Below are 72,089 nucleotides of genomic sequence, written 5' to 3'. Positions count from 1 at the left end.
AAATCTTGGCTTATTAACGATCCCTGGTGAAACTAGCCCGTAATGAACAGTGTATCACTTTACACCCATTAACGGCCCGTGGTGAAACTGGCCCATAAAGAACAGTGTATCACTTTATACCCATTAACGGCTCGTTATTCCGTTGGGCCGTTTCCAGCCCATGTTATCTTTCGGCCTTCTCGGAACCCATTTATTCTTGGGCTATTTTCCAGCATTCTTTTACTTACAGCCCATTACTATCATTTTCTGCTTGTGGGCCAAATTCAGCCCGTGGTTACAGTCGGCCCGTTTGTGGTCCGTTAATACGTTGGGCCGTTCTCATAGCATCATCAAATACGGCCTATTAACGATGGCCCGTTATGGTCGGCCCATGAACGGACGATTCCAACTCTAGCCCGTTTACGGCCAGAATGCGGTCAGTTTGGCCCATGTTTGGCCAATCGATCATACGACCCGTATAAGGCCCATTGATGATACAGCCCGTAGAAGGCCCATTGTTTATACGGACCATAGAAGGCCCACTGTTTCTACGGCCCGTAGGAGGCCCAGTGTCACTACAGTAAATATTAGCCCATGGTTATTGTGGCCTAGTTTTTAAAAATAGGTTATTGCAGCCACTAGCAAACTGTTGAGAAAGAACTACACTAACTACAAGCAAACAAATAAACAAGACAACAAGGAAATAAATAAGCAAGCAACGTACACTAGGCTATCACGGCTATTACACATATTACATCCACTGGGCATCAAAGTTCGCCACCGGTGCAAATATATGGAACACAGCAGCATATAAACGACGCAGCAAAACAAGTCCAGAACTGAAACCACTTCAGAAGAGCTTAAGAAACAATATCCTGGGTACCCATAATGCTGGCAAGATGCTTAGCAAGCTTATTAACTTTCTCTTGTTTGGCGCTTAAGTCCTCCAGCGCTTGTTGTTGCACTAGAAAGTGTGCATCTGAATTCTGCAGGGACTTCCTCAGTCCTTCTGCTTCCTGTCTCATAACATCTGATCGATGTCTTTCAACTTGAAGTTGAGACTCAAGAAGCCCAACTGATTCAGGCAACGAGTTCGAAGAGCTGGTGCCAGCAGTGGTAGCCAGTAACTCGAACACTACATCAAGACATGACTTTGGGGTTGTCTAAGGGTCTTCAATATAGTTTTTATCAGCTTTCTTGGAGACCAACAGGGATGTCTCACTATCTTGATCCTTATCTGCATTTCTTCCTTTACCATTGCATAACAAGGTACTCTTCTCCAATATCTTATCCGTGTTCTAAAAGAGAAACAAACAAACACATCTCAGGTTTACAATGTAGTATATGAAACTCATTTTGGTAAACCAGTTCAGTAGTAAGGTGGACAGGATAACAGCATGAAACAAACATATATCTATGTAGTATGGTCATTGTATGGTCTATATCATTCTAGTTTATGTTGCCAAATCAAGATAGATACAGTTCAAATCATATCTATTTAAGACAAAGCAGCATAGACAGAATAGCAATAACAACACTTGTAATGTGCATGGCATGAGAACATAACTGTTTATTCAATTGAAACTGAAATCAACATAGAGCAAGTTACAACAACAAACAGCCAAACACGTTGAAGACACAGGTTTAAAACATACCTGTTGCACTGAGGGAGTCCTGGATTAGGGGGTGTCTGGATAGCCGGACTATACCTTCGGCCGGACTCCTGGACTATGAAGATACAAGATTGAAGACTTCGTCCCGTGTCCGGAAGGGACTTTCCTTGGCATGGAAGGCAAGCTTGGCGATACGGATATGTAGATCTCCTACCATTGTAACCGACTCTGTGTAACCCTAGCCCTCTCTGGTGTCTATATAAACCGGAGGGTTTTAGTCCGTAGGATGAACAACAATCATACCATAGGCTAGCTTCTAGGGTTTAGCCTCCTTGATCTCGTGGTAGATCTACTCTTGTACTACCCATATCATCAATATTAATCAAGCAGGACGTAGGGTTTTACCTCCATCAAGAGGGCCCGAACCTGGGTAAAACATTGTGTCCCATGCCTCCTCTTACCATCCACCTAGATGCACAGTTCGGGACCCCCTACCCGAGATCCGCCGGTTTTGACACCGACAATGGTGCTTTCATTGAGAGTTCCTCCGTGTCATCACTTTTAGGCCCGATGGCTCCTCCGATCATCAACGACGATGCGATCCAGGGTGATACTTTTCTCCCCAGACAGATCTTCGTATTTGGCGGCTTTGCAGTGCGGGCTAATTCGCTTGGCCATCTGGAGCAGATCGAAAGCTACGCCCCTGGCAGTCAGGTCAAATTTGGAAGTTTAAACTACACAGCTGACCTCCGCGGAGACTTGATCTTCGACGGATTCGAGCCGCATCCGAGCGCGCCGCACTGTCACGATGGGCATGATCTAGCTCTGCCGCCGAACAGTGCCCTGGAGGTCGCACCCGCATTAGCTCCGACCCTTAATTCAGAGCCAACTGCGCCAATCGAGGATGGGTGGTTGGGCACCGCCTCGGGGGCTGCAATCTCTATGGCGATCGAGCCGAACACCAGCCCTGTTCTCTGTGAAGCCTGTGACTCCAAGAATCCGGACTCCTCTCCAGACTCCAAGCCCTCCGCGCCCCTACCGATCGAACCCGATTGGGCGCCGATCATGGAGTTCACCGCCACGGACATCTTTCAGCACTCACCCTTCGGCGATATTCTGAATTCACTAAAGTCTCTCTCTTTATCAGGAGAGCCCTGGCCGGACTATGGTCAGCAAGGTTGGGATACGGATGATGAAGAAATTCAAAGCCCACCCACCACCCACTTCGTAGCCACTATCGATGATTTAACCGACATGCTCGACTTTGACTCCGAAGACATCGACGGTATGGACGCCAATGCAGGAGACGATCAAGAACCAGCGCCTCTAGGGCACTGGAAAGCCACCTCGTCGGACGATATATACATGGTGGACACCCCAAAAGAAGGCAATGGCGATGGAACAGCGGAGGATGACCCCTCCAAGAAGCATCCTAAGCGCCGGTGTTAGCGGTGCCGCTCTAAATCCCACCAAAGCAAAAACGGTGATTTCGGCACGTGAGATAATAACACACCGGACAGTGCCGAAGACAACCACCTCCAGCAAGATTCAGCATAGGAGGATGGAGAAGCCAGCCCTCATGAGAGAGCGGCAGACAGAGAGGTCGAGGACGATAATTATATGCCTCCCTCTGAAGACGAGGCAAGCCTCGACGACGACGAATTTGTCGTGTCGGAGGATCCCGTCGAACAAGAGCGTTTCAAATGCAGGCTTATGGCCACGGCGAGCAGCCTCAAGAAAAAACAGCAACAGCTTAGAGCTGATCAAGATTTGCTAGCCGACAGATGGACTGAGGTCCTTGCGGCCGAAGAGTATGAACTCGAACTCCCCTCCAAGAGCTACCAAAAGCGCAGGATACTACCCCGATTAGAGGAGGAAGCACCTAAACCCACATCACCAGTGCATGATGCGACCGACCGGCCACCCCGTGGCCGCGACAGAGAGGCCTCTTGGCCCTCCACTCAAGCCGCACCCCGGCGCCGCTCAAAAAATACCAAGGCATGGGAAAATGCGCCAGACCTGCGAGATATATTGGAGGACAAGGCAAGGCAAACAAGATCGTTCTACGGATCGCGTGGGTGCCCCACGGCACGAGACGGTAATCGTCACTCCGGATACAGTCAATTCGGCCGGGCCAAACACAGTAGACAAATCTCGTTTGAGCTGCATCGTGATATAGCCCAATACAGAGGCGCCGCACACCCACTATGCTTCACAGATGAAGTAATGGATCATCAAATCCCTGAGGGTTTCAAACCCGTGAACATCGAATAATATGATGGCACAACAGATCTTGCGGTACGGATCGAGGACTATCTCCTTCATATCCACATGGCCCGCGGTGATGACCTACACGCCATCAAATACCTCCCACTCAAGCTTAAAGGACCAGCTCGGCATTGGCTTAACAGCTTGCCAGCAGAATCAATTGGTTGTTGGGAGGACCTGGAAGCCGCATTCCTCGACAATTTCCAGGGCACTTATGTGCGACCACCAGACGTCAATGACCTTAGCCACATAATTCAGCAGCCAGAAGAATCGGCCAGACAATTCTGGACACGGTTCCTAACCAAGAAAAATCAAATCGTCGATTGTCCGGACGCAGAGGCCCTAGAAGCCTTCAAGCATAACATCCACGACAAGTGGCTTGCACGTCACCTTGCACGTCACGACACTTATGACCCTCTTTTGCGCGGGAGAAGACAACTGGCTAGCTCATAGCAATAACATGAGCAAGAGCCCTGGTAATTCGAATACCAAGGACAGCAGTGGCAGGTCGCGTCGCAACAAGCAAAAGCGCCGCATTAATGGCGACAATGCTGAGGATACGGAAGTTACTGCCGGATTCAGAGGCTCTACACCCGGTCAACGGAAAAAGCCATTCAAAAGAAATACCCCGGGCCCGTCCAGTTTGGACCGAATACTCGACCGCTCATGCCAGATACATGGCACCCCCGAAAAACCAGCCAATCACACCAACAGGGATTGTTGGGTGTTCAAGCAGGCAGGCAAGTTAAATGCCTAAAGCAGTGACAAGGGGCTGCATAGCGATGACGAGGAGGAGCCCCGGCCGCCGAACAACAGTGGACAGAAAGGTTTTCCCCCACAACTGCGGACGGTGAACATGATATACGCAACCCACGTCCCCAAGAGGGAGCGGAAGCGTGCGCTAAGGTACGTATACGTGATGGAGCCAGTTGCCCCAAAGTTCGACCCATGGTCTTCCTGCCCGATCACTTTTGATCGAAGGGACCACCCCACTAGCACCCATCATGGCGGATTCGCCGCATTGGTTCTAGACCCAATTATTGACGGATTTCTCCTCACTAGAGTCCTTATGGATGGCGGCAGCAGCGTGAACCTGCTTTACCAGGATACAGTGCGGAAAATGGGCATCGATCCCTCGAGGATTAAACCCACTAAAACGACCTTTAAAGGCGTCATACCAGGTGTAGAGGCCAACTGTATAGGCTCAGTTACACTTGAAGTGGTCTTCGGATCTCTGGATAATTTCTGAAGCGAATAGTTAATCTTCGACATAGTCCCGTTCCGCAGTGGCTATCACGCACTGCTCGGGTGAACCGCATTTGCCAAGTTCAATGCGGTGCCGCACTACGCATACCTCAAGCTCAAGATGTCAGGCCCTCGAGGAGTCATCACGGTCAATGGAAACACCGAATGCTCTCTCCGAACGGAGGAGCATACGGCACCTATCGCAGTGGAAGTACAAAGCAGCATCTCAAGGCAATTCTCCAGTCCGGCCATTAAACGTCTGGACATCGTCAAGCGCGCCCGGAGTAACCTACAACAAGACCGTCGGGCACGTTTCGAGCAAGCGTAGCAATGCGGCCCCAACCCCAGCCCTCGCGAACTTGCGAAACCAGTGTTGCGCATACATAACTACGCTCTGGAAATACCATGGGCAAAAGGGGAGGGGCACAATCACGACATGCCCGAAACACGTCTTAAACCGCACAGGGGCTGCCGACTTTTTCATTTTCTCTTACTTTCAGGACTCCACTCTTCGGAAGGCCTGTCCAGTAGTACAATTGCCGCACAAATGATACAACAACCAGGGGAGTAGAAAGCTACGCCGCACTACGGAACTCTAAGGTGGTCTCTATAATGAGCAGTATACCTGTTTCGCATAACATTCCGCAACTCGCCCCTGGAAAGGACATATTTGATAGTCCCATCTTTTGCTTATCGCACTATTTGTATCGTCCTGCTTTGATCGCAGCCTTTTTAAATAAACAATGCATAGCTTCCGTCTATTATTGCATTACTCTTTTTCACGAATATATGTTCATTAATGACATGTTGCACCCGTACACTTTGGTACGGCTAATACGCCAGGGGCTTAAGTACCCCCACAATACGGTGTGAGAAGTCCGAACACTTTCACAAGTGCGGCACCCCGAACTTATAGCATTATATGCATCGGCTCCGAATCATGTCTTGGGTCAATAGTTGGGTTTGCCCCGCTCCTATGTTTTGGTACCTTATGTTCTGTTATATCGGCTAAGGTAGCACTAGGAGAACTACTGCGATTGTGCCCCAGTTGAGCTGGGCTAAGCACCTCGGTAGAGAAAGCTAAAACTGACCATCATGATGAGGCGAGAGTGGTCGCTGTTCGAGAGGTTTTCGAGTCCCTAAAGACTTATGTCGCTAAGAGCGAGGAGTCGTCTTTGTCCGGCCTAGGCGTGCATAGCGCCCCGAACTCGGTCTTCCGAACACTAGGGGCTTCGCTGAAATTTAAAATTATAGAATTCTATGGCTAAGTGAGAGTGTTCAAGCATTATAGTCTGATTGCCTTGTTCGTTGTGTTGAGCACCTCCCTCGAAGGACCCAAGAATGGGAAAAAGAGCGCTCATGTTTATCCTGAACACCCCAGCACTCGTGTCATGGGGGCAGAAGCCGACGACTCGCCATCTCTCAAATTTGATAAACGGCCGCACAGAAGGTAATATTTTAAATTCAAAAGCATTGCTTAGTGCACATGAACAAGTTTTGAACGCATAGGACAAAATGAGCGAGTTTACTGAAAAATTACATCCATGGAACATTCATCCGCCACAAGGTGGCCACCCTTCAGAACGCCCTCATAATGCATCTCGGGCTTGCGATGCTCCTTGCCCGGCGGTGGCCCGTCCTTCACAAGCTTCTCGGCATCCATCTTGCCCCAGTGCACCTTCGCACGGGCAAGCGCCCTACGAGCACCCTCGATGCATACAGAGCGCTTGATGACTTCGAGCCTTGGATAGGCCTCCACCAGCCGCCTCACCAGCCTGAAGTAGCTCCCAGGCATGGCCTCTCCAGGCCACAGCCAGACTATGAGGCCCTTCATGGCCTGTTTGGCCACCTTATGGAGCTCGACCAGCTGTTTCAGCTGGTCGCTTAAGGGCACCGGGTGTTCGGCCTCAGCATACTGAGACCAGAACACCTTCTCCGTCGAGCTTCCCTCCTCTGCTCGGTAGAAGGCGGCGGCATCCGACACGCTATGGGGCAAGTCTGTGAATGCTCCTGGAGAGCTCCGGATTCGGCTAAGTAACAAGTAATTCACTTTTACGTGCTTGCTTTGCATAAAGAATGCATTACCCGCCGCTATCATTTTTATTGCCTCAACCTCCTGGAGGGCCTTCTGGGCTTCGGCCTTGGCAGACTTGGCATCTTCAATGGCCGCCGCGAGCTCAGACTCTCGCGTCTTCAAGTCAAGCTCCAAACTCTCATGTTTTTTCATGAGAGCCTGGAGCTCTTGCCGCACCTCGCCAACCTACGTCTCATGCTTCTCTCGCTCGGTGCGCTCCGTGGCCGCCCTCTTCTCGGCCTCGGACAGCGCTTGCTTAAGGGTCGCCACCTCAGTTGTGGCCCCTACAATAGCCGCGTTAATCCTGTCACTTTTTGCAATTGGACCTTTCACATATTTCAATAAGGTATTTCTTACCTTCCTTCTCCTCGAGCCGCTGCTTGGCTAGGCCGAGCTCTTGCTCGGACCGCTTGAGGTTCCGCTTCAGCGTGCCCACCTCCGCAGCCAGTGCGGCGGATGCTAGCAGCGAAGCCTGCATACGCATATTGACTTACTTTTGTTAGACTCCTGCGAACGTTATTAGATCCTCTATTCGGCTTTTCTTTCCGAACGCCAAACAGAGCATCAGGGGCTACTGTCTATGCGGTAATACTTTTACATATCTTTTACTTACCTCAAAGCCTGTTAGAAGGCTGGCACAGGCTTCAATCAGTCCACTCTTGGCGGACTGAACCTTCTGGATCACCGCACTCATAACAGTGCGGTGCTCCTTGTTGATGGAGGCGCCATTAAGCACCTCCAGCAAATTGTCCGGTGCCTTCGGTTGGACGGAGGTCACCGGCTCGGTTGGCTTGCTCCTCCTGGAAGGAGGCTGCCTACCAGAGTCCGGAACCGTTGAAGGTTCCGGCGCGGTGTCCGGCTCAAAACCGGACTTAGAGCCCTTGGGGGTTCTATCCCCTTCACGCCTGGAGTCCAGGAGGTCGCCTTGCAGCGCCTCCAGGACCACCTCCTCCCGGCTTGGAACCTGTTGGGACGCCACCTCGGCGTCGTCCGTAGGGTGGGGGAAGGTAGCCGCCGGAAGCGAATTCACATCTGACGAATCCAGGGAGCCGCTCGATGATTCGTCGAGCCCGGCCTTGGGCGGACTGCATAGACATGTTCGACGTAAGGAAAAGCTGTGCATTGGGGGAATACTATGAATCACTCTGGTATCTGGATACTTACGATCTCGCCAGGGGCTTGGCCCTGTGCGGCCACTCCTCTTCGCCGTCGTCGGTGTTGGTGGAGTAGTCCGGAGGAGGGGTCTTCCCCTTCTTGGACCCTTCGGCCTCCCCAGTTGGGTTGGCCTTCCTTTTCTTCCCTCCCCCCGTTGGAGGGGGAGAGGTCTCTTCTTCCTCCTCCTCGTCTTCATTGGAGGAGTGCGGCTTGGAGTCGTCAGATGATGAATTCGACACCTCCTAGCGTCGGGCACTCTTTCGAGTCCCCGTGGCCTTCTTCTTGGCCTTCTTCTCCGGCACCACATAGGGTGCCGGAACCAGCAGCTTCGCCAAGCGAGCGTCCGCTGGGCCTTCGGGCAAAGGAGCCAGACAGTTGATCTGTCCGGACGTCTCCTGCCAATCCTGTCAAAGGTAAGGGAGCTTAGATCCCGCATGGAGTCAAACTATGAAAAACTAATACCCTGTAAAAGGTAAAAACAGCTTACTGCACGAGCGTGACGCTGCGTGCTGAATCCGCGATCCTCGGTAGCGGATGCGGGGGCCTTGGCGCCCTTGAAAAGCACCTTCCAGGCATTTTCGTACATCGTGTCGAAGAGCCTGCTCAGTGTTCGGTGCCGCGCCGGGTCGAACTCCCACAGGTTGAAAGCCCATTGTTGACACAGGAGGATCCGGCGGATGAGCATAACCTGGACTACGTTGACAAGTTTGAGCTTCTTGTTCACCAGGGTTTGGACGCATGTTTGGAGTCCGGTCAGCTCTCCTTTTTACCCCACTACAGGCCCGTCTCTTTCTAGGAGGCGAGCCGCGTAGGGGGTCCGGATTGGAACTCGGGGGCTGCGACCCATTCAGGGTCGCGCGGCTTGGTGATGTAAAATCACCCCGACTGCCACCCCTTTAGGGACTCCACGAAGGAGCCCTCGAGCCATAGGACGTTGGGCATCTTGCCCACCATGGCGCCTCCGCACTCCGCTTGGGTGCCGTGCACCACCTTCGGCTTGACATTGAAAGTCTTGAGCCATAGGCCAAAATGGGGGCGGATGCGGAAGAAAGCCTCGCACACGACGATAAACACCGAGATGTTGAGGACAAAGTTTGGGGCCAGATCGTGGAAATCCAGGCCATAGTAGAACATGAGCCCCCGGACAAATGGGTGGAGAGGGAAGCCAAGTCCGCGGAGGAAATGGGGGAGGAACACCACCCTCTCATGGGGCCTAAGGGTGGGGATGAGCTGCCCCTCTTCGAGAAGCTGGTGCGCAATGTCGTTAGACAAGTATCCGGCCTTCCTCAGTTTTTTGATGTGTCCCTCCATAACGGAGGAGACCATCCACTTGCCTCCCGCTCCGGAGATGGCTAGAGAAGGTTGAGGTGGGGTGTGCGGACTTGGGCGCTGGAGCTCGAGTGCGCGGAAATGGATAGGCAAAGGAGGAAGAACGCGTGGATGAAAAGGTGGATCCCTATCCCCTTATATGGGCGGACGTGACTATGCGTCCCCACCAGCCTGGTAAAACTCGCTTATCTCCCAAGCGCCATAATCAATGGCGCGGTTGGGTTACCCACACTCGTATTGATGAGAATTCCGGAATAAGGGGACACGATCTCTGCTTTGACAAGACGTGCCAAGGAAACCGCCTCGCTAAACGCACTGAGGTAGAACAGTAAAACGACTCGAATAAAGACTTGGCCATGGTGTGATGTCATGCTACGGAGTACGTCAGCAGATTAGATTTGTGTAAATATTATTCTCTCTATGGCAATATGTGGAAACACATTTTGCAGAGCCGGACACTACCTTTGTGTTCAAAATCTCCTATGAAGTACTTGGAGGAGGAACCCGCCTTGCAATGCCGAAGACAATCTGCGCGCCGGACTCGTCATCATTGAAGCCTGGTTCAGGGGCTACTGAGGGAGTCCTGGATTAGGGGGTGTCCGGATAGCCGGACTATACCTTCGGCCAGACTCCTGGACTATGAAGATACAAGATTGAAGACTTCATCCCGTGTCCGGAAGGGACTTTCCTTGGCATGGAAGGCAAGCTTGGCGATACAGATATGTAGATCTCCTACCATTGTAACCGACTCTGTGTAACCCTAGCCCTCTCCGGTGTCTATATAAACCGGAGGGTTTTAGTCCGTAGGATGAACAACAATCATACCATAGGCTAGCTTCTAGGGTTTAGCCTCCTTGATCTCGTGGTAGATCTACTCTTGTACTACCCATATCATCAATATTAATCAAGCAGGACGTAGGGTTTTACCTCCATCAAGAGGGCCCGAACCTGGGTAAAACATTGTGTCCCCTGCCTCATGTTACCATCCGCCTAGACGCACAGTTCGGGACCCCCTACCCGAGATCCACCGGTTTTGACACCGACATGCGCCATTGGAGTTTCAGTTGCATCCTTCAAATTTGAAATTAGTTGGTATCAGTAAATACAGTGATGCAAGAGCAAAGTAGTATGAACCATAGCTATGGAACCTGACCTGAGAACAATTCTTCTTCTGCTTTAAGCATTGACTTCGAGTTCGGAGTGGTGGTCCTCGTGATTTGGGCACTGTAGTTTCCTTACTAACTACTCGTGTTTGGGTGCTCTGTGGTGGAGACGGTGCTGTGTCAATGGGAACTAGGTGTCTATCTGCCGGGGTTGGGGTTAGAAGGGGTGTAGCTGGTTCTCTGTCCAACTGGGTAGGGGTACAATCTGCATGAGTGTGGGTTATGTGTGGTGGAGCTGGTTCTTGGGCAAGTACAACCGTGGTTCTATCTGGATCGACAGGTAGCACGATCTTTTTCTGAAGACCGTGTTTTTACTCCCACAGATACTGCCATCACTCCCTCTAATTGAAATGGCTGATAAACAAGAAAAGTAATTGAATGCACATACATTGTAAGATAGACAGGTGCAATGGATAGTAGGGAAGAAAACATGGCATGAAATAATTCACATTTATGTTGTCTCTAAGCAAACAGAATAGCAGGACATAATTTCACATATATGATAGCTAATTAAATAGAATAGCATGACACAATTTCACATGTATGATGGCTAACTAAACAGGATAGAATGACATACTTCAAAATATGATGACTATGTAAACAGGATGACATGATATAACTATACGATGTGTCTATTAAAGTGGTTGGCATGCCATAAATCACAAACATGCCGTCGATGGAAACATGATGACATGATATAATTCACGGATAGAATGACATAATTTAAAATATGATGACTATGTAAACAGGATGAGATGATATAACTATATTATGTCTTTAGAAAATGGGTTGGCATGCCATAATTCAAATACATGCTGTCTATGTAAACATCATGGCATGACATAATTCAAATATATGATTTATATACTAAGGAAGTGAGGAGAGGGCAATCGCATATATGATGTGTCAACTAAGGAGATGGCATTCAATATTGTGTTTATGATGTAAAAACTAAGCATTGCAATACAATATATGCATTATCTGAGTAATATAACCCTGCCAAGTTTGAGCATACACCTCAGGGGGATAATAGGACTGGTCATCTGCCTCTAAATCCTCCTCTGAAGAGCTATCTGTAACCAGCAAGATATCTGCTTCAGCAGGTAGCATTGTCTGCTCTGAAGACCTTGTTTTCACTCCATATTTCTCCATCACCAATTCAAATGGCTGATGCACAGGAAGAGCAGTTGAATATACAAACATTGTCGACAAAAGCAATGAGAAATACAAAAAAAAGGACGGCATGATATAATTCACATATATGACGCTTGCCTAAACAGCATGGCATTGCATAATTCACATACATAATGCCTTGCAACAAGATAACATTGCATAATTCACATATATAATGTCTTGCAACAAGATGGCATTGCATAATTCACATATATGGTAATTAGACACTAAACAGGTGGCATTCACACAAAGCATGTCTAAACTAAGCAAATGACATAGCAATGCAAGATACCATACGCACGATATGAGCAACATAACCCTGCCAAGTTAGGGCATGCACCTCGGGGGGGATATGACTGGTCATCTGTCTCTGAATCCTCCTCTGAGGAGCTATCGGTAACCAGCAAGACATGCGCTTCATCAGATAGCATTGTCTGCTCTGAAGACCTTGTTTCCACTCCAAATTTTTCCATGACCGTGCCGAATGGCTAATGCACAGGAAGAGTAATTGAATGTACTAAAATTGTTGACAAATTTAACACGTAATAAAAAATGATGGCATGATATAATTCACATAAAAGATGACTGGCTAACCAGGGTGGCATTGCAAAATTCACATATATGATGCCTGGCTAGACAAGATGGCATTGCATGATTCACATATACTATAAAGAAACAAAACAGATAGCATTGACACAAAGCATGTATAAACTAAGCAGATGACATCTTTATATACAGTAAGCAATGCAAGGCACCATATGCATGATATTACCAACATCAGCATGCCAAGTTAGAGCGAAGACCTCATGGGGTAAATAGGAGTGGTCTTCTCCTTCTGAATCCCCCTCAGAACAGTTGTCTTCCTCTTGATTACATCCGAAATGGGTGGAGGAGGGGCTGCCTTTGCGCCCACCATGGAATGACGTCTGCATGAAATTTTATTGCCACGCAAGGCTCATCTCTTTTGCTCTACATGATCAGTTCCATTGTGTACAATTACTGGCATGCATAGGAATAAAACATAGTGAGATTATGTGAGGAGTGCATGCACAAATCTAGAGTGATGGTAGCAAACTGTGGATAGACCCAAACCAATGATAGCAGGCAGATAATAGCTTTAGTTAAAAAATACAGATAATGGCTCCTTTAATGTTTGTTTGCACCCAACATGAAACTCATAGTAGACACCGGAGATTAACCAGATAGTAGACAGATAGTACTGATTGCTGCCCCAATATATACCCCGCAACCATTTAAAAACTCAAGTTTCAGCATTAGTTTGGACCTGACTCGGAGTCTAATAGGTGAATACGACGATAATGTAGCATGTCATCATATTAAGCAATGCATAACGTAAGCAGACACAGAAGAGTGTGACCTCTCTTGCGGACCTGTGTAGTCCTCAAGGTCATATGCTCAGTTGATGATGGTAATGCAGTTGTCGTGGATGCCGCCGACGGGGAAGAAGATTTGAGGCAGTGAAAGACAGTCTGGAGAGCGGATCCCTGCTGTGGTGAACCCTTCCGTCGTTGGAGCAGCTGAGCTGGGGTGGAACACAGCACCGCAGGAGCAGGACAAACCCCATAAGGTTTTCTTTGACACATATCTGTAACAGAAGTAATTGAGTAAGGGCTTGTTTGAATTTGAGGATTCTAACAATGCAGGGATAGGAAATAGACAGGAATAGGATAGGAATGCACGTGCAAAACAGAGAATTTAAAAACACAGAATTTCTGCCAATCTGTGTGTTTGATTCACAACAATTGGAAGATCACAGGATGCAAAAAAGTATGGTGAGATTAAGTCAAACCACAAGAAAATATACGGTTATAATGCTATTATGCTACTATCTCTTAGTCTTGCGCTTGATGAATAGGAATATGAAAAGGAGGAGAAGTGGAAATTAGAATTCCTACGGTTTTTCTTTCAAGGAGACACTAAAGGAACAAATCCTACATTTTTCCTTTGCTCCATCCCTTTGCACCAAATTCATGAAAAGTAGTACCATAGGAAACTTTCCAATTCCAATGTTTTTCATTCACTTTTCCTTTCAAGCACTGGCGATTCTAGTAGACAGGCTTGAGCAAGGAAAATCCTACACAAAAAATGTTTTTGTGCTACTTCTATTACTTTGGACCCAAGCCACTGCCATACTAGCTCAACTCCCAGGCCCATCGACAAATGTGCAACTCAAACGCGCAGAGATAAATAATGATGGCGTTCAAGAGAGTCCATCACGGATAGCTAAGTTGCCTGGTACCTCACTTCTTGTCATATAGTAGGATAAAATAATCGTATTTCCCGTTACTACGAGTGCTCAGTGGACAATATATATAACATGTAGAGTAAAAAAGAGATGCAACAAGTGTACAACCTCTTTGGCGAAGCCATGTCGATCTCAGCGTGATTGGGTTGGCCGGTGAGGATGCTCCGGTTGACTTGGCTGTCGGGGTAGGGGAAGAAGATCTTAGGCGTCTGGAGATGGAGCCTGAGGTACTGCTCCGCTGTGATGGAGGGTTTCATCGTTGGAGCAGCTCCGGTGAGTTGTACGACGCCGAGGCTGAAGCAGGACAAGAGAGACAACAAACAACGTTAACCTGAGTGGAATTCTAATATAATCTCCAATACATGACGTAAAATACATAACCACAAAGTGCTAGATGTAAAATACATCAGCTGCTCATCTCTGAACTTAACTGTCGAAACTGAATTTAACTGTCGCTGAACTTAACTGTCGAAACTGAACTTAACTGTCGAAACTGAATTTTGCTGTCGAAACTGAATTTTGCTGTCGAAACTGAACGCACTAGCAAGGTGAGGCTACTCGTCGATCGACTGACTTTTTCATCTCTGGTCAGTCGATTTTGCAGCCGTTCGATACGAAATCAAGGGCCCGCGGTTCATTTTCAACCTCCACCCCCCTGAGCCGCCAACCACCACCGGCCAAACAGCAGCCCCCCGACGCCCGCGGTCGGTGGTGCGCCGCCCCTCTAGACCCGAAAACACTCCCCACCACTGGTCCGCCGCCACCCCGGCCATCCCTCTAGGCCCCCCCGTGCCGAGCTTTTTCTCCGGCGATCCCCACGCCACCGCCCCGCCAACGCCCCGCCATCGCCGACGACCACCGCCCCCATACTGAACCCTAAGATAGATAGTGGGGTACCTCTCCGGCGAGCCCCCCTCCCCGCTGCAGCTGGTTCTTCCTTCACCCCGGCGAGCCCCCCACCCCCTGAAAATCGACTGACCCAAAAGTCGATTCAGTCGACTGAAGTGTAGCTAAATCGGAGCAGCATCGCAGGCAAGAGCAAGAGCGAGATCAGCAGCGCGAGCAAGAGCAATAGCAAGAGCAGACCAGGCAGGGGACCGAGAGCAAGAGCAGAGCAGCAGCACGAGCGAGAGCTAAAGCAGCAGCAGCTCCTACTGATGTGGATGTCGCCGCCGAGGGAGCGACGCCGTGGAGGAAGTGGCCTGCGACGCCGCCGTGGATGGAGCCGCGCCGTGTCGGCTCGGGACCGAGCGCCGGCAGCACCGTGAGATCGCAAGAAGAAAATGCGGCGATTAGTGTACAACCTCTTTGGTGGCGCCGATTAAGCCGCAGCTTCATCCCAGGAAACGGTGATGATGATGCTCTTCCGGTGGTGCAGGTGAAGACAGCGGTGTGGGAATGGAGGTGGTGTGAAAGACGAGGGGAACGTCGGGGTGGGGTGGCTGAACCGACAAGATGATGACATCAACGGCGGATCCTCATCCGGTACTGTGGATGAGGGATGTCGAGGTGTTGTTGTGGATGACGTCGTCGGGGAAGAGGCTCCGGTTGGGTGGCGGACGGAGCAGTGTGTGGGGTTTCGTCGTGGGTTTTCGCGGCCTCGGTGTATTAATGGGTGGGCGGATGGGATGGCAGTGGGGAACCCTGGCTTAGAGACGCACTTGTCCGAAATGTGGGGTAAGTTAAGAAAGTACCCCCACCGATTTGAGGCGGTTCTTTCGGTTCAGGGGTACCACGGGCATTTCGCGTGTCGGGATTTCACAGGAGGTGGGAGTTTTCGCGCACGTTGTAATTTCGGAATAGCAAGGCGTGGGTTGAGATGGAGGGAGTTGTCAGAGCACAACAAGAAAAAGATATATCTTAAATATTTCGGGCTAACAAGGCGCGGGTTGAAGAGGCGGGAGTTTCGCAGCACGATAGACAAAGATGCTAGCTTGAATTTTCGGCAAAACAGGGCGCGGCTTGAAATTTCGGAATAACAAGCTTAACGTGTACCCCAAAAAAAGACAATTTGCACCTCAACACGCACAACACACACACACAAACACCATTTAGACTAGAGTAAGGTACACGTGCATTGCACGCATGAGATTTGCACTACAAAAAAGACACATCGATGACATTTTGGGCTGAACGAAAAAAAATTCTGTCATACATATGACACTTCTATGATGATCATTGTGACAAAACCCGGTATCATCATAGATGTGGTGGGCTCCTACTTCTATGACAAAAAATCATGACAGAAAATGGGCTTTTTGTCCTAGGCGGGCCGGAGACGCAGCTGTATGACATTCTTTGGGCTGTCCATGACAGAAAAAACCGTGGTAGAAGCGAGGGCGAGGAAAATTTCGGGGAGTTCCCGGCTACGGTGGGAGGTCGGGGGCCGAGCGATGCGTGTTTCTCTTGTACACGTACGCGCGTGTGTGCGAGACGTTGGCTCTAACTGAACCCGAGCAAGGCGTTGGGCTCTAACTGAACCCGAGTGATTGCATTGGAGGCTATGCATTACTGAACCCAAGCGATCGATCGATGGCTGTTAACTGAACCCGATCGAGCGATTCCTTCGCTACTACTGCTAATGAAGCCGATCGATGCTGCCTCTGGATGAACAGTGAGCGTTGCGGGGGGGGGGGGTTGGATGAACAGTTCCCGGTGGGGGTGGATGAACAGGACCCCGTGGAGGGCAGGATGAACAGTAGACGGTGGAGGGGTGGTTGAACAGGAGCTCGTGGAGAGGGCTGGTTGAACAGTAGCCGGTGGAGTAGCGCGCGGTGGAGGATGGATGAACAGGAGCCCGTGGATGAACAGTCGCAGGTGGAGGTTGGAGGAGGTCGACGATGGATGAACAGTAGCTCGTGGAGGCTGGGGGGTCGACGGTGGAGATGAACAGTATCTCGTGGAGTCCCGTTTTGCGGTACGCCACACCCCTCCCGATGAACAGGACCCCCGTTTCGACCGTAGCGCTCCAACACAAGTCCGTTTCATCCGTTTTGCGGTATGCCACACCCCTCCCGATCAACAGGACCCCTGTTTCGACCGTAGGAGGTCCGTTTCCTCCGTTTTGCTGTACGCCAGACCTCTCCCGATGAACAGGATCCTGTTTCGAACGTGGCCGGTCGAACACAAGGCCGTTTCCTCCGTTGTGCGGTACGCCAGGCCTCATTTCCATCGCCTGTTCTGTCCAAGCCCTCCCGATGAACACGACACATTCTGTTGCCTCCCCGTGAACACGACGCATTCCGTTGCCTCCCCATGAACATGACGACGACGTTGTTTCTCCGTTCCGACCCAGCCATGTACACGAGCCCTGGCCGTACGTATGCGCGAGTAGGCGTTGGAGACCCCGCCTGTATGCACACATACATGGCCATATTTTCTTTCTTGCACCCTGGCCGATGTACGTACGTGTACATGCTACGTGCCCGCCTCTACTACGACACGTGCGCGCCTCTACATCGACCAGTATATATGTACGTACACGTTCGCAACCAGAATGACAACGCTGCGTACGCTTCGACCAGGTGGGTCCCGACTGTCAGGCACTTCCTTGCGTGCGAAGATGTAGCTGGTGGGTCCCAGCAGTCAGGGGGGTGAAATACGGTGGCCCGTCCGGTGGGTCCCCGCTGTCAGGTGGAGGAATAATTATTTTGCACGTAATAAGGAGGCACTTCCTTGCTGCGGCCGTGGACCCAACTGTCAGCGTCTCCACGTACAGTCCACGTCCGATGGAAGCCGTTCCTTGACCACGCCGCGCCGAGAGCACCAGGGCGGTGGACGACGGCGAGGCCTAGGAAGGGGACGACGCGGAGCCAGGGAAGACGCGGCAGTGCATGCCCACGCGTAGAGGAGTACGAGGGCACTGGTTCGCTGCGGTGTGAGGCTGCCATCGCCGCAGAGTAACAGGGGGTGTGGGTGAGTAGAGGGATGGCCTGGCCAGCGGTGGGAGTTGTAAGGGGGTGGTGAGGCCTTCGCCGCATTGCAGCCGGCCACGGGAGGGAGGAGCACGAGGCACGACCAGCGCTGGTTTGGGCGGCTGGAGCAAGAAGACCAGAGGTTGAAGAAGCACTACGGCCGTTGGATTGACATTGTACGGTCACTGGAGCTAGAATTGTGCATATTGACTATGTTGACAAAGCCCTCCGTTCCCGTCAACTTAGTAGGCCCACAAGTCAGCCTGCCACTACACTGGGTCCCAGCTAACAGGGGGAGTATTCATTTTTTTGTGCGTAATAAGGAGGCACTTCCTTGCGTGCGAAGATATAGCTGGTGGGTCCGAGCTGTCAGCGGCAGTAATGTTTTTTTCGCGAAATACAGAGGCCCTTTCGGTGGGTCCCTGATGTCAGGTGGAGGAATCATTATTTTGCGTGTAAAATAGGCATTTCCTTGCGTGAGGCCGTGGACCCAGCTGTCGGCCTCTCCACGTACAATCCACTTCAGATGCATGTCGGTTGTTGACCATGTTGACCAGGCACAGCCAGCCGCGGGGAGGAGGGAGCAGGCAGTCCCGCCGGCGCTTGTTTGAGCAACTGGAGCAGGAAGAGCAAGATTGAAGAAGCACGACGGCCGTTGGATGGACATCCAACAGTCACTGCTTGTGCGTCAACCTTTTTTTAGGAAAGCCTCAAATCTGTGGAAAACATCATACAACCCATCTGCCATTATTTCTAATAATTTTCAGCCCATTTGCTAATTCTTAAGGTTTTTTTTGGAGCCCATATTCTTTTTGTTAGCATTATAGCCCAAATTGTGGCCACGGTTAAAAAATTATACGAAATTTTGCATATTTCGGTGCGGTCCGAACTGTTTTTAATCCCGAAATTTCGACTCGCATTCAAACTGATTTTAAAAATAAATGTATATCAATATAAAATCCAACAAATTCTCCACGCATAAAAATTAATGTAATTTAAAATCTTGAAATGAAAAAAAGATATTTGAAACTATTTGCCGGTTTGATGTGTTTTAAAAATGTACAGCCCATTTCTCATTACTGATGGGCCATTTTCTCGGCCAACCGAATGAAAGCTCTCCTCGTCTTGAAAGATTTGCTGCCCAACAGGCCTGACAAAGCGACTTACTTGGCAAATCACAAAAAAACTGGGCTGTGGCCGTGGACCCAGCTGTCAGCCTCTCCACGTACAGTACTCTTCCGATGGAAGTCGTTCCTTGACCACGTTGAACACGCCGCGCGGAGAGCACCACGGTGGTGGACGACGGCGAGGCCTAGGAAGGGGACGACGCGGAGCCGGGGAAGACACGGCAGTGGAAGCCCGCGCGGAGAGGAGTACGAGGGTTCACTGGTTCGGCTGTAGTGTGAGGCTACCGTCGCCGCAGGGCCTGGCCAGCAGTGGGAATAGTAGGGGGCGGTGAGGCCACCGCGGCAGCACAGCCGGCCACGGGAGGTAGGAGCATGCGGCACGACCGGTGCTACTTTGGGCGGCTGGAGCAGGAAGACCAGAGGTTGAAGAAGCACTACGGCCGTTGGATGGACATCGTACGGTCACTGGAGCTAGAATCGTTCATATTGACTAAGTTCACAAAGCCCTCCGTCCCTGTCAACTTTGTTGGCCCACAAGTCATCCTCCCACTATGGTGGGTCCCAGCTAGCAAGGGGTATTCATTTTTTTGTGCGTAATAAGGAGGCACTTCCTTGCTTGCGAAGATATAGCTGGTGGGTCTGACGTGTCAGCGGGGGGACGTTTTTTTGTGAAATACAGAGGCCCTTCCGGTGGGTCCCAGCTGTCAGGTGAAGGAATAATTATTTTGCGTGTATAGTCCACGGCTGATGGATGTCGTTCGTTGACCAAGTTGACCAGACCGCGCCGAGAGCACCATGGCGGTGGACGACAGCGAGGCCTAGGAAGGGAACGACACTGAGCCGGGGAAGACTCGGCAATGGTTGCCCACGCGGTGGGGAGTATGAGGGTTTACTGGTCCGGCTGCCATCGCCAGAAAATAACAGGAGGTGTGGGTGAGTAGAGGAATGTCCTGGCCAGCAATGAAGTAGGGTGGGGCGATGCGGCCTGTGCGGCAGCACAGTCGGCCACGGGAGGCGGGAGCAGGCAGTCCCACCGGAGCTGGTTTGGGCGGCTGGAGCAAGAAGATCAGATATTGAAGAAGCAGCACGGCCGTTGGATTAACATCCAACGGTCACTGCTGCTAGAATCATTTGTGGACTAAGTTGACAAAGCCAAAGTACACGTCAACCTAGTAGACCCACAAGTCAGCCTCCAAATCTGTCCCAAACAGCATACAACCCGAAATTTCTAGCCAGATTCAAATTAATTTTAAATCTAAATATACCTTAATTTAAATTCTATGAAATTTTACCCGCACAAAAACAATGAAATTTAAAATATCAAAATCCGAAAGAAAACAGTATTTTGGAACTAATTGTCTGTTTGCTGTATTTTTTTCATTTTACATCCCATTTATTATTACTTATAGCCCATTTCTTATTACTTATAGCCCATTTTCTGGGCAAAATGCATCCCTCCTCGTCTTGAAAGATTTCCGGCCCAGCAGGGCGTAGAAAAGCAAATAGGCCTACGTTTTTTATTCTACAAAAAACAAAATAGCTGGCTAGCAATTTTCAGAAAGGAAAAAAAAACAAACTGGGCTGGTCATGTGCTAAACATATGAAATAAAAGCCTAGGCTAGACGGGCCACGGGTCCCGCACAACCCAGTTGATACCCTTCTCCGTCCCGAAAAAACAAAATTACTGCGTGCGCTGCTGGGTCCCTACTGTCATCCTCACCATGTACAGTCATCTCCTTATTCCTCTCGGTTGTTGACCCTGTTGACAACACCAAAGGGCGGCGCCGCGGCGAGCGAACCAAGGCGGAGGACGATGGTGAGGCCTCGGATGGGAATGAATAGGAGCCGGGGCAGATCACAACCAACCGTGGGAGGCGGGAGAAGGCGGTCCCGCCGGCGCTGGTTTGGCTTTGGCGGCTCGAGGAAGAAGAGACTGAAGAAACGCGACAGACATTGAATGTCAATCCAACTGTCAAGGTTGGCACAATCATTTGTTGACTAAGCGGACACCAAGTAGCATACTTTTTTATATATAGGAAGAAAACTGCGAGGAAAATGCGTTCGTCTGCCGTCCTGCTCACAGGGAACGTTCGCCACATAAGTGACTAGCACCCTTGGTTTTCAACCGAGAGGTCTTGGGTTCGAGTCCCAGGAACTCTCAATTTTGTCCTCCTTCCTTCCTCGCAAAAAAAAGGGAAAGAAAATCAAAGACTTGGGAAGGCGTACAGAACAAGCTAGTGTACCAGTAATGAGACGTTGCCGAGTTTTAGAAAAAAGAAAGACGTGCTCCTGTAGCTGGTTCGAATCCAAACCTAGACTATTACTATATATGGTGCTATGCTACTCTGCAAGTAATGAAACTGACATATCCAACATTCGCTTCTCCTCTTCTCTACTTACTCTGCCTAGCATCAGAAGCTCTGGCCGCAGCAACCATGTCCGCTGGCTGCTCGTCCACCTGCTCTTCAGCAGGCAACAACCAGATATGCGCCAAGTCGCAACCCGTACCATCGCCTGTGGGTCTCATCACACCCTTGCCGGCACGCGCACCGCAGCCGATTGCTCATCGCAACCCACTGCCGTTGGTGTGGTGCCACTACTGCAAATCACATAGAGTCATCCGTCGCGTCTCAACCACAATCCGCAACCCTGGCCGAGTCTTCTACAAATGCCCGAATCATGGGGTAATAATATGTTTAAGTGTTGTTCTGCTGCTTTCAGTTGCTGATTTTTTTAATAGTTTGGTTGATGATCTACCAATTTGATTCATGCAGAAAAGGGAAGATTCGTGTGATTTGTATTTCTGGGAAGTTGCTGATGTGGGGGAATGCAACCACGCTAATTATTTGGTTAGCCGAGGAATCCCAATACAAGCAGGTTGGGGTGTTGGACAAGTAACTGAAGGAACGGCAGAAGAGGAAGATGTAGAGCAGAAGGTTAAAGATGCAGTTCCTCTGATCATGGCCAAGCAACAGCTGCTGAACGGCCTTGACAGCAATGAGGAGATGAAAGAGCTTGTGAAGATAATGGGCAAAATCGATGTGCTCTGTAGGATGATTGTCTCTTTATTTGCAGTGTATGTAGCACTCGTGATGTATTCAGTGGCTACGACATGAGCACTTTGCTGAAACTAGTAATGAATGAAACCTGTGTAGCAGGCTGGGCGTAGTGTTGTGAACATCTAATGATTTCTATTAACGGAAATCAGGGGGTATCCCCTTTTGCTCATATAAATAAATAAATAGTACAGGCCCTGTCGGGTCAGCTTTGTTCTCATTCGAAGACGTCGAGCAAATTGTAGTCCAACAGCAAACTATGTCATCAAATTCAAGTTTCACAGCCAAATATGAGTACAACTAAACAATAATGTCATCATGTTTTAGTTGTCATACAATCACCAAACACAAATCAGCATACATAACAAGTGATGTTCTCACATCAAAATACTAAACAACATGTTCATCAGGTTTCAGTTGTCATAGCAAACACAATTTCACATAGTAGATAAAAAAACGTCTTCTGACAGGCAAATACGACAAAAGCAATGTAATCATCATCCGCAGCAGCAGCGTCAACATCTTCGCCATGTGTATCAGTCTGAATCGTAATTCCCCATGGTGTCTTCTTCTTCGTCGTCCTCAACATCCTCAAACGTTGGCTTCTTTTTGATCAACTCTTGTATGTCCATAGCACGACAGGCGATCTTTTCGCCGGCGTCATTGACGTGATGGTTCTCAAAGATATTAGGAACATTTGTGTTATCTTGTACATCAGGAGCAGTGTAAGCATCATCTTGTTGTGCAACTTCATTAAATGAATTCCTCTGCTCAACCTTTGCAATACTCTCCAATCATCGCTACGTGCAAATGTGTCTTCCAAGAAAAATATCTGTGTTGCTTGATTTGCCAAAATAAAAGGCTCGTTGGTCTGGTACGCCGCCTTGACATTGATGGATTTGAAATAATCATCAGCTGGGTTTTGCGATCCTGGAAAACAGGTTATACCAACGACAGCACAACAGAACCACACACCGATGATCCTCGAAACTGGAGATATACTGCAACTGAATAATGTTTGTTATGTTAGCATACATTTTAGTTGTCCCTTTGTCATACGTATCCGTGCTCATGATGGCAATGTTTTGTGTCTTCCTGCCTTCGTCTCGTGCAAGGGTGTTGTAGCGCACATCTCCAACAACGCAAGATTCATAATGTCTTACCCGAGTATCAGGACCCATTGCTAGTGAGTAAAGGGCATCATCAACTGCCTGCCCATCCTCCCGCATCTTCTTAACCTATGGTTAGAAAATAGACAAGCTGATCATCTTATGTACTCAATATATTAAAAAACTGACAGTGCACTTCAAAAGCTTACATGTTTCTTGAACCATTTCGCAAATCCTGCCATAACCAATTTGTCAATGTTTCTTGGATTTTGCGGCAGTAACTCCTCTTTGTAGTCAATGAGGCCGAGCACATAGCCATCGAACTACCGAAGGCCATCGCAGCAACAAAGATCGAGTATAAAATGGTGTAGAGCTATTTCAGCTAACAGATTGGCTACTAGACCATGGCAATCTACGTCACAATAAATATATGGCAGGATATTTTAGCAACTAATCGGCATTGGCATGCCATCTCAGCTAAGCAGATTGAGTGCAGAACAGGGCAAGGAAGCTTCTTAAGTAGAACATACTAACAGTAAACTACTTCGGCAAACAGTGAGATTAACAGCGTCTATCAGCTAACATTCAGCGCTACACCGACATGAACGGGGCCTCAGCCTAGAATGCGCGTACCGTGGGAGAAGCTGACCATCGTGCGTCTCCACACGAACATCGCCAGTGGTGGCGGCGCTGACCACCGTGCGCCTCCACAAGAACATAGCCAGAGGTGGCGACGTGGCTAGAGGACGGTAGTCTACGAGAGCGTACTGTGGGAGCGAGAGGATCACCGAACCGCGGCGCCGACGTATCGGTGCGGCAGGGAGGGCGGCTTTGGCGGAGCGAATGGAGTGGAGGGGGACAGGGGGGAGGGGGTTTGGGGAATATTATTGGCTAGTTAGCCGAAGGGCGGTTCAATCGGATTTGGGGGGAATTTTTGGGTGTGGGGGCGGGAGGATTTTCGCGCGGTGGGCGGGGGGAGTTTGGCGCATGGTCAGTTTCTCCAAGTGCAGTCCCACGTGTCAGTGAAGAGTCAAGCCAAAGCGCGTTCCGTTTGCATGAGCCGTGTGCAGGACCGAACGTGTGTGGGGTGCAATGCGACCGCGACAGGAGTGCTATGAGTGTGCCGCATTTTTTCCTTTTAAACTAGGTGCTTCGCCCCTTCAAAAAAATATGTTGCTTCGCGTGATCCATCGATACTACTACTAGTAATCCGGTAATCCCGACTAAAACGGCGCAGCCGGGTCTTTTCCCGCGTGATATGCTGGGAGGTTGGCTTAGTTGGGTTTCTTAGGATGAGTAATGCTACACCTACGTAATCCCAGTTATGTAATTAATGTAATGTGAAATGTGTGAGCTGTTGATTGTAGATTGGGGGAGGGAGGGGCCCACCACCATGAAAATCAGGGGAGGAGAGAGAGAGGCAATTTATGTTAACCCTTTCGTAGGTTCCCATAGATGTAGAAAGATGTGTCCAATCCTGCAATATAGGCCGTCCGATCTATATCTAATGGATAGGAAGGAAACTATGACAATTTACCCGCACACCTCTGCACATTTGCAAATAAGGCTTTCCCTCGTTCATCCTTTTCTCCCACAAGATCTTGATCTTCCGTGCAACGCACGGGCATCTTGCTAGTACTCCTACAATATGTATATTATTGTGAAAGTTCATATACACCGGCCGTGATTAATGCAAACACGGCAGATTTTCATTACATTTCGAACTTTTATAGGACAAAAAAATAAAAGAAACCCGCCCCTAAACCTATTCTATGGCGGCGGCCGACGTCCTCCATCTGTGATCTCCATGTACGGGGGCGGGGTTCAAGACCCGTGAAGTGAAGGTGCGGTCTCCGGCGAGGAAAAGTAGAACACGGGAGACGGACCGGCCAGTTGGCACACCATGCCCTGCTGCCTCCCATGCCCTACTCATCCTCGGAGGAGTCCCCGACCTCGGCGGTGCCGGACGTTGGACGGCGGCAAGTAAGACGCCTGGCTGATGGTGCTCCCGTCGTCGGCCGCCAGCGTGGCCACCGCTTGTGTGGCGACTTGAGCGAGGGCAGCGACCTCGAGCTCCATCCCCGAAGACAAGCTCTCCTGCATAGCGTTTGCGCTTGCGGTCATGGCGGATGTGGTTCCAGGTAGGAGGATGATGCACTAAGGTGTGGAGGTTAGCTGGGCGTTGCCACTTTAAGTAGCGCATTCCGGTGAGGCCAAGCGTCCGGGTGCGTCATTAAGTCGCCGGAGTTGGTTCCGCGGGCACCGAGCCTCTTAATGACAACATACGAACGAACGGCATGAATGCGGGCAGCTGGCGCTGGCTGGGAACGCACCGCGCGACGGCGCGAGGGACGAGGGTTTTGGTGTGCCAGGGTAGTCAGCTGCAGTCGTGGCAACATTGGAGATGCCCTTTGCTCACATGCGATCACCGCATGTCATTGAAAAAGCGAGACGACCCGGCATAGTCTCAGGTCCAGAGGATGCAGTTGGCCGCGCTACACCACTCCGCGGACGCGTCGCAGCTCCCCGTGCATCCTCGACGAGCCGGGTGTTGGGGTGTGTTTGGATTGTGGCCAAAGTGCACCTCGCCAAAATTTTGGTCATGACCAAAAGATTGTTCTTTGTTTGGATGGTTGCCATTTTTTTGGCATGCTAATGAACTCTAGCCAACTCTAGTTCATTTTTCTTGCCAATGTCGGCCAAATCATGGGCAACCAGTACTTCAACCAAAATTTTGGTCATGACCCAATGATTGGTCTTTGTTTGGATGGTTGCCATTTCTTTGGCATGACAATGAACTCTAGCCAACTCAAGTTCATTTTTCTTGCCAATGTCGGCCAAATCATGGGCAACCAATACCTCAACCAATATTTTGGCTACCCAATGCTTTGATGGGGCAACCTTGGGCACAAACCGAACATACCATTGGTCGTGCCACAGCACTAACGCCACCCTCGGCAAACTGAAACCGACCGTGTCTAGCGATGATATGAGTGTGTCGCTCACCGCGGTCTCCGTGTCCAGAGGCAGTGCTGGAGCTGCGCCCCGTTGTTGGCCCCAACGACCCACATGAACGGTTGTCGGTGGCGAGGAGGTCGTGGGCCAGCTCCTCCATTGGACTAGTCTGCGCTACATCGTCCCGACGGGTGTGCCCCACATGTCCATTTCCCTGTTTTCCCAGCCATATTCGAGCGTCAGTGCTCCGCGTTGTGCATTAGGCCTTTCACTATGTAGGCCAAGAGAGATAACTTATTGTTTATTTGAGCCATTCAAGTATAATCATGTGGTGTTTGCTTATTTCTCATTCCTATCCAACCCTCTTCTCCATCGATCATGTCGCCCTCCAGTCGAGTCCATCCTCCCGCATGCCTCATTTGAACATTCCACCGAGTATCATTCGCATGTACCCACCCTAGTCCTCTTTCAATAGATCTCCGGACCCCGAGATGGAATCGAGAGGGAACGAGTGGGGGCACGTGATACCTAAGGCGGATTCAAAATTTTGAACCGGTGATCATAGCATCCGCAAATCATATATAAAGGGTATTCAATGTTCGTTTCGTTTTTGAACGTACAATATACTCCCTCCTATCCTTTCTAGTTTACATATAAGTTTTATGTGTAGTCAAAGTATATCTACTTTGATCAAAAAGGTATCAACATTCAACAACGCCCAATCAATATTGTTAGATTCGTACGTACTCCTAGATTTGTACTCGAGATGGTTTCCAATTTGACTATTGACAAGATTAATAGTTCATGAGATGTATAATGTGAAAATTATATCATTGGAAACTCCTTTCACATACGAATTTGACTGTATGCTTTGTGTAAGTTGCATGTCATATATTATTACTCTAACATTTGGTCAAAGTTAGCCTCGAAAAACGCATTAGACCATGTATGCTTTGTGTAAGTTGCATGTCATATATTATTACTCTAACATTTGTGTAAGTTGCATGTCATATATTATTACTCTAACATTTGGTCAAAGTAGTATAGTGGAAGTGGATCCTCTGACGTAGGTATCCCTGCCTTACCCTCCCTTTCGGTCACTTACTGGCGGACCCGATGCTTGCTAGGCCCCGCATGTTAGTTACTCAATGGGTTCGTCCACGTCAGGGGATCCTCATCCGTAGTATACTCCCTCTGTTTTTATTTACTCCGCATAAAACGGAGGGAGTGGTGGTATAATAAATGACGCGGGCAGGGGAGGGGGAGGGACGTTGGTTTGCTCTCAACTGCGGTCCCACAAGCCAGCGAAAACGCAAGCCGAAGTGTGTTCCATTCGGTGAGCGACGTGGAGGGTCCAGCGTGCCAGGCTGCAGTGCGAACACGACAAGAGCGATGTACAGTCAAAACCGATTGACCGGTCGTCACCGGAACCACTATTCACACCAGAACCTTTGTTGCTCGGCCTACGCCAGCCACTGCCCTAAAACCACACCAAATCTCCAGCCCATTCCCCCACCTTTCGATCCCCTAGCCCGCATCAAGCGTCCCCTAGTTCGCTGGAAAGCCATGGTGCACCGCAAGATCACTTACTACAAGATGCTGACGCCGGAGCGCCGCACAGAAATTGTGGCGGTGGTGGGCGTCACAGACCTCCGTTCCCAAGCTCGCTTTGCGGCGGGCCAATCCCCGAGTTCTCTGGAGCCAAGCTACGAGGAGGAGGAAGCCGATCCAATGTTCATGGCGGAGGTCGTGGCGCAGAAGGCCCCCGATGGGTATGAGACGATGGACGTTGACTTTGTGCCAGCGTCCGAGTCCCCCATGGTGCAGGCGGACCAGCGATTCAACATGGCGATACTAAAGGAGGACCGGGAGGCAGAGGCTCAACTCGACGTGGAGCGCGCGCATGCCGCTGCCATCGAGGCTCTCCTGCAGGCGGAACTGGATGTCGTGGATGTGAACCGGGCGGCGAAGGCTCAACTTGAGGCGGAGCGCGCGGATGCCGCTGCCATCGAGGCCCTCCTGCAGGCGGAACCGGACGTCCTGGACTTGAGCCGGGTAGCAGAGGCTCGACTTGACGCAGAGCGCGCGGATGCCGCTCTCATCGACGCCCTCCTGCAGGCGGAACCGGACGTCCTGGACTTGAACCGGGCGGCGGAGGCTCGACTCGACGCGGAGCGCGCGGATGGCGCTGCCATCGAGGCCCTCCTGCAGGCGGAACCGGACGTCCTTGACTTGAACCGGGCTGTGCTCTCGTCCGTGCAGAGCGCCCGCACGCTCCGCTTGAACAAGTAGCTGGAGGCCGAGGACAACCATGGTGCGTAGACACATGTCGGCAGCGACGGCTGGTTCGCGTTGGCAGCCAAAGACGATGAGGTTGTCTCTTTCCACGAGCAATGATAGTTTTTCTTTATGTTGTTGTTTGTATGGATCTTTTGCTGCGTAAAAACATATATTTGTTATGCAAGTCGCCTGACTTGGGTCAGTCTACCATTTCAGGCGGTTGGATGAATATCCTACGTCTCCTAACCCTTCTTTCCTTCTTCTTCACCTATTCTTCTTCCCCAACAGACCACCGCACGGGCCGTACGGATACTCCCCAACATGCGGTTGGATAAACATACTCTATGAATGAAAATTATGTGTCAGCGATAGGATGGCTGAGTTTGGTGTGTTCACATGCGACAGCATGTGTCAGTGAGGGTGCGTTCCCTTGGTTGGGTTTGCGGCATGCAGGAGCGACTGTGTGAGGGTGCGGTGCGACCGCGGCGTGCAGGAGCGACCGTGTGAGGGTGCGGTGCGACCGCGATAGCCGTGCGCAAGTGTACCTCCTTCTCATTATGAAAACTTTAGGCAAGCTTGGCAAAAATGTGTGGCGAAGTTTGGCAATGCAAGGCCTAGACCCAAACAGGATAAGTACGTACGTACTAGGAGTACTAGTGTTAAAAAAGAAAGGTTGGGTTTTGCTTCGCAGGATTTAATCGATACAAATCCTCATTTCACGTGTCAATTAATGCGTATTTTTTTCTCCAAAGACCAAAGAGCTAACTATCTCACTCCTCATCGCTTGATTAATGCAGCGCCATGCAAACCAACCTTCTCACTTCCGCATGCATGCAGGGGATATTAATGTCCTTGGTTGCTAACCCCATCAATTTTGCCTCGATTAGTGTTAGTGGCCCTTTGCAAATTGTAATTTTGATATACTGGCCTTGTGTATGAAAAAATGGAGGTAGTAACTATATTTGACTTCCTTCCCCATTGCGGTGACATCGAGGATATTTTTTTGGTGGTTTGGCGAAGTGTGTTCGACGGAGAACACCATTGAGGGAGACCACGGTAAGTCGTTCACAAGTGCCGCCTGCAAGCCGAGACAACCGCCTTATTTTCATCCAGGAAGTCCTTTACTAGTACTACTAGGAGTAACTAATGCTGTGAGATGGCTTCTCGAAGAAGACGATGGAGAAGCGGAGTTAGCGAAGAGTGAAATGATGGTTGCTTCGTCCGTGCTTTTTTTATTTGACGCCTCACTGCTTTATGATTTGTGATAGAAGGGACAGGGTAGTAGACTCTGTGCTCTATACTGTACTACATGCGTCCAAGCATGGGAGAAAGACGAGAGACGTTGCGTTTTTCTATTCCTTCAATCAATCAATCAGGGAGCTTCGGTTCCATCTTTTTGGCTTTGGCAACACCGTCCACAATGGTTCCCACGATGCCAAAAGCTATTTTCACATTTGGCTACACATTGTGGATGCTCTTAACCGTACCACTTGGTTTTGCTCCTGTGTGCTATCTATACAAATATCAATTATATTGATCTAAAAAATTATAGAATCGAGATTAGTAAAAGGAGGTGATTTTGCCGCGCGGATGGCGGGGGAGGTTTCTTATTTGAGCAATGCTACATCCACGTAATGGTTTACGTAAAGTTACGAACTGATGTGATGTGGGACTATTTGATTGGATTAAAGGAGAGGATTAGGCCCACCCCACCTGAAAATCAGGGGGGCATATATAGATTAGATGGAAAGTATACATAGCAGCTACGTAGCCCTTTGTAAGTCTAGGATTAGGCTTCTTATTTTCGGAGGACGTTGTCCTGGCGGTTTGCTAACATGCGGTCCCACGTGTCAGTGCTTTACCAAGCCGATCCGTGTCCCACATGAGGCAGAACAACGGCAGAAGCAACACGTGGTTAAGTTGAAGAAGATGAGGGAGAAGCGGATTCAGCAACGAGTGAAATGATGGTTGCTTCGTCCCTCCAACTTAACTGCGGGAAAGGTGCAGCTTTGTGATTTGACGCCTCATTGCTCGTTACTACGCCGGCGCCATGACTGGGGTGCTTCACCCCGGCTGCTCTGCACTGTATTCCGGTATGGCATGTGGACCCGGTAGCTTGATGTCCCACATGTCGGCGAAAGGGACTAGAAGATTTATGAAAGCGAGCGCTCCACTCTTACGACGGAGGAGTAGACGACACAACGGCCCAATGAACTGTCACTTGTACTGTATAGTACTATAGTTTTGCTGTTTCGCACGATCCATTGATACAAACCCGATTAAACAAGAAAGGGCGGGATTTTTCCCACACGGTAGATGATATTGGCCATACATTTCAAAGGCAATTTTAATGTATGCAAACTGAATAATTATAAGTAACAATATGATATCTAGTAAAACTAAAAACACATATGATTTATTGTGTTATAGTGTAGTAGTAGTGCTGTATTGCATAGTTGTTAGATGTAACATGCGAGAACGTGTAGAGATGTAGTTTTGGAGGGCCTACAGAGAGAAAACCGTAATACGGTCACCGAACTTCAGAATAAGCTGATTACGGTCACTATATATGTTTTGCGGTGATTATACGGTCACTTGCTCACAGCTCAGCATCGGATTGCACTCTGTTGACCGGCCAAATAGTCTGCGTGGCACCATGTTGACTAGTTAAATTGACCACGTTCGTTGTGGGTCCCACCTGTCAGTTCGCATAGGCAAAAGGTCAGATAAACACAAATTTACGCAGGCGCGACAATGCTCCAACCCGTGCGCGGGAATCACCTGGTTGTGTATGTGTCTGTCAGGGCATGATGTGTGTGCATGCACGTGTAGGTTGAGCACTTGAGCGTGAGAGTGTGTGTTGGTCGTGTGGTGTACTGGTGTGTGCATGCATGTGTGCGTGTGAGTGTTGCGTGCGTGCGTGTGAGTGTTGCGTGCGTGTGTGGCTGCTTGTGTATGTCTGAGTGTTGCATGCGTGCGTGGGTGCATGTGTTTGTGTGAGTGTTGTGTGGATGCAGTTTGTGTGCATACGTGAAAGGGGCGTACAGGGGGTATGCGATGGAGAGAGAGATGCTCTTGGTTTCTCTTTATTATGACTAACTTTGTATATAGTATAAAAATATACAAATTCATAATGCGGAATAAATATCATTATGGGCACCATGCAATGCAAATTAGCATTCGTACTCCTCCATATAACTTTGTAATGTTGTATATATGTAGAAACTCTAAAATAATTTTGTCGGATTTCGGGTTCCGGCAAACCCTTGAGGTTCGAACACTAGGGTGCGCGCGGAGATTTTGCCTTCTACCTACCTGCACCCCTCCGCCTCGCTAAGATCTAAGCTATGGAAAGAACAGCACAAGAGACACAGGGTTTATACTGGTTCGGGCCACCATTGTGGTGTAATACCCTACTCCAGTGTGTGGTGTGGTGGATTGCCTCTTGGGCTGATGATGATGAGCAATACAAGGAAGAACAGCCTCGCGAGGGTCTGTTCTTGGCTGGGGAGATGAACTGCTAGGAGGAGTTCAGTCACCCTTCTCTCTCTCTCTTCTCGATTCTCTCTCTGATTTCGATCCTAGCTAGTTTCTCTCTTGGCTTCTAGATTCTCCCTTCTTGATTCCGATCCCTCTCCGATCTCCCCTATGGGTGGCTAGTCCTATTTATAGGCAAAGGCCCTGGGCCTCTTCCCAAATATTGAGTGGGAAGGGCGCCAACAATTGGCAATTTTGAAGGGGAACATCTGGTACACTTATCCTGACTAAAGTTGGTCCTCCCCTGCCAAAGGCTCTGGTGGTGACGCTGGCTTGGGCTCCACAATGACTTCCTCCCTGCCGTTGGACTGGTCTTGGTCTTGTTGCATCGAAACGGGTGCCTATGCTTGATGCTCTCGCCTGCGCTTGCTCCCTTTGCACCAAAGAGGAAAGGAGGACACTACGCGGCTAGCGCCCGCCTGGCGCCCTTGGTCGTCATGGCTTGCGTCACGGGCACCTCGTGAGGTACCCCGCCTTGATCTCTCCGCCTCCTCGCGAGCCAGCCTGATGAGGCCGTGCCTGAGGAAGCTCCGTGTCGTCCACCCCGCGAGGCTTGGCCCCTCGTGAGGGTCTTGGGTCTGTGTTGATGAAGATGGGCCATGCTGGGCCCCCTTTTGAGCCACGCCGCAGGCCGCAGGCAGGCATGTCTGGGGACCCCCGTTCCCAGAACGCCGACAGTAGCCCCCGGGCCTAAGGCGCGCCCAGACTTGGCCGTGCAGGGAGGCGAAAGGGCAAGAGCGAAGCGCCGCGGGCCCTAACAGCCTGCGGCCTTGGGCGCCGCGTGGTGGTTGATTGTACGTGGGCGTCTCCACTTCTCCATGGCGCCTCGGCAACTGCATGGATTGGACAAGTCCCTGCATGCAAAGCGGGTCATGATTACCTATGATCGTGGAGGTCGGCGGTTGGCCTTCGCCAGCCATAAGTACGGAACAGCGCGCGCCCTTCCAGTCCATCCCTTCTTGCTTCTCCTTCTTCCCGGTCCTTGCTCCATCTTGCTGCGATGGCTCCGATCCGCCGGTTCTCGACAGCAGAGGAGGGAAAGGCTCCCCGAGAGGAACCAGACCCGCTCCCGCCGAAGAAACGGCTCGCCCTCCGCGGCCGGGACGAGGGGGCCCATCAGGTGGTGTCGAGGCCCTGGTGCGAGCGGCCACCGCCGGGGTTCCCGCTTCCCTTGTACGCCCACATCGAGGGCTCTGAAGGAGTCAATGCCGATCGCCACGGGGGGCGCCGACGGGTCACGAAGGTGTGGGTTGTCCCCCCTGGGGTCCACACCGAGGGCTCCTCCCGAGAGTTCGTGCTCCACGCCGCCATGCCTCCTCAGTCTTGGATTCGCCTTCCTCCCTTCTTCGCCTCCATCATCCCGCAAGGAGAACTCCTGGAGCTTTGGCTGCAGCACGCCGGCTGCAGCACCCTTGCGACCGAGGCAGAGGTCACGGTCGTTGCCCCAGGCGAGGTCTTCATGACTCGAGGCTGGAGCGAAATCGCCCGGGTTTGTAGGACAAGAGGCGCCCTCGCGATCCACTTGGAGTACGATGGTGCTTCGGTGATGTTCTTCAAGGTCTTCGATGCGAACGAGCGCCGGCTGGAGTGCTTCCCCGGGAGAGGTGGTTGGGACCCTGCTACGGCGAGGACTGGGCCCGCTGACCGCTCCCTTGATGAGGGTCCAGCGACTCCGGCGAGCTCTTCGCGACTCCGGAGACGAGCAACGACAGCTACGAGCCCCCGAGCCGGCGCCGCTCTTGGAGCAGGGCGGGCTCGTCAGGCCGTCACCGACTCTGATCTGGATGGGGTTGGTGCCGGTGCTTGACGGCCCACTGTTGATGATGGCGTCTTTTGCAGGGGCGCGTGTAGTTAGCGTCCTTTTAGGATCTGTTCCCGGCGAGGAATCAAAGACGCGTCCCGTGGGGGCTTGTAAGGTGCCTGTGATCCTGTTTTGTTAATATAACCCTTGTCGTAGAATTGTGCGAGTTGCTCATTCCGTCTTAGCTCAGTTCTCCCTTTCGAACCTCACGAGGGCTTGGTGCTCTGCGCCGACAGGTCCCAGTCCCAAGGCGGCTTCAGCCGTTGCTGGTATGCCAGGTCATGATGCCGTGGTCAAGGCCAGGAGGTGAGCGACCCGGGGTCCGGTAAGAGCCCCTGAGTCGCGATGCTCAGGAGGTCCCCTTTGGCGCTCAAGCAGCCGTCGTTCGGTGAGAAAGGAGAGCGGCGTCGCTAACACGGGATTGCATTAGGTGCGGGGATGGTGCCACGGTAGCTGGTGCTTCTGGGTGGTGACTTATCTCGAGAATCAGGGATCGCTCTCTGGTGTGCCGCCGGGTCCGTGCATCGGCAGGCGTGAGGTTGCTCGGCGAGGTCCTCGCGTGTCCCTCACCTCTCGCCTTTTCTCCCCTTTTTTCTCTACGTCCTCGGGTCCCGGCCCTCGAGCGAGTCTCAGCCGTCGCTGGTATGCCAGGTCGCAATGCCGTGGACAAGGCCAGAGGGTGAGGGCTGGAGAGCCAGTAGGCGCCCTGAGTCGCGATGCTCAGGCACCCCCCCCCCTTTAACGTGCAAGCGGTTCGCGCTGATGAGAGTGAAGGAGACACCGCAAGGGCCTCGCCTGACGCAGCTCCTTTAGGAGATCCTGTAGACCCATCATAGAAAGAACGAGGGGTTGCCATGACAATTGACAGTCAGCCGTTGGTTGCTTCCGAGGGGCGATGAGGCACTGAAGGCTTGATGAGGTGGCGCCATGCGGGGCTGCCGTGGCCAGAGCTCAGCCATTCAGGTTTGTCGGTGTTGCAGGGACGGACCCATGCGCAAGCGTCATGCCGTTTGGGAGCAGTTCCGTCAGTTGGCATCAGTTGAGCGGGCAACTAGGTCAAACACATTAGCCGCGAAGGAGTGGATTCATTCAAATAGATGCTGGGAAGGCGGACATCACTGGGTCAGGCCCGAGCGACTTGAGGATGATGCAGCCCGAGGGGTGCCCCCAACAAGGTAAGCTAACAACATAAAATAAAAGGGATACATGCCGCAGGGACGGACCCACGCGGCCTGGGAATAATGCAGCCCTGGGGGGCGCTCCCAGCTGGAAATGAAACTTGAAAGATGTCACCTTATGATGTTGAGGATGAAGGAGTGTTGGTGTAGTAGACTCGGTGGGCTGCGGAAGCCGATCCTCATGAGCCCCCAGGCCCAGGGGCCTCGGGAGGCTCCGGAGGCGCTGGTGGCTCCTCGCGGACCATCTCCATCTCCGCCAGGGCTACGGAACGCCTGGCCTCTTGAGCCTCCATGATACCCCTCATGAGGCGCTGGTACGTGGCAGTCGCGTTCGGCAAGCCGTAAGGCATGCGAACGTAGCTGTGGGGTGGACCTTCGCAGCGCCCCACTCACGAGGGACAGAGGCGCTCCAGAGAGGCGACTCGATTGAGCCCTGGTATATCGATGCAGACGCGCAGCCCACCATCCTCGCCTGGATGGGGAGCCACAGCTGGTAGGCGGCGGCCCTCCTGAGCTCCTGAATGGCCTTGCTGACGAACTCCTGAGGGTTTGGCTCTCCTTGCCTTACTCCTTCTTGAGGGAAACGTGCTTCGAAACACGCCTCCATGTGGTGCCCAACCGCCTCCCTCGTGACCTTAGCCAGGTCGGTGGCCCTCCAGGGGAGAGCCCCCGAGCCCTTCCTGAGGAGGGCGCCAGGAGCGCTTTCCTATGCGATGGAAGGAGGTTTCCCCTGGGCAGGCGCGGGCCTTGAGGGGCCTGCCTCCTAAGGGGTCGGGCCGGACGATGTCTTCTTCTTTTTGGGGGCGGTCTCAGGAAGCCTCCTGCTTCCGCGATCTGGGTCTTCCAGTGATGGGGCCTGAAAGGCTCGTTCCAGGGAACACACCGCGTCCTTCTCTTCACAGGGCACCGTGATGACTCCGCCACTTCCTGGCATCTTGAGGACGTTATAGCCATGGTGAGTTACGGCCATGAACTTGGCCAGCGCTGGGTATCCAAGGATGGCGTTGTACGGCAGGCGAATGTGAGCGATGTCGAAGTCGATGAGCTCGGTGCGGTAGTTGTCGCGTGCCCCGAAGGTGACAGGGAGGCGGACCTGCCCAATCGGGACCGTGGAGCCGTTGGTGACTCCGGAGAAAGGCTTGGTTGGCTGAAGCTGGTTGTAGGGCACTTGGAGATTGTTGAATGTTTCCACGGATAGGACGTTGAGCCCTGCCCCGCCATTGATGAGGGTCCTGGTGACCACCACGTTGCTGATGATTAGGGAACAAAGCATCGGGAGGACTCCGGCTGTGGCCGCACACTTGAGCTGATCTGCTGAGCTGAACGTGATGGCGCACGCCGACCACCTAAGAGGGCGCGTGGCTTCAAGCTTGGGGAGAACTGCATTCACTTCACGGGCGAACTGCTTGAAGATGCGTTGAGAGGCTGGGGCTTGAGCCCCGCCCAGGATGCAGGCGATCGTGCGCGGCTCCTGAAAGCCCCCAGCCCCCTCGTCCTAATGGCGGTCCTCGTTTCTCCTTGGCTGCGGCGGCAGCGGAGGGAGGCCTGCGTTGCCTTGCGGGTGATCCTCGCGAGGCTGATCCCTCCAGTCTCCCTCGCGAGGCGGGTCTTGCCAGCGATCCTCGCGAGGTCGATCGCGCCACCCTTGGCGCGGGTAGCGGTCTTCTCAGCGTCCTGCGTTCCTTCCTCCTCCTCGACCGTAGCCCAGGTCACCGCGGTCGGGGCGACGGCCAATCCTTCCTTCTCGCACGGCTCGGAGCTCTTGACATTCGTTGGTGTTGTGGGTGTGGAGGTCGTGGTACACACAGTACCGACTGCCCTTGGAATATTCGGGCTGATCTCTGCCCCGCTTGGTGTCTGGTTCTGCCGTGAGCACGGCAGCCCCCTTGCGCTTCACATCCTTGACCTTGGGCTTCTTCTCTTCTGGGTCTGCGGCAGGCAGCTCGAGGAGGGAGAGACGCCCTTCCTCGGCCCTGGCGCACTTGGTTGCCAAGTTGAACAACTCCAAGAAAGTGCACAGGTCTTCATGCACTACAACAGGAACCCTCATATAGCAACGCTTTTTTCCGTATCTAAAAGTTCATATATGCGTTGTTAATGTCAATACCAACGGTTTGGGATGCGTTGACTTATCCAGTGTTGCTATCGCATATTACAACGGTTATACCACCGTTGGTAAAGGGACCGTTGCAAAAATGCAACACATAAAACAGACTTATGCAACAATTTTATATGTTGGTGCTTAATGTACAGGAATAAAAATCCCATTGCTTGGCAACAGAGAGTTTGCAATGCTTCAAAACTTGGTACATATATAATGTGAATAATATTATTTTTATACATATTGCTAGCAACTAAATTAATGCTACATGTAATGGTGATAATTATATATGCATTTCAAGTGAACAAAAAACAAGAGAATATACTCACGGGAGGAAGAAATATATATATATATATATATATATATATATATATATAATTGTTGGATTACAACAATGGATATTACAGGAGGAACATCATCCAAATGTGATGCATAATCTATATATTTTCTTGACAACAAAACAAAAACCGAAAGTATCCCTCAACATCACTACAACTTAACTAAAACTTAACAGAGGAACATCATTCCTACAACTGAACTAAAATTGAAAGCATCCAGCATCATCATCATCATCATCATCATCATCAGTATATTTGCCACGTGCCCATATAATCATCCATTTATCTTTTGAACCTACAAACAAAAAACCAAAATGAACTGTTAACACACAATGCATTAACAAAAAACAAAAAACCGAATGACTTTCTGTGGTAATGTAAGTGTAATTAGAGAATGTGTAATACATTTTGAACATCTCACAGCGGGTCGTTTTATGTCATGGATTCAGATGAAAAAAAAGATAGCCACTATTGGACGATAAAACTGGAAACTCAAACTAAAATATTCCAAGGAATATTTAGAAGGGACCATGTATCTATGTTTCTGCAGAAAGAGGCGTTCTGGCTCCTGTATATGGGATGAACACTTAAAAGGAGGACATTTATTTTGTTTTGGTGATATACAGAAAATCCATTGAAATATTCCAACGGGTCATTTATGTTGAAGAGTTTCCAAAGAAACCCATTGTAAGACTTAACAAATGCATATGTACGCATATCAAATATATGGTATACATACTCATCTAGAAGATATATTTTTCGTGCATGATACATACATGTAGCTTAATTTTTTCCCCTTTTAAATAGTACATCAAATCATGGATTAATTAATAGATTTCTTTGGCTCGTACTGATTTGAGATGGTTTTGCTCTCTTTCGTATAGGATCAGAACAAAAACATAGATTGAGAGCTTAAAAAAATATAGATCATATACTACACATACCAATATCACAAAATGTGTGGCTGTGATATACGTATTGTAAGCATCATTAATCCTGTTTTAGCTTAGCCCCACTGCAACTAATCATATGATCCATGCTCTCCAAACTTATATGAGCTCATCATCCATGCATCATGCGAAAAGGTGTAAAGTAGTAATAAGAAATTATCCTAGAAATCAAACCTCTAGTCCAGTACGTGCATGTATAAAATAGAACAGTATGAAGCCAATACCTACACACCTGGAGGCACGGGATTGCCAAAGCGTGGATCAGAAGTTCATTCAGCCATTATACGTCCTCGGTGGGATCTCAACTTGATTATCCTATTCATCGCCTGGGCTTTCGTCAGGTAATCTGTATTGACGTGCTCAGTGAGCTTCCTTTTTTTGTTACTGACCTTTTCCTATTATGTGAAAAGGAAAAATTGCGGCAAACAGGTTACACACTTTCAACATGAATCAGAAGCATACAGCATGAGTCTTCCCTTCAGTATATTTTCCATTATATGAGAATGGAAATACATGTATGCAAGGTCATATTTTGTGCTTAACGAAATAATTGGAGACTCAACTTATCTACTCACAATGCATGCCTAGTAACTGCACGTGTATGTATAACATATATATGAACTATAACAAACATACAGTTTAGTATCATGGATTCAGTCAGCGAATTACAAAAACCAGATCTTAATTTCATAACAGCTCTTCCTAAGCAAGTTCTAGCACCATACACCAGATGCATGAAATTTTAAAAATGAATACAAATATGTTCTTAATTATTTAGTACATCAATTTAACAAAAGAACGACATTAAAACAAACCAAGCAGACAAAAATATACGAGGAAAGAGGTTAACTTAGAATCATTTTTTGACCTCGCGTGTAGTTTCAAATAAATACTGTTACGGTGCCACTGCCACCTTGACCTCCTGATGCATATACCTTCAAGTCTGCAACAACACTATCAAAGATATTCCATCTGAACAGAGTAGTTTGTGCTTTTAAGATGTGGATCACTGGGTGAGGAAAAATTGAAAGAACATATCAAGTAAACAAACCCATACCTTTTGCATGTAAGGAACATAGCGAAGTAGACTGAACAAATCGTGTAATGCTCCAAAACGACTTATCCACTTTCCAACAATATTAGAAGTGGTGCTTGAGTTCGCTGTGCAGAGGTACGACCACGCCTTCGCTGAATTGAATCACCTAGTTGCTTGTGTAGCACCTACTAATTTAGCCATCCAAGTAATGTGTATCTTCAGATGTCTGAAACTAAAGAAAACACATTATCAATATTCCCCAAAACAAATCTCTAGGCTGTACGTCCCAGATCTCAGTAGTACAACACAACATAAAAATCCTCAAAAGCAAAAAACCTACTCTCTTCTTGCTCCTTCCATACCTGCGACCAGCCTGCAATAGTTCCTCTTCTCCAGAACTTCATCAACAATAGAGGCTGTCCAATCAGATACAAACTTTCTTTGATGTACCGCCTTCTCCACTGCATTGGATTTCAGTTTTCGTTGGGCATAGAATGCGAGATTGGAAGGATGTCCTGGTGCAGTGGATATTAAAAGGTTCCAGAGCAGGGATCAGGGAGAGGATTCCTATTCGCAAAAAAAGAGGCTTCCTGGATCGTTTTACACAGAGGACATGTGAATAGTGGAAAACAATTAGGAGGAGCACCGGAGGAGGACGAACGGGGCTACAGATGTGGATAATGCATTGGTACCGCGAGGGGCTACGGATGTGGAACGAGGGATGTGGTTGCCTGTGCTTGTTCATGGTCATACCTTGGATTCACCGTTGGTCGCAGGGGAGCGGTGACGAGGGGCGGCGCGCCGGGATGCAGGGTTGCAAGGGTGGTGACGAGGGGCGGCGCGCTAGGACGGAGGGTCGCAGGGCAGCGGTGAGGAGCGGCGCCGGGAGAGAGGATCGCAGGCGAGTGGTGAGGGGCAGCGTGCAGGGATGCAGGTAGGTCACAGTCGTGCAAAGGAGTGGCAACGACTGACGAGCAGCGGCGGCCGAGGTGGGAGGGCTCGAGAGGAGTAGGGGAGGCGGAGGAAAGGGAACGACCTAGGTTAGTCGTGAAAGCCAACTTGGGCTGGGTTAGTGCATTGGGCTTTACATGGAGCAATGCGTCACGAGCTGCACTACAACGCATATGCTACAATGCCTATATGCGTATCTCTTGTGAACTTTGCAATGTATAGTCAAAACGTCGTACGATATGTGTTGCATTATAGGGGGTATCCTTGTAGTGATGCATCACCTGCTCCTCCTTCATCTTGACATCGCGCACGCTGTCGGAGAAGGCTTAGATGATGGCCTCCTCGGTCACCTTGGGAATCTTGAGGCGTGCGTTGTTGAAGCGCTGGATGTACTTCTGCAGGGTCTCTCCGGGTTGTTGCTTGATGCGGCGCATGTCGCTCACAGCGGGTGGCTGGTCACGAGTACCTTGGAAGTTGGCAATGAAGCGGGTGCGCATCTCGTCCCAGGAGAAGATCGTGCCTGGAGTCAGGTTCAGGAGCCAGGTGAGGTCCCCGTCCTTGAGCGCCATGGGAAACCAGTTCGCCATGACCTTCTCTTCTTCGTTGGCAGCTTCGATGCCCAGCTCATAGAGCTGGAGGAACTCCGCAGGATCGGCCGTGCCGTCGTAACAAGGAGGCAGGTCTGGCTTGAACTTGCCGGGCCACGCGACGCTGCATAGCTCGGTGGTGAAGGCACGGCAGCCTGCTGTGGCCACGGGAGGCCTTGGGTGGCGGAGACCTTGGTCTTGCATGTCCCCACGCGCTGCAGCTGGGAGCAGCGCGGGGTCTTGACGTGCGGGAGCAGGAGCATGGTCGCGACGTGCTGGAGCAGGGAGCGCCTGGGCAGCTTCTTGCGGGCGAGGGACTTCTTGGCAGCTCTGCTCTTGCCGCGTTGGCACCTGACGGAGCGGGTTCCGCCCAGGGGCCACGCGCCTTTGAGCCATGGCGCCTTCTTGAGGAGGAGGCGGCTGGGGCTCCCCCGGAGCTTCGTTGCCCACGCGAGGCGGGGTGTGGTGCAGCGGAACGGACGGCGCTGGAGAGCCCCCTGCGGCGCGGACGAGCTCGGCGACGCGGTCGAGCCATTCTTCGTAGACGTCGTCGACGGGACGGTAGCGCAGGAGCTCGTTTCCCGCGATGAGCGCAGCTCGAGCCTCCATGGGTGCACGGAGCGCGCGGGACGAAGAACCGGCTGGGGTGAGCGAGGGAGTAGCGGTGCGGCCGCCTTGCCGCACGGACGGATGCTAAGACGACGCTTGCTGCTCGTCCCCCGCCGGGTCGGTGGCGGCGTTGACGGCAGGTGACGAGGAACGGCGAGGACGCCCGCCGACAGGAGCCGTCTGGGCGACGCGGGAAGCGAGAGCGGCCCGGCGCTCGGCGCGAGCCCGACGAGCGTCAGACATGGACGCGATGGTCGGAGGAGAACGGGGTGGTGGAAGACGAATTCCGGCGCCCCCCTACCTGGCGCACCAAATGTCGGATTTCGGGTTCCGGCAGACCCTTGAGGTTCGAACACTGGGGTGCGCGCGGAGATTTCTCCTTCTACCTACCTGCACCCCTCCGCCTTGCTAAGATCTAAGATATGGAAAGAACAGCACAAGAGACACAGGGTTTATACTAGTTCGGGCCACCGTTGTGGTGTAATACCCTACTCCAGTGTCTGGTGTGGTGGATTGCCTCTTGGGCTGATGATGATGAGCAATACAAGGAAGAACATCCTCGTGAGGGTCTATTCTTGTCTAGGGGATGAACTGCTAGGAGGAGTTCAGTCACCCTTCTCTCTCTCTCTCTTCTCGATTCTCTCTCCGATTTCGATCCTAGCTAGTTTCTCTCTTGGCTTCTAGATTCTCCCTTCTTGATTCTGATCCCTCTCCGATCACCCCTGTGGGTGGCTAGTCCTATTTATAGGCAAAGGCCCTGGGCCTCTTCCCAAATATTGAGCGGGAAGGGCGCCAACAATTGGCCATTTTGAAGGGGAACATCTGGTACACTTATCCTGACTAAAGTTGGTCCTCGCCTGCCAAAGGCTCTGGTAGTGATGCTGGCTTGGGCTCCACAATGACTTCCTCCCTGCCGTTGGACTGGTCTTGGTCTCGTTGCACCGAAACGGGTGCCTTTGCTTGATGCTCTCGCCTGCGCTTGCTCCCTTTGCACCAAAGAGGAAAGGAGGACACTGCACGGCTGGCGCCCGCCTGGCGCCCTTGGTCGTCATGGCTTGCGTCACGGGCACGTCGTGAGGTACCCCGCCTTGATCTCTCCGCCTCCTCGTGAGCCAGCCTGATGAGGCCGTGCCTGAGGAAGCTCCATGTTGTCCGCCCCGCGAGGCTTGACCCCTCGCGAGGGTCTTGGGTCTGTGTTGATGAAGATGGGCCGTGCTGGGCCCCCTTTTGAGCCACGTCGCAGGCCGCAGGCAGGCAAGTCTGGGGACCCCCGTTCCTAGAACGCCGACAAATTTTTTGGCCACACTTTATTCAAAAGGAATGTTGTATGCGAAATAAACGTGAAGAGAGGGCTTTTTAGATCAATGGGGTACGTGATGTAACATGTGTGAATGTGTAGTTGATGCATTTGGCGAGGCCTAGAGAGGTATGTGTGTGTATTACGTATTCAAGAGAGGCATGGATAGAGGGACCGACAGGGGGCGTGGGAGAGATAGCACGAGAAATGAGAGTGGTCTAGAGAGAGAGACAAATATGACGTCACGACAAGAGATTCCAGTCCCTTGAGTGTGTATATGCAAGGGGGGAATAGAGGCACCAGGAGAAATTTTCTATGTCTGTGGTGTTTGTGTTGGTATGTGTGGGTGTGAGAAGATAATGAGACATGGGGGCAGAGGGTGTGTCACCGCGTGAGGTCCGGTGGGTCGAGGTGAGGCCCTTCGTTCTGTTCCGTCCTGCACCACATTGGTCGGCCCGTGACGCATTTAGGAAGACCCATGGATGACTAGTCATACAAGACAAAGATAGAAGAATTGTGAAGGACTCTGTGTCCACTGACAAAGCCGGCTAGGATTTGTAACCCTAGGTTCTCGGACTAAGGTAGCCCCTTTATCTCTGATATTACTATTCATCCAACCTAACTTTAAGGGGCGTCCTACAGAATGCTCTGCTAGAATCATACTCGTCGATTAGCAAGAGAGGTGTGAGACAATGCGTGAGAGACAGGCATAAAGATAATGTGCGTACATGAGACACGTAGGCAGGTCCATGTATATAGAAAGGGTCGATGAGGATTGTGCATGTGTATGTTTGCGAGAGGAAGAGTGCTTGTGATAAAGGTTAGTGAAAACAGTTGTAAATGGTTACGAGAGGGAGGGAGGGTTATATCTAGAGCATGTGTGCGAGAAAGACACCTCGGGAGAGAGTGTGTGAGCATGTGTGAGAGACCACCGATGGAGAGTGAAACTACACGTAAAAGACTGCTCTATACATTGATTAAAGATATAAATTGTATCCAAATATTAGGATGGGATCATGATATTTGAATTCGCGTAAGGAGCGGTAATTGATCCATCAGACATCTAGATTCTATCGAATTTGAGCATGTCTATGTTATTATTCGACACAATTGATCCACATAGTTAGTATTTTGAACTCCAGACAATGCATCACTTTAGCAATCGAATATAAACGTGAGTATAGTTCATGTTGTGTGTGTAAAGCACATTATACATACGAAAGTTACACAATGGACATTATAAATAGCAACTACCTATGAACTAGCATACAATTGAATTCAACTTAAGGTGGTTTAAAAAAATCGAATTCAACATGAAGTCCATTCAATTATTTGAATTTGATATCATGGCATTTGTAAACCATACCTAAATTATGGGGGCACCAATCTTTGCTCTAATTTTGTACATAATAGCATATGTAGTCGTGTACAAAATAGATTCAAATTTAGCTCCTCCATTCCAAAATAATCGTAGTTATAGGATTTTCAAGTGTCAAAATTTCAAAAAGAAGCGGATAATTTAATGAGGTTTTCAAACATACAAGGTCAAATATAACGTTGTATATTTAGATCAATCCTCATAGTTCAAGAGTACTCTAAACGTGAATGCTTGTGTTTCAAAATTTCGAACGAAGCGCCAAAAGAGCCTCTACTCGCCCGAAACCGCGTGAGACCAATGTTTGGTAGTACAAGGAAATTACTTTTCTAATAACTCCGACCCATGAAACCTACCGGCCCGATGTCCAAAGGTCTAAACCGTGGTAGGTTTGTAGCTTCATCTAGACGCCACGCAACCGCATCCGAAAAACATTCATACACAATGGCCGCCTAAGCACACATGCGCGCGGCCGAAATCGCTCCCGCCCACTATTTGGGACACCTGGGATTACCATCCTACCCCCGACCCGCAGTAGGTCCGAAATTTAAGAGGGGGGGGGGGAGTTTGTACTTTCCCCAAATATCAAACAAGCGCGTCCCATCTTCTGTTCAAAAAAGCCAAAAACAAGTGCGTCCCAGACCGAAACATGGTTCCCCCCACCCGTCTGATTCCCCATTCGTACTCCGTGGGCGCCAAAACTACCTCTCCACCAGCTGCGAAACCCCGACGTCCTCCGTCCGCCACCCCATCCCACCCATCAACCGCCGCCCTCCTCCATCACGCCGGAGCCGATACCCCGACATCGTCGTCCACCGCAACCTCAACCACAACGCCCTCCACGGCTAGTAGTTGAAGCCGAGGCTAAGCCGTCCGTACCCGAGCCAGTTCGACCACGCCGTCCTGCGCCTCACCGTTGCCGCTCCAACTTCGCCACCCTCCACCGCACCGGAGTTGTTCCTGCTACGTCGTCCTTTGCCGCCTCGGATCTGCTTCCCCTCCGCCGACATACGGCCACGGCAACACAGTCAACAATTTGGCCATGGATTCGTCCAAGCCTGCATCCTCCAGAACATCGGTTTCCCCGGTAAAAAGAAGAAAATCAGCGCGACTTGTGTAGGTGACCACACTGGCAACCGAAAAAGGTACTCCTCTTCCCTTATTCGTGCAAATCTTACGTCTCTGCTTGCACAGTATTCATCCCACAGAAGACACTAGTTGACCGCTTCTTCTTGATACTAGATGTTCCTAGTAACTCGCGATGCACAAGGTTTCTCCTCATATACTATTTCACCTTAGCTAGAGGTCCATCGCCCCCCTGAATTTCAATTTCTGGCCACTTGATTCCCAATTAACGGAAGCATTCCCCGGCGTAATAGGCGCTAGTACGCCTATTACACCGGGGAAGCAGCACCTTGGTGTTTATCTTAGGGGCGTGTGCGGCCTAGAGCTACTGGCGCCCGATCTGGAGGTCAGCCGGGATTAAAGGGATGGCCTGGGGGCGCTGCCAAGCACGGCGATGGTGTGAGGTCGATGGGAGGGTGGGGCGGCGGAGGCAGGGGTCTGGGCCGGTGGTCGCTGGCGGTTCGAGAAAGATCGTCAACAGTGACTGGCGGGAGGTAGACGAAGGCCATCTGCCCGTTCCTTATAGATCAGATTGTTCATTAAAAAAATCGACTGACCTATTTATTTTCAGTCGACTGTTATCTTAGATATGACCACATGTGGTGGTGTGCTGGAGGAGTACCTGCATTTATTTTTGTTTGCCATGCAATGTTGTACAGCTATCATATGTCTCCTGTCATTTATTTTTCAACCACCTGCTATCTGCTACTTTTACAGTGCACTAGTTCTGCACACACTTCACCCTTACTCTCACTATTGTGTTTTTATGCAAGGGTATTTCAGACTCTGCTGCCATGAGAGAAGCCAAAAAGAAAAGAGAGAAGTCGCTCTAGTTTGATGTGCGGCTAGGCAAGACATGTTTCAATGCTTTAAAGGGTGTAGTGTCAGCAGATGGAGACGAGGAACGTAGCTCTGGAGTTGATGACCTCGCTCGCAATGAACCACCATCCCAGGTGCTTGCTTTAACTTCGCGGTGTCATATGTGGTTGCATGTTCCATATGGTGTCTAGATTGTATTCAAAAGGCCGAAGTCGGTAAGATAAGGAAAGATATTTTTTTACATGAACCACCATCCCGTGAGCACCAGAAGACAAATAGCTAGTCAGGGCACTGGCCGAGCCAGTGACAAGCCCAGCAAAGATAGGCATCACCTGGAAGCCAACTAAAAAGCTGCGATGGTGGCGAAGCAGCCCGCCTCCCACCAGGCTCTCAGGTCCTAGATGATCATGCTCACCACTCCAGCCGGATGTCTAGCTTGTATTGCTTCCAATTTGGTTAAATTGCATCTGCTTGGCTTACACATTATACCTTTGAATACGACATGCCTTTCTGTTTTTGGTACATAGTAGTACATCTGTGTATTAACCATGTTCTTACATCAAACTAATGTTCTTGTGTATCCCTCATCAATCACTTATGAGGAGGCAGGCAGGCAAGGGGACTACTCCTCATTTAAAGAATGCAGCGTCAGCCTCCCGACATGATTCTCAAGAAACAGAAATGCTAGATGAAGATAGTGAATGTAGCTCTGTAGTTGATTACTGCATTTCCCCTACACTAGCATCGCAGGTGCTTGCTCTAACTTGGCAGCGTGATATGTGGTTGCATGTTGCATATGGTGTCTAGATTGTAATTCTTCCAATCTGGTTAAACTGCATGTGCTAGTCTGCTTAGCTTATACATTATACCTGTTAATGTGACATGCCTTCATGTATTTAGTACATAGTGCATCTGTCTATTAAGCATGTCCTTACATAAAATTATTGTTTTTTTGTATCCCGCATCAATCAACATGACGAGACACCTTTAGTATATGCAGTGCGATATTAGTTGCATCTTTCATATGATTTATAGCATGCGCTGCTTCTAATTTGTTGAAATTCCATTTATGATGGGACACTTTTAACTTGGCAGAGTCATATTGGTTGCATCTTTCATGTGGTGTCTAGCTTGCATTGCTTCTTATTTGCTGGAATGGTTTCTTCTTAGTTTACACAAATAGTTGTGAACATGCCATGTCGTCCTGTTTTTCGTACATATTCCATCCTTGTATCATGTGTTTGCCTTACATCAAAGTAGTGATTGTCAGTATCATGCATGAATGAGTTCTGAAGAGAGAATTTTATTGCTTTTTCTTGTCGGTTTTACTTGACAATTCAAAATCAATAAAGCGGAAGGAAGTTGGCAAGGCAACAGATAAAGGTGCTCCTTTCGAGCAGAGCGCCTCTACAGTTTCTACTCCTCCACACTCCCAAGATGATTTCCAACACAACACATGCATAGACACTCAACAAAGCTGTGTTTATGATGAGCACGTCTCCCCTAGTGCAGCATCACTGGTGCTCCCTCTAACTTGGCACTGTTATATGTGGTTGCATGTTATGTGTGATGTCTAGCTTGTATTGCTTCTAATTTCGTTGAATTCCATCTGCTTACTTTACACACTATACTTGAATAAGACACGTGTTCCTGTTTCTAGAACATACAATATCTGTCTATCACACCATGTTCTTACATCAAATTACTACTGTTGTGTAACCTGCAACAATCACTTATCATAAGACACGTTTGACTTCGGAGTGTGATATAGGCTACATCTCACATTCTTTTCTAGCTTGTATTACTAATTTGTTGAAATGGCACTTATGACGAGACAGTTTTAACTTGGTAGAGTGATATTCATTGCATCTTTCATATGGTGTCTAGCTTTCATTGCTTCTAATTTGTTGAAATGCCTTCTCCTTAGTTTACACATCATAAGCTGTGAATATGCAATGGCACTAATGACGAGAGACCTCTAACATGGTAGTGTGATGTTGTTTGCATCTTGCATATGATTTATTTCTTGTACTGCGTCACATTTGTTTAAACGCCATTTATGATGAGACACTGTTAACTTGGCAGAGCAATATTTGTAGCATCTTTCATATGGTGTCTACCTTCCATTGCATTGCTTCTAATTTGGTGAAATGTCTTCTTCTTAGTTTACACATCATAGTTCTGGTTATCTCTTCCGTCCTGTTTTTCATACATATTACATCCTCCTATCATGTGGTTGTCTAACATCAAAGTTCAGTTTGTCTGCATCACGCATCAATTTGTTCTGAAGAACTAAATTGTTATTCGTTTTCTTGTTGGCTTGACTTAACATGGCACAGAGAAAGAGGAAGAAACACATAATGGCAGGGAATGAGAAGCGGATGAATCCTGCAGATTCTGCTGGTACTAATGGTGCAATAGAAGGTCAAAGTCCAGCAGAAAATTCTACAAACACGGCATCCCATGCTACACGAGTTGCAAAAAAAAGACAAACAAAAACAAATAGCTACCACCAAACAAGCAGAGACAGCCCTAGTTCTTGCAACACCTACCATAGTACTACCAGCTGCACGACGTACTCGTGCGTCAACTAAGCTAGTAGCACGTTCCCAAGCTCCCTTGCCACTTGACACTACTTCCCAAGCACTCTTGACACAAGACGAGTTGGCAATATCAGATGAACCTTGTGAGCTTCAACAGCAAGAAGGTAGTTGCTGGAGTCAAGTTACAGTTGCATGCTTCTTTATATGTAGTCTCACAGTTTAATGTACACTAACATTTCCTATGTTTGTTGTTGGACTAGCACCTAGGCGCAAGAGGAAACAAACATCAGGGATAATGCTCGATAGGTTAACTAAATCTAGAGGAAGAATGGAGATCCGTTTTGAGGCAGGTTTAAAAAGGCCACGTGAAGCTATAGAGTCAGCCAAGTTAGTATCAGAGGCAGCGGTTGCTGTTAGGTGTCATGTACGTATCCTCCCAACATGGATTCAGTACAGGAATGACAAACACGAAACCCAGTTCAACATCTTCCTCGACCATTTATCTGTAAGTATGGTTATGTATGGAAACTAGTAATATCGTCTTGCTCTGTCCAATACTTTCTGGGTTACTGATAATGAGACTCCCATAATTTTCAACAGATGAGGTTCAAGTTGGATAGCCAAGATGATGCAACCAGATAAGCTTGCACCCATGTTTTCAAGTCCGCTCTGTGACAGTGTCGGTATAACTTGAGGAAAACTCACTTTGAAGGCAAGGCTAACAGTGAACTTGCCCAAACATCTCCAGTGGAAAATATATCTGATGAAGACTGGAGAGGCCTCGTTAAACACTGGTCCGATCCGAAGTATCAGGTACATTATATATATGTCATCAGATCACATGTTGAAGTCCTATTTACGCATGTGCCACACAAATGTATATTCTTATAGGTGAACTGTTCAAAGAACAAGGCCAACCATACAAAAGTGAAATTCCAACAGACATAGGATCTCGTAGCTATATTGCACACTGTGAGGCTCTTGTAATTAGCTGTTGTTTCACTCTTTTCGATGTACCATATTATTAGATCTATATTGACTTGTTCCAAATGCAGAGGAAAGCCCGCAAGGACCAAAAAGTACCTGAACCAAATGTTGTGGAAATCTTCAAGGACTGTCACACCAGCAAGAAGAAGGGCATGACTACACCAGTCAAAGCCGCTGTTGTAAGTCCTTAATCCTCATGCCTTTTAACTACTACTTACTCTGACTTGTGCCTTGAACTGCATGGTTTGCAGCCAATGTCTATTACTCTTTTCAATTTTATACACAATTGTCTTAGCGTATCATTGCACCTTACAAGGTTTAAAAGAGAGGAGTGATGTTCCTTTGATCTTGACCCGTAATCTAGTTCCGTGCTGGACTTGCCCACACAACGTTACAATTGCATGTTTGTCTGTTCTCAGTTGTTTTGTGATATGAATGACGTCATACTATGCTTACCATATTATAAACTTCGTCTCTTTATCCTTAGCCCTCAATACAATGTGAAGAAATAGACAATACATTAGCGATGGTACATGGTCATATGTTTGGAACCTGGTTTTATTATGTACTTTGCAATAAAATACAACTAGTATTTTACATGGGTTCACCAGAATAAGTTCTGTATATAGACCATAGCTATTTTGTTTGGTTTTGCTGCCTCCTTAATATCTTCTTTTCTGGTACTACTAATGTAAAACCTCAACTTTTCAGCGAGCTATGGAAAAAATGGTGGAACCACCACCTTCTGAAGGTGGCGAGGCAACTATAACCGCAATGTCGGCTCTTGCTACAGTGGGTCAGTACCTGTCCACTAACAGTGCCAAAAGCACGTTCCTGCGTAATACTGGGTTGGTTGTTAAGGAAATATCGTCCAAACTGCCTCATGATCAAGATATGCAAGCTCAAAGCAATGTTGTATCTGTGCTCCAGACACATGTCCATTCCCTAACAGAGACCCTTTGTGAAACAAGGAGAAACATTGCTCAATGTCGTCAAGATATGCATGGTTTTGAAACCAGACTATCAGACATTTGCTATGTTGTTCAGGAGCCTAGGGGAAATGAAGGCGAGGGTTATGGTGCTCCATCGAACAATACAACATGAAAACGTAATAGTCAGGTCAAATGAACTGAGCTTCTGAACTTCTGGTGGTGCATTCATCTGCTAGACTGTTAAGTTTTATGCCAACCTTCCTTTTGTTATATAGTTGTAATTTGTTTTGGTGCGATACAAAATTTATTCTTAACATGCAGCCACCGCCTGAAGAAAATAGCAAGCCATTTTTGTATAGTGTAGGGTGTTCCCTATATTTGCACTGGTGGCAATCTTTGATGTCGAGTGGATGTAATCTGTGCAATCGCCTTAATATCCTAGCGTTAGTTTCGGCCTTATTTATTTCCTAGTCTTCTTTTTCCCTGGTTTGCTAGTGGATGCAACTACCATGGGCCATATACGGGTTGTAGGATCCATGGGTCTCCTACGGGCCGTTGATAAATGGGACTGTAATCGGTGGGCCTCGGGCCGTCGGATAAATGGGTCTACATGGGCCATAATCGGGTGTAATTGGTATCGGCCCAGCACGGTAACAGGCCGTTAACATGACATAGGATAGCAAAGGCTTAGTTCCATCACAGGCATAACGGGTCGTTAATGGGCCAGAATATAGGACGGGCTGGAAACGACGCAACGGGTTAACAAGCCAGAAACGATCCGACTCTTGCCATGGGCCGAATTTGGCCCATTAGGGTAATAGGCCAGTAACAGGCCGACTCTTGCCATGGGCCGAATTTGGCCCATTAGTGGAACAGGCCAGTAACGGGCCGACTCTTTCCATGGGCCGAATTTGGCCCATTAGGGGAACAGGCCAGTAACGGGCCGGAAGTAATCGAGGGCCGAAAAGGAGCCCAAGAACGTATGGGCCATCAATAGGCCGAAAGCTAACACGGGCTGGAAATGGCCCATGTAAATCACGGGCTTTTAACGGGTATAAAGAAAATTACTGTTCATTATGGGCTAGAGTCACCGTGGGCCTGTAATGGGCCGAAAGATACGAAGGCCTCATATGGGCCGAAAGACGTCGTGGGCCATACATGGGCCGAAAGTGAAATGGGCTGGTATTATATTCGGCAGCCCACATGACGTTGTTGGCTCGATTTCCTTTAGGGCCTAACGGGCCGTAAAATGGGCTATTTGCGAAGAGACCGTTAACAGGCTTTTCATGGGCCAGCCCGTTAACTTTTGACCAAGTCAAACGGGCCAGCTTTGTAAGCTAAATGGGCCACTGTTGGGCCGTGCCACGTGTCGACATATCATAGGCGCCTACCTGACCCACTGACGAGCTAACACGTGTTTCGTCCGGCCAATAAGAATTTTACATGTGGAAATTTCCCATTGGTCGGGGCTGTTAACGGGTTATCGGATCCAAAACCCGACCCGATAGCTTAACGGCGTTCTGTTATGGTGGATGCCACGTGTCGGTCACTCTTGACGAAAGCACTTCTATGACGCGCGATTTATTGTCATGGAAGTGGACACTTCCGTGATGATAATTTTGGTAATGTCATGGAACACTTCTATGACAGCACAGGTATGACTATCTTGATTCTGTCATAAATTTGTCATGGATGTACATGCATGACAAAAAATGCGACCTACTGTGACAAACACGTATCATCATGGAAGTGTATTTTTTTTGTAGTGTTGGCAACCAAATTATGAATAAATACCACATTATAGCATGAAAGCTTTGAGTCATATATGCATGATGTAGATGTTCGTGTAATTCTTATAGTTCATTTCATTCAAAATCATCTAGTTTTTATAAGAAAGCTAATCTATTTTAAGATTCATGGAATTGTGCATCATAAGACATAAAGTAAAAACAAATAATGGCAAATCATGTAGAAAAACATTTGGGCAATTCTGATACGGAAGATTCTAGAACAAATAAGAAGTGCTTGTGTTTTGATGTTTGTGCATTATGCTTAAGTTCAACCATGGAGTCTTCTAGATTATACATGTGGTGAAATCTGGTGGAATCTAGATGATATCCAACGGCCAGTAGTGCTAAAATTTGCCATCTTTGGACCATCGGATTCGCCTCATCCAACGACCATCTTTCAAATTTAAAGTTACCCGCACACAATATAAAAAAATATAAAAATATAATATATATATATAGGGGTATAGATATAGATATGTGATGCGAAAGCCGCCCATCATCTCCAATTAGAATAGTGTGTCCATGCACGGATGCGACATGGCCAAATGATGTCTGCCATCGGTATCTCAAATTCAAATCAGTCTGACCTTGTTCAATGTGTATACATTACAACATGCTCGTTTCCAAACCACACCGCACAGATCTCCGTTATATTCATGCATGCATGGGTTTCAAACATCAGGATCTCTTATTCAAATATTTGAATTCAACTTTACATTGATTATGACCTCACCTATTCTTTTACACCCACATAGTAGTCTTCTCTTTATAATTGTACCACTAACTTTCTCTCATGCATGCAAGCACACACACTACCAGTCGGTGTTATCCATCGCACACATGCAATCTTTTTCTTTAGGTCGGTCTCCCATGAAGGCACACACCCACACACATCCCCCTCTCCATCATAACGGGCATTCTTTATCTCTCACGCGTGCATGCGCAACGATCGATGTTCCTCTATGTATGTGTGTATATAGCTAGGTATTTCATAGTTTTCCACACAAACCGATCAATTGATATATCCAGTGAGGTCTCACCCTCTTTCCCACATCCACATCGATCAATCTATACCTCTCTATATAGGATTAACATACATAGCTAATACACCCACATTAATTATATATCCAACGTCCCCCTCTCATCATCCATGCCTTCCGCTTCATCTCTCAGACGCGTGCACAATGGCAAAGACAGGGGGCAGTAAGGGCCCTGCCCCCCCCTAACATCACTATATATCGAGGCTAATATGAATGTGATCATTAGACAATTGCTGCTAAAAATGGTTTAAGTTCATGAATTGACCGTAAAGGATTACCAATACTTGGCCCCCTAGCTCATTTATTTTTCATGGCTCCGCCACTGCGTGCAACAGCGCACGTGTTCGCCCCCTCTCACTAAATATCGATCTCGCACTTGTGCATTCCTTCATAGTCTCCCTTCACTCGGCCCCTCGCACCATCTTCTAGACCCCCACCAGATTTTTCCACATGTACAATCTAGCAGACTCCATGGTTGAACTTAAGCATAATGCATAAACCTCAAAACAACAGTGGTTCTCTTTTGTTCTAGAATCTTCCATATCATAACTGCCCAAACTTTTTTTCTAGTTGAATTGCCATTATTTGTTTTTACTTTATGCTTTACAATGCACAATTCCATGAATCATAAAATAGATTAAGGGCTTCTTTGATTCAAAGGATTCTCAAAGGAATTTTGGAGGATTCTAATCATTAGGAATTTTTCCTATCTTGGTTGTTTGATTCGTAGGATTGTAAACCATAGGAATTTTTCCATATGAATCATTTGCACTAGATTTCATAGGAAACATCCCATCCACTCAAACCTCTTTGAAAGAATTCTGCGTTTTTTCTATGCACAATCAAACACTCGTACAATCCTTTAGGATTCAAGACGACATGCCTCTATAATCCCATGTTTTTCCTATTCCCGCGTTCTTAGCTTTTTTATAAAAACTAATTGATTTTGAATGAGATGAACTATAAGAATTAAATGAAGGGCTACATCAGGCATATATGACACAGAGCTTACATGCTATAGTGTGGTGTTTATTCATAATTTGGTTGCAAAATCTAATGCATGCAATGCACGTGTACCTTTGTAACATCCCAAATTTTCAATTTGGAATATTATACATTAGGTCGTCATGCATATCATATTTTATTTTGCTTTTGGTTTTGATCCTAGAAAATCCTAAGCAACTCAAGGACCCACGGAGAGAGTTGGGGATTTCGTTATTTACATATTTGAGTTTCCTCAAATTTTGTAAACAGGATCATTTGATTTTATTTATTTTATCATCAATTATTTCTATTACAAAAATATGAGAGAGGGAACAAAATGACTTTCCGAAAATATATAAATATTGAGGGTTTAATAAAAAAATCAAATAAGATTTATTTCGGAGTTTTTCGGTATTTTTAATTGAATTTAGGAAAATGCGCGTTTTTCAAAATTGTAGTTTGGGCCCAGATAAATGTTCACTTAATCGGGCTTGATTTTAGAAACCCGGGAAAATTTATGTCGTGATTTTTGGAGTCCGTTTAGTATTTCTTTTTATTTTTCTTCCGAGCGTAATTATTTAAAAAACAACGGAACCGACTATGGGCCGTACTCGGCCAGGACTCCCCTGGCCGGGGCCTTTATAAGGCGCAGCCCCGGGGCCCGAGAGCCCACAGCCACCCCAGCCCCAAACCCTAGCCCCAGCCGCCGCCGCCAGCCGCCGTCGCCCCGCCGATGATCCGCCGGAGCCGCGTGCCGCCTGAGGTTTGCCGCCTCGACTTCCGTGCCATTTAAAAAAAATCCGTTCGTTGTTTTTCTTCTTCGTCGGATTTTTCCGTGGTTATTTTCTGATCGCGATTCCTGATCCGATTTTCGTTTTACTATAACTTTTCGCTCGTTTATCGGAATCAGGCGATTCAAGCGCCTGGAGTTTCGTCTCGAAACCCTCTTTCCGAATAATCAACTTAAACATGTTTTTGCTACTGTAAAATTTGACTTAGATCCAGATTACTAGAACGAAGTTGTTTTCTTTCGCCGTTTGATTTGATTCTTTTTGCAAACCAGGGTTCTTAAATTGAACTTTCTGGTTATATCTTCTATTTGAGTTTTACCTGTGCATTAGATGAGTACTTATTGTATGCTTGTTTATTTGTCTGCGATAGAATACCCGGAGTGCGCCGCCTGTTACTTTGAATCTCTAGGTTTCGCGGATCATCAGCAAGGCAAGTAACACTTTGATCATACCTTTTTCTACAACCCAGTTTTATTGCATTAGATCAATCTTCACACATTGCATGATTAGGATCTAATTAGATTGTGGGATGGGAAGTAGATGAGGTAGTACCTATTACCTATTTATTATCAAACCTTTGGGAGTTACTTCTACGTTTGCTTATTATGCCATGCTATGCTAGTAGACGTGGATTGGGTGAGTGATATCCATGACAGACGTGAGATTATTAATTAATGGTTTATCTAAGGTGGCAACCTAACATACATCTGGGTGGATTGAGGCACCTGGGTATTCCAGGACTTGCCTATTTTTATTTTGGACCGCCACCCAGGCTCAAAGGGATCATGAGATTATTCATACTAGAAACTTCCGTGTGCAGCCACAAGCCATTATGGGCTCTGGCATAGTTGAGTAAGTCGTGTGAACTCTTACAGGGTAGACTAGCAGATGTAGGGGAAAGTAGGTGTACCGGTCTATCCATCGTAAGGTGCTAGCACTTCTAAAAGACTGTGTCTCGGTCATCCGTTTCTCAAACACCATGTAGTGCGAGAAATCCAACGGAGGTGATCAAGTCTTGTGGGGAAAAGTGCGCAAACCTCTGCAGAGTGTATAAACTAATCATGATTAGCCGTGTCCCCGGTTATGGACATCTTGAGTATCTAGTGCCTGGATTTTCATGTGAATCTCAACATGTTACTCTAAAGTTAATTTTGTTGGGTTAATGATGCTTAATTGGGATTGAGAATGCTGTCAACCATTCTCAATGTTTAACAACCACCATGATAGTAATTAATTTTATTCCTTTGAAGTAGGGAAAAATTGGCTTTACGCAAAAACTGTAACCATAGAGCTTTCCACCAGCCAAATATGCATATAGTATAGTTGTTTCATTCCATTACTCTCTATGTGTTATCTTGCCAGCATATTCCATGTGCTGACCCGTTTTCGGGCTGCAACGTTAATGTTGCAGACTTTTCAGATGACGATTAAGGAGTTTTTAGGTCGTGGTTCTATACTCAGTGATGCCGTTGGAGTTGATGGACTCACTTACCTTCCAAGCCTTCCGCTGTTATCGTTATTAGATGGCCTTAAGCCATATTTATTGTAATAAGTTCTCTTTTGAGACATTCGATGTAATAAGTGTGTGATTGCTACTCTGCTATAAATCCTCCGAGTACTGTGTGGTGTCAGCATTACTGATCCAGGGATGACACCGGAGCACAGAGATCAGACTGTTTGAGGTCTGGTCACTACAACCTTACTAGTACTTTGAGTATGTGCAAAACATGTAAATTAGAATACCAATCGCACGCTACACAATGTCTCTCTTACAGTTCATGAAGCCACGTGGCATATGTGGAGGCGTTGTCGCGACCTCCTTGCGTGGATTGATCATAGTAACGTGCTGCTGATTCTAGAAGAATGTACTCATCCTCCCTGAGCCATATTGGCGGTACATGCATGAAGCGAAGATGTGCACGCATGCCACGCACGCACTCATTCCCTCGCACACACACGCGAGTACACGGGCGGACGCAATTTTGTACCAAGATCCACCCCATGTGATAATTTGACGCGTGTAAAGTCGTTCACTTCATTGATGGTTAATTAATACAGCGCATGCAAATTGAGTGGACGTGAGGGCGAAAGAAAGACATTATCACTCCACTGCGCGCTTGCGAGTAGTTAAATCATGGGTTGCTAGTAGTACCTCCATTGGTCTCCTTCGTATTTTGTGCCAACTTTTGACAGTAACATAATATATACACATTTGAGCAGTGTAGTACTTGAAATTTATGTTCCGCTAAACTCATCGGGAGCCGTTCCGGGCCTCGAAACCAAAACCATCAATTAATCTTTACCTTGTTCCCATCACATTCGAAAGCCTGCTCACACCTACTAGTACGTACCAAACCTGAACGTGTTCGCACTATGCAGGTATTAGTACTAGTGCTAGTACTTAGGTTATAAAAAGGGGAACTACCTAACCGAAAATTACTCTACCTTTCCTCCTCATACGTGATTCTTCTTCGTCCTTTGTTGTCATGGCCGGTGAGCAGAGCTCTAGGTCTAGAACTACTCGTAACAAGGGAGCGGCAACCAAGGCTGCGGAAAAAAAGGGCTCGCCGCCATGCAGAGACCTCGAAAGATCTCTCACAAGCAGGCGATGGCTCCCAGGAGCACCCTAGCCGCAGAGGCGAACATGCCGAGCCGGCGGAGCTGGAGTCGTTATCCCTCGACGGCATGCCTGATCAGCTCAATAAGCACCTCAATAAGCAGAAGGAGTTCATCCAAGGCTTGATGAAGTTGCTGAAGGAGAGCCTCGACGACATGCCCGCTGAGCTCAATGAGCAGGGGGATTTGACCACTGTCTTGGTGATGCTGCTGAAGAAGAGCATTGCCTCGGAGAAAAAGGCGACCGGAGAAATCCTGCGACTTCAGGAGGACAAGGCGAAGCTCTTCCATGAGATCGACCTGTTGAAGGAGAAGAACGCCGGCAGGGAGAAGCTGCATGAGAATAGTAGTTCCTCAATGAGGATGTTGCAGGCCCTCGTCATGGAACAAAAGGAGGAGTTGGCGAAGCTCCGCATCGAGCACCCGACTGCTGTCAAGGTATGTAATGCGGCCGTGGAACAGATGATGAAGGCTCGCGTCGAGAAATCCTGCGTCATGGACAGAATGAAGAAGATGGTGGAGGAGACGCGCAAGGAGATGGAGGCCGTGGAGGCGATGAAGAAGCAGTTACAACTCCCCGGCGAATTAGATCATTTGGGGTGATAATCTTCCTTCTTCTTTTGCTCCTATGTTTCATCTTTTGCTTCGGGTGTTTCGCCGCACGTGTCACGTTCTCTGTGAGGCATGAATAGAAGAATGATTTTTTTAGGGAATGAATAGAACAATGCTAACAATGAGATGACTAGCAAATTAGATCATTTTTTATCATCATATGGCACTGGGCTGCCGTGTTTCGTGCTCCTCCGTCGCAGTACTACTCCAGTGGAAAACTTGAGTATACCGCATGGTTCTTTGCTCCTCCTCGATCAGGTCGTCGGCGCATTCATACGAGCAGTCAAATCACAAGGCCCCGCCTTCCAGCAGTAATGAGCCATCAAATCACAAAGGCCCTCGCCTCTCGTGAAACCGACCAAGCTAGACTGCCCCGCCCTCTAGCCTTTTAAAAAAGGTATACTTTTGTACAACAGTAGTATCGATGGACTGTGCCATGGAGCAAAACTTGAAATTAAAAAAAAGGTGGTACATATAGAGAGTGCTCGTCGCCAAATTATGCATATAGTACTATTAAAAAGGCTAGTCACAATAATGGTGTCCAGCACGACCCACCTGAGGGAGTCCTGGATTAGGGGCTCTCCGGACAGCCGAACTATATCCTATGGCCGGACTGTTGGACTATGAAGATACGAGATTGAAGACTTCGTCCCGTGTCCGGATGGGACTCTACTTTGCGTGGAAGGCAAGCTAGGCAATACGGATATGCATATCTCCTCCTTTGTAACCGACCTTGTGTAACCCTAGCCTCCTCCGGTGTCTATATAAACCGGAGGGTTTTAGTCCGTAGGACAACATACAATCATACCATAAGCTAGCTTCTAGGGTTTAGCCTCTCTGATCTCATGGTAGATCAACTCTTGTACTACTCATATTATCAAGAATAATCAAGCAGGACGTAGGGTTTTACCTCCATCAAGAGGGCCCAAACCTGGGTAAAACATCGTGTCCCCTGCCTCCTCTTACCATCCGCCTTAGACGCACAGTTCGGGACCCCCTACCCGAGATCCGCCAGTTTTGACACCGACATTGGTGCTTTCATTGAGAGTTCCTCTGTGCGTCACTGTTAGGCTTGATGGCTCCTTCGATCATCGATAGCAATGCAGTCCAGGGTGAGACTTTTCTCCCTGGACAGATCTTTGTATTCGGCGGCTTCGCACTGCGGGCCAACTCGCTTGGCCATCTGGAGCAGATCGAGAGTTACGCCCCTGGCCACCGGGTCAGGTTTGGAAGCTTAAACTACACGATCGACATCCGCAGTGACTTAATCCTCGACGGATTCGATCCCCTGCCGAGTGTGCCACACGGTCACGATGAGCACGATTTAGCTCTACCATCGGATAGTGTTCAGGAGACCGCACCGGCAACCGCTCCGACCCTCAATTCGGAGCCAATTGCGCCATCCATGGACGGGTCGATAGACCCCGCCACAGAAGCCCTATTCTCAGCGGCGATCAAGCCGAGTATCGACCTTACCCTTCATGGGAGCCGTGACGCCGAACTACCAGATTCTTCCCCAGCCACGGACTCCGAACCGCCTGCGCCCGTGCCTATCGAATCCGACTGGGCGCTGATCATGGAGTTCACCTCCGCGGATATCTTTCAGCACTCACCCTTCGGTGATATACTGAACTCATTAAGGTCTCTCTCCCTGTCAGGTGAGTCCTGGCCAAACTATGTTCGGCAGGATTGGGATGCGGATGACGAAGAAATTCGGCGCCCGCCCACCACCCACTTAGTAGCCACTGTCTACAATTTGACCGACATGCTCGACTTCAACTCCGAAGACATCGACGGTATGGACGACGATGCGGGAGATGAAGAGGAACCACTGCCCACAGGGCACCGGACAGCCACCTCATCATATGATATATACATGATGGACACACCCAAAGAAGGCAATGGCGACGGGACAATGGAGGATGACCCCTCCAAGAAACAACCCAAGCACCAACGTCAGCGGCGCCGCTCTAAGTCTCGCCAAAGCAAAAGCGGTGACACCAGCACAGGAGATAATAGCACTCTGGACAGTGCCGAAGACGACAACAATCCCCTCCAGCAAGATTTAGAGCAGGAGGATGGAGAAGCCAGCCCTCCCGAGAGAGCGGCAGATGGAGAGGCGGAGGATGATAATTACATGCCTCCCTCCGAAGACAAGGCAAGCCTCGACGATGACGAATTTTTCATGCCGGAGGATCCCGTCGAGCAAGAGCGCTTCAAGCGCCGGCTTATAGCCACGGCAAATAGCCTTAAGAAAAAGCAGCAGCAGCTTCAAGTTGATCAAGATTTGCTAGCTGACAGATGGACTGAAGTCCTTGCGGCCGAGGAATATGAACTTGAACGCCCCTCCAAGAGTTACCCAAAGAGTAGGTTGCTACCCCGAATGGAGGAGGAAGCATTAAAACCTACATCTCCAGCATATGATGCGGCTGATCGGCCACCTCGTGGCCGCGATAGGGAGGCATTTCAGCCAAAAACTCAGCTCGCACCCCGACGCCACTCAAATAAAAATGACAAGGCACGGGGAAACACGCTAGACCTGCGAGACGTATTGGAGGACAAAGCAAAACACGCAAGATCGATCTACGGATCACGAGGGCGCGCCACTACGCGAGACGATAACCGTCACGCCGGATACAGTAAAAGTAAATCCGGCCGAGCCGAACACGGCGGACAAGACTCATTTGAGCTGCATCGCGACATAGCCCACTACAGAGGCGCCGCACACCCCATATGCTTCATAGACGAAGTAATGGATCACCAAATCCCAGAGGGTTTCAAACCTGTAAATATTGAATTATACGATGGCACAATAAATCTTGCGGTATGGATCGAGGACTTCCTCCTGCACTTACACATGCCCCGCTGTGATGATCTACACGCCATCAAATACCTCCCATTCAAGCTCAAAGGACCAGCTCGGCATTGGCTCAATAGCGTGCCAGCAGAATCCATCAGCTATTGGGAAGATCTGGAAGCCGCATTCCTCGACAACTTCCAAGGCACTTATGTGCAACCACCAGATGCCGATGACTTGAGCCACATAATTCAGCAGCCAGAGGAATCGGCCAGGCAATTCTGGACACGGTTCCTGACAAAGAAAAATCAAATCGTTGACTGTCCGGATGTAGAGGCTCTAGCAGCTTTTAAGCACAACATCCGCGATGAGTGGCTCTCCCGGCACCTTGGCCAGGAAAAGCCGAAATCTATGGCAGCCCTCACGACACTCATGACCCGCTTTTGCGCGGGAGAAGACAGCTGGCTGGCTCGCAGCAATAATATATCAAAGAACCATGGTACTTCGGGTACCAAGGATGGCAATGGTAGGTCACGTTGCAACAAACACAAGCGCCGCATCAACAACGACAATACCGAGGATATGGCAGTCAATGCCGGATTCAGAGGCTCTAAACCCGATCAGAGAAAAAAGGCATTCAAAAGAAGCACTCCGGGCCCATCCAGTTTGGACCAAATACTCGATCGCTCGTGCCAAATACATGGCACCCCGACAAGCCAGCTGACCACACCAACAGGGAATGTTGGGTGTTCAAGCAGGCTGGCAAGTTAAATGCCGAAAACAAAGATAAGGGGTCACATAACGATGACGAGGAGGAGCCCCGGCAGCCGAACACCGGAGGACAGAAGAGGTTCCCCCCAGAAGTGCGGACGGTGAACATGATATACGCAACCCACATCCCCAAGAGGGAGCGGAAGCGTGCGTTAAGGGATGTATATGCGTTGGATCCAGTCGCCCCAAAGTTCAACCCATGGTCCTCCTGTCCGATCACCTTCGATCGCAGGGACCATCCCACTAGTATCCATCATGGCGGATTCGCCGCACTAGTCCTAGACCCAATCATCGACGGATTTCACCTCACTCTAGTCCTAACAGACGGCGGCAGCAGCCTGAACCTGCTTTAGCAGGACACAGTGCGCAAAATGGGTATAGACCCTTCAAGGATCAAACCCACAAAAACGACCTTCAAAGGCGTCATACCAGGTGTAGAGGCCCATTGCACAGGCTCAGTCACACTGGAAGTGGTCTTCAGATCCCCGGATAACTTCTGGAGCGAGGAGTTAATCTTTGATATAGTCCCGTTCTGCAGTGGCTATCATGCACTGCTCGGGCGAACCGCATTTGCGAGATTCAACGCGGTACCGCACTATGCATATCTCAAGCTCAAGATGCCAGGACCTCGGGGGGTCATCACAGTCAATGGAAACACAGAGCGCTCTCTCCGCACGGAGGAGCACACTGCGGCCCTCGCAGCAGAAGCGCAAAGCAGCTTCTTAAGGCAATCCACCAGTTCGGCGATTAAGGACCCGGACACCTTCAAGCGCGCCCGGAGTAATCGGCAACAAGACCTCCTGGCACGTTCCAAGCTCGCATAGCAATGCGGCCCCCACCCTAGTCCCAGCCAAACGGCGAAATCCGTGCCACGCATACATAATTACGCATTGAAAATACCATGGGCACAGGTGGGGAGGGGGGCACGACTACGGCACGCCCCAAGACGCGGCTCAACCGCACTAGGGGCTTCCCGCTTTGTTATTTTTCTTTCTTTCAGGACTTTAATATCTGGAAGCCCCGTCCGGCAGTATGATTGCCGGACACACGATACAACAACCAAGGAGGCAGAAAGCTACGTCGCATCAAGGAATTCCCAGGTGGTCTCTGATAATGAGTGAAATACCTGCTTTAAATACCATTCCTCAGCTTGCCCTTGGAGGGGACATGTCAAATAGTCCTACTTTTTGCTTATCGCACTACTTGTATCATTCTCCTTCGACGCACCTTTTTGAATAAACAATGCATAGCACTAGACTATTATCACATTCTTATATATATATATATATATATGTTCATTAACAACATTCAGCACCCATACACTCTGGTACGGCCAATATGCCAGGGGCTTAAGCGTACCCCATAATACAGCGTGAGAAGTCCGAACACTTTCGATAGTGCGGCACCCCGAACTTATAGCATTATATGCATCAGCTCCGAATCATGTCTTGGGTCAATAGTTGGGTTTTCCCGGCTCCCATGTTTTGGTACCTTACGTTCCGCTATATCGGCTAAGGTAGCACTGGGAGAACTACTGCGATTGTGCCCCGGTTCATCTGGTCTAAGCACCTTAGTAGAGAAAGATAAAACTGACTGTCATGATAAGGCGAGAGTTGGTCGCTGTTCGAGAGGTCTCCAGTCCCTAAAGACTTCTGCTGCTTAGAGCGAGGAGTCAGCTTTGTCCGGCTTAAGGCGTGTATAGCGCCCCGAATTCGGCCTTCCGAATACTAGGGACTTCGCCAAAATTTAAAATTGTAGACTTCTATGGCTAAGTGAGAGTGATAAAGCATTATAGTCCGATTGCCTTGTTCGTTGTGCTGAGCACCTCCCTCGAAGGACCCAACAATGGGAAAAAAGAGTGCTCAGATTTATCCCGAACACCCCAGCACTCGTGGCATGGGGGCAGAAGCCGACGACTGGCCATCTCTCAGATTTAACAAACACACATAAGGTAATATTTTAAATTCAAACAAGTGTTGCATAGCGCATATGAACAAGTTTTCATAATACAGGATCACACGAGCAAGTTCATTCAAAAATTACATCCTTCACACACTCGTCCGCCACAAGACGGGCACCCTTCAGGACACCCTCATAATACATCTCAGGGTGGCGATGCTCCTTGCCCTGCAGCGGCCCCCCCTTCACCAGCTTCTCGGCGTCCATCTTGGCCCAGTGTACCTTCGCACGGGCAAAGGCCCGGCATGCACCTTCGATGCAGACGGACCGCTTTATGACCTCCAGCCGTGGGCAGGCATCTACAAGCCGCCTCACCAGACCGAAGTAGTTGTTGGGAAGGGAGTCGCCAGGCCACATCCGGACTATAAGGTCCCTCATGGCCTGTTCGGCCGCCTTGTGCAGCTCGACCAGTTGCTTTAGCTGGTCGCTCATAGGCATCGGGTGTTCGGTCCCAGTATACTGAGACCAAAACAACTTCTCCGTCGAGCTTCCCTCCTCAGCCTGGTAATATTTCGCGGCATCCGACACGCTGCGGGGCAAATCTGTGAATGCTCCTGGAGAGCTCCGGACTCGGGTAAGTAACAAGTAATTTACTTTCACATGCGTGCTTTGCATATTGAATGCCTTACCCGCCGCTATCTTCCTCATCGCCTCAATTTCCTAGAGGGCCTTTTGGGCTTCGGCCTTGGCATGCTTTGTGCTCTCGAGGGCCGCGGCAAGCTCGGACTCTCGCGTCTTCGAGTCAAGCTCCAAAGCCTCGTGCTTCTTCACGAGAGCCTGGAACTCTTGCTGCACCTCGCCCACCCGTGCCTCTTGTTTTTCCTGCTCGGTGCGCTCCTTGGCCGCTTTGTTTTCGGCCTCGGACAGCGCTTGCTTCAGGGTCGCCACTTTGGTCGTGGCCCCTGGCACATCCAGGATGATCTTGTCATTTCGCAACCGCATCTTATATATATATATACGTGGACAAGGCATTACTTACCTTTCTTCTCCTCGAGCTGCCTCTTGGCAAGGTCGAGCTCTTTCTCGGACCGCTCGAGGTTCTGCTTCAGTGCGGCGACCTCCGCAGTCAGTGCGGCAGAGGTCAGCAGCGAAGCCTGCATACGCATATAGACATACTTATATTAGACTCCTGCAGATATTATTCGATCCTCTATTCGGCTTTTCTTTGTGAACACCAAACAGAGCATCAGGGGCTAGTGTCTATGCGGTAATATTTTTCCTATATTTTAAATACTTACCTCAAAGCCTGTTAGAAGGCTAGCACAGGCTTCAGTCAGTCTGCTCTTGGCGGACTGAACCTTCTTGATCACCGCACTCATAATAGTGCGGTTCTCTTCGTCGATGGAAGCGCCGCGAAGCACTCCCAGCAGTTCGTCCGGTGCCTCTTGATAGACAGAGGTCACCGGCACGGACGGCTTGCCCCTCTTGGAAGAGGGCCACCTGCCCGAGTCGGAAACCATTGGAGGTTCCGGCGCGGTGTCCGGCTGAGGGCCGAACTTGGAGCTCCTGGGAGCCTTGCTCCCTTTGCTCCTGGAGTCCGGAAGGTCGCCTTGAGGCGCCTCCGGGACTGTCTCCCCCCGGCTCGGTGCCCCTTGAGACAATACCTCGGCATTGTCCATAGGGCAAGGAGAGGAGGCGGTTGGAAGTGTATCACTATTCGACGTTAGGAGAAGCAGTGCAACAAAAGTATGCTATGAGTTACTCTAGTATCCGAATACTTACGACTTCGCCAGGGGCTTGGCCCTGAGCAGCCACTCGTCTTCGCCATCGGCGGCGGTGGTGGAACAGTCCGGAAGGAGAGTCCTTCCCTTCTTGGACCCTTCGGCCTCCCCGGTTGGGGTGGCCTTCCTTTTCTTGTCTCCCCCGGCTGGAGGGGGAGAATCTTCGTCTTCCTTCTCCTTGTTTTCACGGGAGGAGTGCGTCTCGGAGTTATCGGACAATGAGTCTGATACCACCTGGCGCCGGGAACTCTTTCGGGTTCCCTTGGCCTTCTTCTTGGTCTTCTCCGGCACCTCATAAGGAGCCGGAGTCCGCATCTCCGTCAGGAGAGCGTCCGCAGGGTCTTCGGACAGAGGGGCCGGACAGTTAATCTGCTCCGATGTCTCCACCCAGTCCTATCAAAGGCATGGGAGCTCAGACCCCGCACATGGTTAAGCTATGGGAAATAAATAACCTACCAGATGTACAGAACTTACCGGATTCGCAGGGCGCTTCACGCTTAGCCCGCGGTCCTCGGTAAGAGAAGGAGGGACCTCGGCGCCCTTGAACAGCACCCTCTAGACGTCCTTCACGCGTAGAGTCTGGTGCTGGGCCGGGTCGAACACCCATAAGTTGAAATCCCGTTGTTGACACGGGAGGATCCGGCGGAAGAGCGTGACCTGGACTATGTTGACAAGCTTAAGTTTCTTGCTTATCATGTTGCGGATACACTTCTGGAGTCCGTCCAGCTCGACCGATGAACCCCAGGACAGGCCCTTCTCCTTCCACGAAGTGAGCCGCGTGGGGATTCTGGATCGAAACTCGGGGGCCGCCACCCAGTTGGTGTCGCGCGGCTCGGTGATGTAGAACCACCCCGATTGCCACCCCTTTATGGTCTCCACGAAGGAGCCCTTGAGCCACGTAACGTTGGGCATTTTGCCCACCATGGCTCCGCCGCATTCCGCTTGTTGGCCGCCTACTACCTTCGGCTTGATATTGAAGGTCTTTAGTCACATGCCGAGGTGGGGCAGGATGCGGAGGAAAGCCTCGCACACGACGATGAACGCCGAGATGTTGAGGATAAAATTAGGGGCCAGATCATGAAAGTCCAGCCCATAATAGAACATAAGGCCGCGGACGAATGGATGGAGGGGAAACCCCAGTCCGCGGACGAAGTGGGGAAGGAAAACCACCCTTTCGTGAGGTTCCGGGGTAGGGACGATCTGCCCTGCGGCTGGCAGCCTGTGCGCGATATCCGCGGCTAAGTATCCGGCCCCATGTAGTTTTTTTTATGTGTCCCTCCGTGACGGAGGAGGCCATCCACTTGCCTCCCGCTCCGGACATGTTTGGAGAGAGAAGAGGAGAAGGATGTGGACTTGGGTTCTAGAGCTTGAGTGTGCGAGAATGGATGAGCAAGGAGGAAGAAGGCGTGGGTAGAAAAAGGTGAGACCTTATCCCTTTATAAGGGCGGACAAAATTATGCGCCCCCACAGGCCTGGTAAAACTCGCTTATCCCCCAAGCGCCGTAATTGATGGCGCGGTTGGGTTACCCACGTTTGTATTGATGAGAATCCCGTGATAAGGGGAACACGATCTCTGCTTTGACAAGACGTGTCAAGAAACCGCCTCACGTTATGTGCGGGGCCGGTTAAAGAAAAAACGGTTCAAATAATTACCGGGTCGTGGCGTGATGTCATGATGCCGAAACGTGTCAGCAGATTAGATTTGTGGAAATATTATTCTCTCTACGGTGGAACTTGTTTTGCAGGGTCGGACACTATCCTTGTATTCAAACTCTTTCATGGTGTATTCGGAGGAGGAACCCGCCTTGCAATGCCGAAGACAACACTGCGCGCCGGACTCATCGTCATTGAAGCCTGGTTCAGGGGCTACTGAGGGAGTCCTGGATTAGGGGGTCTCGGGACAGCCGGACTATATCCTATGGCCGGATTGTTGGACTATGAAGATACGAGATTGAACACTTCGTCCCGTGTCCGGATGGGACACTACTTGGCGTGGAAAGCAAGCTAGGCAATACGGATATGCATATCTCCTCCTTTGTAACCGACCTTGTGTAACCCTAGCCTCCTCCGGTGCCTATATAAACCGGAGGGTTTTAGTCAGTAGGACAACATACAATCATAACATAGGCTAGCTTCTAGGGTTTAGCCTCTCTAATCTCGTGGTAGATCAACTCTTGTACTACTCATATTATCAAGAATAATCAAGCAGGACGTAGGGTTTTACCTCCATCAAGAGGGCCCGAACCTGGGTAAAACATCATGTCCCCTGCCTCCTGTTACCATCCGCCTTAGACGCACAGTTCAAGACCCCCTACCCGAGATCCACCGGTTTTGACACCGACACCACCCCTCAAATAAAACTAAGAGGGTGCTTGGATACGTTTTAGTCCCATGACTAAAATTAGTGGGACTAAAACATGCTAGCCTCACCCATACTTGGGTCCAAATACTAAAAAGGCTAAAATCAAGTTAATGAGCATTTATTATCCTCCAAACCCTCCAATCCAGAACTCGCATGTGTTAAAGGAGAGGAGTTAAATGAGTAGAGAGAGGACTAATCCACATTTTAGTAGGGGTACCCCTAACTGAAAAAATTTAGTCTCAAGCCTAGTTTTAGCCCCTTCAGTCAGGGGTGCTTGGAACTTTAGCCTCTTAAAGAGACTATTTTTAGTCAGACTAAAGTAAGTCCCTTGGATCCAAGCACCCTCTAAGAATCCAGGAAATCTTTGACAAAACTAAGCATCCTGAAATTCTTTGACAACTAAACTGCTGGCTATATGATGTTGGCCATATATATTGTACGTATATAATGTGAAGAAACGAGTGGTAGTACTATACCAACTAAAAGATTAAATGTAAGAAATACTAGTATGTACGTACTGAAGAGTTAAAGTAACAAGAAGAAACATAACATAGTTCTGCTGGGGGCTCAGCACAACACACCCCTCAAATTAAATTAAGCACACCTGAAAATAAACTTTGCGACTATTCCGGTAGACACTGCATTAGAACCACCATGAGCAACGACACTGCCACCTTAATCGGAGCCCTCGTCCACGCCCTCGATTTCGTCCTTGTCCCTCTTCCTCTTGGCCGATACTTCTTTGCTTGAACCGCACACTTGATTGTTGCTCTTCATCCAACCCTTGTAGATATTGAAGCAAAGGTAGCCATCCATTGCATCATAGTGGATGTGGTCTATATCTAGTACATTCCGCTGCCATGCATGACGATGAAACGTGTATGGAGGTTTCTCCAGTTTACCGTACGAAGGATGAACCATGGCTCCTGCCAGGGTCAGCATTGAAGGCTGGCGAGAGGACACCAGCCGATTCTTCTAGAGGTCGAAGGGATTGCCTACAATGAGACCTATACGACGTAGGACATCCCTATCATTCTTAAAGTCTACAGTAACGACTTTCACAGTTTTGTCCTTGAGGAAGTTCTTAAAATCTTGGCACTCAACGTCGGCATGGCATATGTGGTAGACCAAGCAAACATTATGTACGCAAACCTGGATCACGGCGGGCTTCTTCCTCTCTTCGTCCTTTAGTTCCTTCTCTGGTCCCAGGACTGTGGTGTACTCAACATCTAGCCCAGCGACCCACTCATCATCTGAGTTTTCGAACATGCGTCTGAAGCGAGAAAGGCATCCTTTCACCGTCACGGAAGAACGGGTGTAGATGATGTCGAACTCATCGCCGGTGATGGTTCTAACCTTGTACTCACCACCGATCGTGGAGATTTGGGACGCCATGGATTTGGGAGGAGGGTTAGGATTAGTGGAACCGCCGTAATGTGAATGGATGGGACGACTAGGAGCGAACCGCCGTAGTATTGAAGGACGTGCGGGGACGAGTAGGAGCGAACTTCCAGCGTGCGAATGGCAGGGTAGTGGCTTTCCATTCTCCCATGATACGGGCTTCCGAGAGCCCTTGGATCTGAGATTGAACGGTTGCATGGCGTGATTCTAGACCTATGGGTGAATATCCTATCCTGGAGGGTTATTCTGCAAATTTTCAGCAACTTAGCATGCGACCGTTTGATCTCAGATCCAAGGGCTGCCAGCAGCCCGTATCATCGTCGCGCTTATCACGACCGTCGCATCGCTCGCGCGGTCGCGCCCTTGGAGATTTAACATGGTGTGTTAGGCTATCTAATATTGGCATGTCATACATAGTCATCACTTAGTCACTCATACTACAACAAGGTTGGCTATAAGGTTGGCTATAAGTGTATTTTTTTTACTCCTCTCTATCTCTTTCTTTGTAATGGAGGTGGTCAAGAATCGGGAGACTCACGCCGGTCGTAGCGCTGTAGTTAAAATGATAATGGAAAGTCAAATCATGGGGCCCCACCTGTCCAGCAGCAACTCGCTGTCAAATCACACATCCCTCGTTTGCAGCAGCCTACTCCCTTGTCTTCTCGCATCTCTATCGAACTGACTAGGCGGAACTGCCCCGCTGCCTACCGCGCAGGAAAAGCCCCGCCCTCGACTTTTAAATAGTATATAGTATACTAATTTTGTATCCATGGTTTGCGCCCGCGCCATGGAGCAAAGCGTCTAGAAAACGGCGGTACACATGTACGGAGTATACAGCACGCCCGTCGCATTCGCGTCGCACCCCAGATGGTCTGTCTGTCTGGCACGCTGCCCTCCGAATGGAACGCGCGTCATATTGCGTTTGCACACACATGTGGGACAGCAATTGAGAACCGACCATAGGCACACTCCCCGGCCCCGCAAGTCGGGTGACTTAATAGAAGAGGGAGACGAGTGATAGTACTAGAGAAGTGTTGTACTACGTTGGTGCATGGACGATCCCTGCAAGACACGGAAGATCAATTCCTCCATGCATGTGACCAGACTCCAGCAGACACGCCTGGATTTGCTATCGTCTACATATCATGCAGGCTGTGTTGTACATGGCTGTAGTTGTGGTGAGAAATCTAAAAAAGGTTTCTTATCATCTCGCAAAATTAGGTGTCATGTGCTTTGGATCACTGCGAGGGTTAAATAGCGACAACTGAGTTGGGGTAGTCATTGGGGGCACATGCACAAATAGTGACTACTCGGCTGCCATCTAGGTCAAGCCGGCTATGTTAATTAGGACATCTATCGATGGACCCCTTTTCTACAAGTTTATCTTTAATTTGAGCTTTTTCCTCGTCTAGTTTGTCCGTCGGGATTCATGTTGTCTCCTTTGGGCAGTGAGGTTATGGTTTCTTGTCATGTGGCATTTTTTCGTGTTATATGTTATAATCCGGCGCTTCAGATCAAAATGACGACAACTGCGCCTCCGGGCCACGTGCATGAGGAGGTGGTTTTGCAATGGAGAATATCAGAAGAGGGAGAGGCGAGACAGTGGTTTTGGAATGGAGATGATGGAGAGGAGAGGAGGTGGTTTTGCAATGGAGAAGATCAGAAGAGGGAGAGGCGAGATGGTAGTTTTGGAATGGAGATGATGGAGAGGAGAGGAGGTGGTTTTGCAATGGAGAAGAGGGAGAGGAGCGTGCGGCGGCGATTTAGGATTGGATGAGAGGGCCGGCGCGCTACGACTAGATCAAAATCAAAATCAATTTACCCTTCAATTAAGAAAGCGACCCCACATTAACTAGTCTCCCTTTTATTCTGGGTCATAATTGACCATGATTTTCGCACATAAAATATATGTTATACGTTGAAAAAATAATATAATTTGAAAGTACATTCAGATACGAACCAAATGATACAATTTTAGGTGACATGCATTCACATTTTGCTTGTCAAATACAGTACGTGGTCAAACTTTGACCCAAAATATGCAAAACAAAAAAATACTTCCAAGACCAGCGCCGCTCTTCTCCTCTTAAACCACCGCCGCTCCTCTCCTGTTCCAATCTAAATGCAGCGCCTCTCCTCTTCCATTTCAAAACCACCGCCCCTCCCCCTCCTATTCCAGTCCAAAACCAGCATCACTCCTCTCCCGTTCTAATCCAAACCAGCGCTGCTCCTCTCCTCTTCCATTCAAAAACCATCGCCGGCGAGTGAAGGTGTTGTGGAGAAGTAGATCGATGGAGGAGTACAACCGATACGTGAGGATCGCGGATGGCGACCCTGTGAAGCTAGCTAGGATGTTGGGGATACAGTCTTGGT

At 49.2% G+C, this 72,089-nt stretch overlaps 1 long non-coding RNA gene across 11 annotated transcripts; it reads right to left on the bottom strand.

The window, feature by feature from the left end:
• Window positions 1-37,689: 37,689 nt before the first annotated feature.
• Window positions 37,690-40,724, bottom strand: LOC123152378 (uncharacterized). Of its 11 annotated transcripts, XR_006476146.1 has the most exons (5): window positions 40,010-40,722; window positions 39,669-39,879; window positions 39,480-39,565; window positions 38,836-39,006; window positions 37,690-37,956 (listed from the first exon to the last, which is right to left on the bottom strand). It is a non-coding gene; the product is annotated as an uncharacterized lncRNA (long non-coding RNA). The 11 variants fall into 11 exon arrangements; XR_006476152.1 differs by having other exon boundaries at window positions 39,480-39,879; window positions 40,010-40,724; XR_006476153.1 differs by having other exon boundaries at window positions 38,844-39,006; window positions 39,480-39,879; window positions 40,010-40,724.
• Between the last annotated feature and the right edge of the window lie 31,365 nt (window positions 40,725-72,089).

Source organism: Triticum aestivum, chromosome 7A (assembly GCF_018294505.1).
Source record: "Triticum aestivum cultivar Chinese Spring chromosome 7A, IWGSC CS RefSeq v2.1, whole genome shotgun sequence".
Classification (NCBI taxonomy): Eukaryota; Viridiplantae; Streptophyta; class Magnoliopsida; order Poales; family Poaceae; genus Triticum; species Triticum aestivum.
The sequence above is the reverse complement of the archived record's forward strand: the minus strand, read 5'-3'. Positions and strand labels throughout refer to the sequence as shown.